The following is a 63003-nucleotide window of genomic DNA, read 5'->3' as shown; positions in this document are numbered from 1 at the left end:
AGAGTTTTTTAAACTATAAATTTATTTACAAATAGTTTCTTATGCTCACTCAATCCTCACAATTTTGAAATCCGAATTTTGATGAAAAACATAGATTTAGACCGCTAGTGTATAGTTTAGTAAAAGTAATATGGGAATTTGTAAAATACAAAACGAACCACTAACGTGTCAGGCTTTTTTATAATAAATTTACTACATGTTGAAGTACTTTTAGAGTTTCTGTGGTGCTACAAATCTTAAGATATTTACATTTTTAGGGTTCCGTAGTCAACTAGGAACCCTTATAGTTTCGCCATGTCTGTCTGTCCGTCCGTCCGTCCGTCCGTCCGTCCGTCCGTCCGCGGATACTCTCAGTAACCGTTAGCACTAGAAAGCTGAAATTTGGTACCAATATGTATATCGATCACGCCAACAAAGTGCAAAAATAAAAAATGGAAAAAAATGTTTTATTAGGGTACTACTCCCCCTACATGTATAGTTGGGGCTGATATTTTTTTTTTCATTCCAAGCCCAACATGTGATATATTGTTGGATAGGTATTTAAAAATGAATAAGGGTTTACTAAGATCGTTTTTTGATAATATGAATATTTTCGGAAATAATCGCTCCTAAAGGAAAAAAAAGTGCGTCCCCCCCCTCTAACTTTTGAACCATATGTTTAAAAAATATGAAAAAAATCACAAAAGTAGAACTTTATAAAGACTTTCTAGGAAAATTGTTTTGAACTTGATAGGTTCAGTAGTTTTTGAGAAAAATACGGAAAACTACGGAACCCTACACTGAGCCTGGCCCGACACGCTCTTGGCCGGTTTTTAACTTTCTCAAAACGTGTGGACTGAGTGAGCACTTACAAAAATTTCACGTCACGTCACGAGGGACGCTTAGTGACGTCATCTGTCATAGACCAAAGGAAACAAATGACTACGCGTATGCTATACCATACGTGTCCACGAATGTATTCAGATTGGCCATTTAAACCACTATGCCGGTGACACAAGGTCTGTGATCAAAATAATCGAACTCCTATGCCACTTAGTAGGGGGAAATTAGCTAAAATTACGGCATAATTAATGGAAGGTTTTTTTTAATTGAAATATGTACCTTATAGACCGAAGTTATTTTTCATCAACCCTCCCCACCCCTCCCCCTCTGCGTCACCCCTCTACCCTCCCTTAAAGTGCCGAAAATGCGTTTTTTCTCGATTTCTGACAAAAATGTTGAAGATACAGAAAAAGCGCGTAGGAACAAAGTAATCCTTAATAAATTTACTACAAATCATTCATTAACACTTTGGTTCTAGCACTTATAGTTTTCGCGCGATCCGTCACGAAAGTTGGTCCTTTGCTGCAATTTTCTTTAATGAATGTTAAGTTTTCGCCCAAAATGCTTACGAAATCGTCGAAATTTGTTTGATATGACTAAAATATTGTAACTCATGACTAAAATAAAATTAAGGGGGAAAAATCACTACCATGGGTGGAATTTCCAATATGTCTTGGAATTCCAGTAACTATTTAAGACGTAATATTTTCACGGTAGTAGTCGCTTCGCTAGGAGTACCATTGATCCATATCAGGCATGTAACGGAAGTGCTTTTAACGGAAGCGGAAGCAGAAGTTTAGAATTTAGTTTAACGGAAGCAGAAGCGGAACCGGAACCAGAAGCGGAATTTATAGATGTTAAAAATGAAAAGAAAAATACCACATAGGTATTACATAAACCAAAAATAACTAAATTACCTAGAACTTTTAGGTGTTTATGAACTAAGAATTGGCTTGCAATATTAGTTATACAATCCAAAAATTAAAATCACCTTAGTTGTTTACTCACTAAAAATCACACAAGAATAATCAACCTTTTTTATGCCGTAAAATATTTTAGAAACGGAAAGAAAAGTTACCCGTTAGGTATAATACAATCCAAAACTAACCAGTTAAAGTTATATGCGTAATTGTTAGCACACAATTAAATTTTTAAATTAAATGAAGTGGTTCTAAAAGATGTAGGTAAGTAAATTGTATTTAATAAACAAAAGCTTGGCAGCTTTATTTTCCTGCAGTCTGCTTCTAAGGGGATCGTAGATATAAGCCCTGCACCACTGAATAGTTGTTCACTCGCTACAGAACTAGGTGGACAGGACAAAATATTGGCGCGAAAATCGAATGAAGCGATTAATATTTAGTATCGCAAGATATGAGCGATCGGTCTTTGATGTACGCCGCTCATGTCCCACCGTCGCGCTAGGTTTCGACATCCGCTATAACTTCCGTTTGAAAAATAACAGAACCGGAACCGAAGCGGATGTGTAAAACAAAACGGAAGTTCCGCAGAAACGGAAGCAGAAGCAGAGCTCCGTTACATCCCTGATCCATATAGTATATCGATGACTGGGGATGAGCTTTTGGTAGCTGTTGGTAGAGCCCTGGAGTATCAATCCAGAAGCCGTGATTTCAAGTTCCACCCATGGTAGTGATTTTTCTCCCTGAAATTCATTTTCAGTTTATAATATTTTAGTAATATCAAACAGATTTCGTAAGCAATTTGGGAGAAAATTGCTTAACATTCACTAAAGAAAATTGCAGCAAAGGACCAACTTTCGTGATGGATCACGCGAAAACTATAAGTGTTAGAACCAAAGTGTCAATGAATGATTTGTAGTAAATTTATTAAGGATTACTTTATTCATACACACTTTTTCTGTATCTTCAACGGTTTTGTCAGAAATCGCGAAAAACCACATTTTCGGCTATTTAAGGGGGGGAAGAGGGGTGACGCAGAGGGGGGAGGGTTGATGAAAAATAACTTCGGCCTATAATGTACATATCCCAATCAAAAAAAATCTTCCATTATTATGCCATAATTTTCATACATAACTTTCCAGAAGCAACGTACTACACTGACACGTATGTGTGTTTAAACAAGTTTACTGGCCTATGTCGGCCGCACAGCAGGCAGGCAAGTATGGTCGCGCGATAAATAATAAAACATCTGGCTGTCCCTATCGCACTATATATTTGAGGGGACGGTCAGATGTTTTATCATTTAAGCGCGACCTAGTAGTAGTTAGTAGACTAAAAACTTCATATCCCTATACCGCTGGCATAGGAATAAAAAATTGACTTATGCCAGTGGCATAGGAATGAGAATTTAGTAATATCTACCGGCATAGTGTAGGCATTTAAGTAGTAAAACATTGCCGGGGAGAAACGCTTCGAATAAAATTATACAAAAATGAAAGTTTTTAAATATCAATGGCTATTAAAAATATTCCCAGCCGCCCAGCCGGCCTTTGCCCAGCAGTGGGACACAATTATAGGCTAGGGAAAAAAAATAAAAAATATTGCATAACATTCATCCCCATACAAAAATAGCTCGTACAAAATAAATCTAAATAATTATGATCCTCGCCAAATTACACATGAAACTTAATCCCATATTTTTCTCCGTATTTGTTGGAACGACTAGCACATGATATTACAAAACAGTACGGCATATTATTTTTTTAAACATATATTCTAAATATGCCGTACTACAACTGTTCCGTCTGGCCGCCATTAGCGCACTGACAAGCTCCGTGGCACAATATTGAGGCCCCGCCTACCGTGGCACAATATTCGTGGGGTCATTTTTGAGAGCTCTTTAGACATCTAGGTATATTAACAATCGCTGGCTGCGAGCGTCATGGGCACTTTTGCGCCGGGAACGACAGCTAGGGAATAGTTTATTTTGATAGTTTTATGTTTTTATTCTTATTAGTTATTGGGTATTGTTCTATATTGTAACTAATTACATTGAAGTTTAGTTTTATTTTTCGAATAAATTTACTTGTAAAATATATTGATTTCACTATGTTATCACAGTCAGATTATTTGTACTGTTATCACAAAATGGGATAAAATTATTAAGCATATTTTGAGTATGTATTCAAGTGTGCGTGTGGATTGAGTGAGCACCTTCCGAAAATAAAAAAAAATATGCTGATCATTTAGTAAAAGTTCTAAAACAATTGTAAAACGAATCTCTGAATTTGTAAAAAGACAAATCAAAAGATACAGTCATTAACATGTGCTCACTCAGTTCTCACAAACTACCAACGAAAACAGTGAATGTATTCATTTAACATATAATATTTATATACTAAGATTTAGTAAAAAATATGCCAAACTACCTCTATAAATTTTAGATCACCTAGTTACGTATTTAATTTTTTACAAATAGTTTCTTATGCTCACTCAATCCTCACACTTTTGAAAAGCCGAATTTTGATGAAAAACATAAGATTTAGACCGCTATTATATGTGTATAGTTTAGTAAAAGTGAAATGGGTATTTGTAAAATACAAAACGAACCACTAACGTGTCAGGTTTTTTTATAATAAATTTTTGCAAGTGCTCACTCAGTCCACACGTTTTGAGAAAGTTAAAAATGTAAATATCTAAAGATTTGTAGCACCACAGACACTCGAAAGTAGTTCAACATTTAGTAAAAATGTTTACTAAATATCCACCATCTAATATTTTATATTCGTTGTCTGGTTTTAAAGATATTCAGACATAACTTTTCTCATACAAATGTATCATGTAGGGTGACCACACTATGTCGGCTCCTGATTTTCCCCGCCTTCTCATTGTCATATTGAGATTGGGGAGTTTCGTTCAATTTTGATAATAGTTTATATTAAACTAATACCATAATAATTCTCCATCTGCAAACTATTTTTAGGTTATGTTCTTGGCCTAGTGATGATGTGTATTGTGTAATTTTTATCGACGTCAGGATAATAACCATATCGACATTCATGCATTAAAAAGGACATGAATGATAATTGGTAAGAAACAAAGAATATAATACTTCACTAGTAAGAAACCAGAAATCAGGAGCCAACATAGTGTGGTCACCCTACATGATACATTTGTATGAGAAAAGTTATGTCTGAATATCTTTAAAACCAGACAACGAATATACACTGTTTTCGTTGGTAGTTTGTGAGAACTGAGTGAGCACATGTTAATGACTGTATCTTTTGATTTATCTTTTTACAAATTCAGAGATTCGTTTTACAATTGTTTTAGAACTTTTACTAAATGATCAGCATATTTTTTATTATTTTCGGAAGGTGCTCACTCAATCCACACGCACACTGTATTCAACCCCTTTTCGGAAAAAATAAGCAATGTTCAAAATACAAGTCTCTGACTTGTATTTTGAACATAATTTGCCATAACATGTCCGAAAAAAAACAATTATCCATTTATTTAGAAATACAAATACCGTTAGTAGCTTTTAGGATTATCTCTTTTATAATGTGGCTGGTAATTGTTGGTATGGTGTAGGATCCGCTCCGTAATGCATGACGAACCTAAAACAATATATTATTATATTTATTGTATATTAATTCAAATTTTAGTGAACGTGCGTCCTCTGAGCAGTAATTTTGCATTATATCCCCTATTGATGAAAAGTAACCGATAAATGTTTACAAGCTATCATTGACAAGTATTACCTATAAGTTTTCAAGCAAAATTGAACTTACCCAATCATAACAACGCACACGGCGTTAATGGAGGCACTCAATAAATAGAAAGCGCCCGGGAAATCATGAATTGTAAAATTATAGAGCGTATTATATATCAGAGGCGCTACAATCGGACACAAGACTGACTCCATTGTGCAAAGCAGCGCTAACACCTTCGCCAAGTCCTCTGCAGGCAACATTTTTGTTAGGAACGATCTCATCAGTGGACCCGACAAAGCTTTGAAGAAAAACACCGCAGTGACTGAAACGTAATACATAAAATAAGTACAACGTCCTAATACAAAGAGTTAAAAGTGTACGTGCACAAAAGTTTCTGGTGACAAGTCGAAGAATCGGTTTCAGATTCCGCATAGGTATTTATTCCATTTTGAAACATGGATTTTAATAATAGAAGCTTCGTCAAAAGAAGGTCGATACCGTAACGAAGAGTTCGTTTAATAACTTACCATACATTTGCCAGGTAGTCGCTGCAAATGCTTTGATCAAGCAATCAACCACCGAAAAACTGTACGACGCTAGAGCTAAAGGCACATCACGCAAACCCAACACACGTTGAAAAACTGTCATTGCCAGAATTGATCCTATAAATGACACCGCCGTATTGACGCCTGAGAAAGTCGTATAATTGCTCAGCGCCCAATCCAGTTTCTGCCTCATATACAAGTATTCTAAGCCCAAGGACCCATATACGATAAACATAGTAAAGGTATTTGCTAATGTGACTAGGAAAATCTTTGCTCTCCCGTGATTTGGGCGTTGCTTGAGGCAATCAGTCACCATCTTTTTTATTAGTCCAATATCTATGATTGATCTTAGTCCTCCCTGAAATAAAATATGATTTTAACCGACTTCAAAAAAAGGAGGAGGTTCTCAATTCAACTGAATTTTTATTATAAGATAACAGTTCCAAATAATGAAGTAAGTATAAAGTTTCAATCAAAAACATGTTTGACCATATCCGTGAGTTTCATTCCATAGGTCGTGACTTCGTGAGTTTCATTCAATGCTTAGACCAATCAGTTTCTTGTATGGAAAACGAAAAACATCGTGACTATTATTTTTCAATGACGTCTAGTTTCTCATCTACGAGTATAATTTAAACATTGTGCCTGCCCCAATTGTTGGGTTTAGAGAGCTACAATTCTATCCCCCTTATTCATAAACGTTCACTAAAGCTACCAAGCAAAGGGACAAACGAACTTTATCGGCTTGATAACTTTAGTGTACGTTTATGAATAAGGGGGCATATCTTTAAAAAAAGTGAATCAAATAGGTACCTGCGGTGGCTCTGCACTAGTCAAAGACTCGTATAGAAAGATATTGGTGGAAGAGTAAGCTGTAACGTACAAAGCTGTTACGATGAGAAGCAAGTAGGTATTCCCTATTAATCTGAGGAGATGTGCACTTAACATGGAACCTGCGATGTTCCCCACAGCAACTGCCCCTTCCACCATAAATATTCTAAAACAGAAAATAAGTTAATTTAAAATGTGAAACTTTTCTATGAATCACCTGGTTTTATAACTTCGAGCGCTCAATTTCGCCACTCAAATACCTACCCGCGAAAACGGTGAAGTGTTATTTTTTTATATGGGCGATACCTATTCTATTTTTTTTTTTATGAAATAGGCAGCAAACGAGCAGACGAGCCGCCTGATGGTAAGCAGTCATCGCCGCCCATGGACATAAGCAATATCAGGGGAGCCACTTATGCGTTGCCGACCTTTGAGAACCCTAAATACCTGTTTCTTGAAGAACCCCATGCCATAGCGCAAGAGAAACACCTCAGAAGGTAGCTCATTCCACAACTTGCACGTTCTGGGCAAAAACGAGCGGGAGGCCCGTTTGTTCTTGGTTTGCCACGTGTCGAGAAAGTGAGGATGAACTTAGACAAAATCAGGGTTCTTATTATATTGACCAATGTAAAACATTTGTTACCTACTTAATCGATCTCTTATCGGTAGTTGTTGTATCACTGATATAGCAATATGAGCCGGTTATCAACACAGTGTATCCTCCAGTGACTGAAAATGGAAGCACTGCGAATATGTACCACCACGGACCAAGGCCATCCAGCATGCTGTACACAGTTATCAACATTCCTGTCATCGTTACACCTGTAATAATAAAAAAATACCTGGATCTCCTATGGAAGTCAGACTCACAGACATAACACAATTACATACTCAATGGTTTAATTTAATTGAAGAAATCTCTTATAAGAGTTATAAGCGTCATCGAGAGGGAAACCGCTGTCCTTTCTGTAAAAAAGGATTCTACGCCTGCTCACCAATAACAGGAGGTTTAGATCTAAATAATGATATCAAATTTTATTTCAACTTCCAAAGCTCTACCAACATTGATTCTTATTGCTATTCATTCTCAAACTTCGAAACACTGAGATCTATAGTCTGTCAAGCCGTTTCCGTCACTAGAAAAAGCGCAAAATTTAAAATGTAGGCACGAATCTTATAATGTTTATCGTCCTATCCAAAATGTTAAGTAATTTAGCGCCGTCTTTTAGTGACAAACTTCATTGAGTGTGTGTGTGTGTATACTTACCAAACAATGGCCATACAATTAAGGGTTTTCGGCCATGAGCGTCCGACCACGCACCAATGAAGAGGGACAGGACGGCAGGAAAGATCGCCTGTATAGACGACACCATTTGGAAAAATGTTGCATATTTCTGCACTTCCTCCTCTATCTCATGTGTGTCATTTGTATTGTCTGGCGATAAAAATCCTCTACAGACATCTTTACTGTAGTCGAGGGAATGCACGCAAATGCGATACAACACAATGTTGTTGACAGCAGTACCTGAAATAAGCACATGCCTAGTGTCTACAGGAACGCAGTGACAAACAACATCTTTTCTAAATTGTTTCCACTGTAAATAAGAACTGGTAATGTGGTAATATACGGATTCTGAGAAATTTGGTAGATAAGAGTGTATATACATACATATACTACTCGTACGTAACCATAGCAATATCCACCAACCCAATCCAGTATACCAGGGCAATATCAGCAATAAAATACCTACAACTCTATAGACAGCCATTAGAGTGCGAATTGAAACAATTTTATAAAATATTCAAAAAAAGTGTGAAAAAATACCTGAAAGAGCAAGTCCCATTAACGTTAAAAATAAAGGCACTTCTATTTTAATCTGGGATGGTTTCCGAGGAGGTGGTTCGATTATATTTGAGGATTCACTAGTCTCATACTCATCGTCACTATTTCTTTCATGACTATCAACTGCCATTATGTGTTTTCGACAACAAATATACGAGTTACGTAGGTAGCGTCGGCTATTGTGCTCCGTCCAGTTTTTTTTTGATAGTTGATCGGTGGAACGTTTTCGCGTCAAGGTCAGCAGCCTTCAACCGTGGCAAACCAGACTCAAAATGTTAGGTAGTACTTATGATACCTGAAAAAAGTGCAGACGTAAGTTACATTAATAGAAATTAATTATACGGGGAAAGGTATCATAAATCATTAAGCTGATTATAGTCGATATTTATTTCTGAAAAAGTCAATAAAAGGTAAAATATTTATGGAAAAAATCTTTTTAATAAATTGCACCCTTTTTACAGGGGAGCAAGCATTCCGAAACTCAGAAAGTAAATAGATAATTAAGACTTACCTCCTAATAGATTCTATTTTCCGTTGGCAGTATTCTCTGCTACCTTGTACTAAATCCCAAAGATGGTTATGGTACCGCCCCCATCAGTTTTCATTTATTTACCATTCTCACACCAGAATAATATCACCTTTACTTACTAACATCACACTACACAAAACTGTACAAAAAAGTTTGTATAGTAAAGAAAGAAAAAAAAACAATAAACCTTTAAACTCGAAAACAATGTACGCGGTGCCAAAGCAGACAAAGTGCTGTTGAATAGTATCTATATCAGTGATAACGTTTATCAGAGTGAATCATCGTTTAACAGGTGTCACAAAAACAAAACGAATTTTATCGATGATGTCTAATGTGTATGAGTCAGTTTTATTCACGGGCAATGGACGTCATTGAATAAATGGTAACGTTAGTTTCTCGCTCCTGCCGAAGGGGCATCCCCAAGTGCAAGTTAACTTAAGCGTCTATTTATTTTAACTCGCTACACTAGATGGCACTGTACTTGGCATCATCACTACATAGTATAAAACAAAGTCGCTTTCTCTGTCCCTATGTCCCTATGTATGCTTAAATCTTTAAAACTACGCAACTGATTTTGATGCGGTTTTTTTTAATAGATAGTGTGATTCCAGAGGAAGGTTTACATGTAGGTATAGTACCCGTGCGAAGCCGGGGCGGGTCGCTAGTACCTAATACTCGTAAAAGTTGGAGCTTACTTCTTACAACCTTCTTGGAGGATCTGGCTTCCTCGACTATCTTCTTCCACACATGGCCTAAGTGCGTTTTCACATTATCCGATCCGATATCGGATGTAGGACCGGTACCCCATACATTTATGCCGCCATCTTTGGTTTTTGCCTTTGAAATCCTTCCTACATCCGATATCGGATCGGATAATGTGAAAACGCACTAACAGATTTTTGGCTCCCATACCACACGTACTAGCATACATGTGAAGCGACGAGTTGTTTGTAAAAATTGATGTCTAATCGATTAAACTAGTCACTCCGTATGAACTTGTTCTGTGCAATGAAATATAGGTATGACATTTAGCCTGGCCTTCTTTTGAGATAGCTTATTTATCGATTATATACTAACTATTTTTAGTATGCGTAACTATAGTGACTTAAATGAGAACGTTCGCATGATTTTGTGTGAATCGCTGGTTCTATCCAAATTAAATTACGGTGATATCGTCTATGGACCACGCTTGCAACAAAAGACTCGCCGCTTAATACAGAGAGTACAAAATGCTTTTTTTTTTTTTTTTTTTTAATAGCCTATATTGTTTCCCACTGCTGGGCAAAGGCCTCCCCCGTTTTCCGCCACTCGTCACGGTTCTTTGCATGCTCCCGCCAATCGCCACAAAATGCTTGTTATAGATTTATTTATTCAATACCTCCAAGAAGCCATATATCTCCGTATCTGAACAAATCGTCCATTCTCAATATGTCTTCTCGGAGACATCTCCATCTTGCATGTCTACTTTTTGGCGTTTTAAATAATAAATCACCGGAATATCTCTTTTCCAAAGTATCCACGTCAACTTTTCATAACCGCCATGGTACTAGGTCAACTCGACGTTGCCTTTTGGAAATGTATCCACACAGAACAGTCGCATTTACTGGTTGTTTCCGATATCTCGCGACCAAATGCTGGAATGATATCCCTCCACCTGTAAGACAACTAAAAAGTAAGAAATCTTTCAAATTGCACTTTAAAAAGATATTACTGGAGAAACAAAAAACAGGGATACCATACGGATTTTTGGTCGCGGATTTTAGGATATAATTATTTTTACGGTACATTCTTAACGGCACGTTTGCGCACTTTATAACACTTTATAACACAAGTATTACTTACACATTTTCTATATTCTTGTTGATCATTAATTGTATATGTATGTATTATTTCCACTTTAATTTGTATTTCATTTCACAGCAATGTATATAATTATATTTATAATCATAAATTGTTTTCTCACCTTACTTTAAAATTACCTTAACCTATTTCTTCATTTATACACATTTCTTTATTTATTTAACTGTAACGTGATCTGGGTGCCGGCAGAATATCAGTGCCTCACTCGAAAGGGTGAAGCGTATAGCTGAGTCGGAACCCTTTTGTTTTTGCTGCAATGCACACAGTGTTGGTAAGCATTTTTTTTAATGTTGTGTACGTAATTTTAAGTCAATTGTATGTTTTTTTTTCTTCTTCTCTTTTTGTTGTCCTGTGTTGCATTTGTAATTGTGTGTTATTGCAGCATTCAAATAAAGCTTTTATCTATCTATCTATCTATCTATCTATTGAAAAGCCTACGTGGCGCAGTCAGTAGGATCAGCTTACCACCAATTTGTTACTAGAGGTACATAGCCTATACCTGGAATGAGCTATTTCCATCAAAGTGTAACTGTTTATTGGATCCTGATTTTCCTGAAAAATTACGAAGATTAAATATAAAGTTCTTAAGCTCAATTTCATTACCGCAGCAAAAGCAGCAATAAAATGACCGAAACCATTAAAATATTTTTCTTACAAAAGATTTAAACATTTTATATTAACAATTAGCTCAGACCAAGCGAAAAGCGTAACATACGTATGTCAAAATTATCAACGTTTATAATACAGGCCACAGTAACATTAACATGCCATTTTAACAAATTTTTGGGCCACTCATAAAAAGGTCCTCTCCTTCATTTTCGATGGATTAAAAAATCATATTTTAAAGCACTGATAAGTAGGTATATTTCATTAAATGAACAGTAAATCACACAGTGTTATAAAATAGCATCAAATCAATCCAATTCAACTGTTAAACTAAGTACATAATTTTAGTTTACACATATATATGTATATATGCAACGATCTTTACATAAAATTACTCATTAACATGGCCAATGCGTCATGAACCTAAAACTATTTACGTAAATAATAATTAAGTTTGAATACACCTAACATAAAGGCGTCTGGGTTAGTCATAATAGTTGTTCATAGAACTCGATTATAGTTATTTGTTATACAAGGGGGCAAAGTTGTATTTTAACGCCGAGTGTGGAATTGAAAAACGAGCAATTGAAAGGATTCTATAGTTGAACCACGAGCGAAGCGAGTGGTTCGATAATAGAATCCTGAACTTAGCGAGTTTTTCAATACACGAGAAGTAAAATACATTTGCACCCGTGTGTAACACAAAACTTTTCCCCTCACTATAGCGAGGAAACTACAACGCAAAAAATGCGTTTATCACTGCTTTCAGTAGTTCCACGGGTGGTAAATCATCTTCATTACTAGATTCACCTACTTTTATCAATTTTAAAGCAGGTTATTTAACTATATTCAAGGTCAAATTACTTTACCCACTAGTGGATAAAATGCGTTTTTACCCGCTGGCATTAAAGGATAAAACACGTGTTTCCGAGCTAGTGAGGGGAAAAATTATTTGAAGTCAAAAGAGTAAGCAAAAAATTCGGGCTCAAATTCGGCGTCACCACTGGGTGTGTGTGAATTGATCAATCAAATGGCAAATATTTGAAAGTACCTAAAGAGAACTTGCGCACCGATGAAATGTGCACGAATTAAAATTATTAATAAGTATTATAGCTAAGGAAAAATGGTCAAGAAGATCACTGTTTTTCGATCTGTTTCATGACTTTCATGGCACATTTTCAAAGTATTAAAAACATAACCGATTGAAAAACCACTATCTTCTTCTACTAAGTATATTATAATCTGAATTTCTAAAATATCTAAAACGCACCTTTTTAACTATTTGCTCATTCTTACTTAACACTAAGTATTTACAGTTGTAAACTTTATTTGCTTCGTTCGTTAGGCATATTTGCCATATTTATTAGTCTATATGTGCCAAAAGACACTTTTACTATCCAGGCATATATATTTTCGATTTAACGATATTTATGAATTTAACAACTACGTATATGATTTCAAATAAACATCAGTCAAGAGGCAATTATAAAATACAGCTTATTATATAAACACTGGAATACGTCTCACAATGTTATCACAGTTATTGGTACCGACATCCCGCGTCCGGCGTAAAGTGTGTAAACTACAAATATATGTGGTTTTCCGTAATAGAAGGCTCCTTGTGCTTCAAATGCTTCTACTGAAATTCCAACAGCATCGTCTTAATCACAAATTAAGCAAAGACTCTTCTCTACAGAAAGACACATATACATTTATATGCATAAGTAGTACCTAAGTTGAGACCTTGTAAACGTTTGTTCTGTTGTTTCTGAAAGTACTTGCGAGATATTTTTTATAGTGACACTTGCAATTGTTGATATGGTGTTGCTTCCCTTCCGTAATACAGGACGAACCTAAAACAACACAATTAGGTACATATTAACTTGGTAAAACAGTGTAAAGTAAAACAATAAAGAGGTCAAATTGCTCGAGTGATTTCATAAAATAAGTCTAAATTTATCAACGCGCCATCAATTTACCTCAGTTTATCCAGTAATAATATTATTGACTACTCGGTGTTTGCGTGTTATGTATATTGATTGGTGAAGTTTTAGTGCTCTGGTGCATATACTATACTGAAATAATAAAAATAATGCCTAGAAAACCAATAAAGTTGTTAAAATATGGATTAAGACGGTAATATTCCATGTAAAAAACAGTCGCCAAACGGTCACCAAACGGTCAACAAACGGTCGCAAAATGGTCGCAGCGTACACGCGTGACCGAAAGCAGAATGGCTTCTTGTATTCATTTTTTTCAGGTATCCTCAAACTTTATAAACAATTAAATATGCCGTCGTACTCAGTTGCCCTCACTAAAGAAGATTAAAAAAAAATTGTAACGTGCGTACCGAGCTGCTGGGTTGTAAAGGATCGGGGATCATATTATTATGGTCTTCTATAGAGCAACTAGTATTGTGCGGCATTTCACAATTGACACTTGTTGAAGTAGTCTTCATTAATATTACTATCAACATTCATTTCAGCGATCTGTACTTCTTTTGTCAAGATTTTTGTATAGATAAGTGTCTACAAATTTGTAATGTTAAAGAGACATAAATAAAACGTAGTAGAGTAAATAATGTGTTTTTTTTTGTAACCCAAACAAAATACTTGTAGATACGAGTGCGGAAAAGAGGAAAATCGATACGAGTAGCAATAAATTAATACACGAACGAAGGGAGTGTTTTAAATCGACACGAGTTGTGAATGTCCTTTTCGCACGTGTATCGTACGACGATTTTCAGTACCTAAATCTAAGCTAAGAGTTTCGACCAGACAAGAAATGAATCATTGCTTGATTTGCTCGCACTACTGCGTTAAAAAAAGCAGCATCTGTACTGAAAAAACTATCATTGCGCAACAGAAATTCTATTAATATCACAGTAAATACTCTATTTCATTTGATTCCTACTTTTATTGTGTAAAGCAACACTACACTTCATTTTTATCAATAAGAATTAAAAATTATATATTTAATACATTAAGTAACTATAAAGTGCTTATCTATTTGTATTATCATTCTGCACTTTTCTTAACTTTCCCACATTTCTATAAAATGTCGAAGAGTGCTTAAATGGTCGTCGTCGTTTATTATTATTTAATTCGCTCATATTTAAATGATTCAAAGCAACCAGTCCACAACTTCACAAGACAGTTTGAGAAACCTTCGTATTTCAGATTGTCATTTGCGGATACAGTGGTTTAGGAGCAGTTCGGTAATCAGACCTACACATGTGTGTACAAATTCTGTCAATGTCACTGTCAGAAACCGTTCTGACAGTGACAATGACAGCCACAAATTCGTCCACATGTTGTTACCGTTATGTGTGCAAACGTCGACTAATAAAGTGTCGTTAAAAGTCATTCTGACAGTGACATTGACAGCCACAAATTCGTACACATTTTGTTACCGTAACGAGTGCTACATTTTGTTATTGTATCAATACGGTCGCATTGTTTGCACGCCGTTACCACGCGTTATGTCACATTTGACAGTTAGTTACTGATTTGAAGATTTTGCGACTGAAATGGTTGTATGGGCCACTAAAACTGAATTAACAAATTAGGGGAATACGCTTTCGCATTTTGATGGCGCCATACAATCATCATCATCATCATCATATCAGCCGAAAGACGTCCACTGCTGGACATAGGCCTCCCCCAAAGATTGCCACAATGACCTGTCCTGCGCCACCCGCATCCAGCGGACTCCTGCGACCTTCACCAGGTCATCAGTCCACCTTGTTAGGGGCCTACCCTCGGTTCGCCTTCCGGTACGCGGTCGCCACTCGAGAACCTTTCCGCCCCAACGGCCATCGGTTCTACGTGCAATGTGCCCCGCCCACTGCCACTTAAGTTTAGCGATTCGGAGGGCTATATCGGTTACTTTGGTTGTGTTGCGGATGGTCTCATTTCTGATACGATCTCGCAAAGAGACTCCTAGCATAGCCCTCTCCATTGCCCTTTGGGTGACCTTGAGCTTTCTTATGAGGCCCATTGTAAGCGACCACGTTTCAGTACCGTATGTCATCACTGGCAACACACACTGATCAAACACTTTCGTCTTCAGACACTGCGGAATATTGGACAAAAAGACGTATCGTAGCTTCCCGAACGCTGCCCAACCGAGTCGGATTCGACGATTAACCTCTTTCTCGAAGTTGGACCTACCTAATTGGATAACTTGTCCTAGGTATATATAATCGTCTACAACTTCGAGTGTAAAGCCTCCAATTGTAACGGGAATTGGTGCTACATGGGCATTGGAGATGATTTTTGTCTTATCCATGTTCATCTTAAGACCAACTCGCATGGAGGCTCTATTGAGGTCATCGAGCATCGTACTCAAGTCCTCCATGGTCTCAGCCAAGACTACTATATCGTCCGCGAATCGAAGGTTAGTGAGGTACTCACCGTTTATGTTGATACGTAGCCTTCTCCAATCCAGAGTCTTAAAGACATCCTCCAGTGCAGCGGTAAACAGCTTAGGAGATATGACATCTCCTTGCCTGACTCCTCGCTGCAACGGAATGGGCTTCGAGTTCTGGTCTTGGAGTCGGACTGACATAGTGGCGCTCTCGTACAAGCACTTCAGCACTTCGATATAGCGGTAGTCTACTTGGCACCGTTGGAGAGACTGTAGTACAGCCCAGGTTTCGATCGAATCGAAGGCTTTCTCGTAGTCCACAAACGCTAAACAGAGGGGCAGGTTATACTCTTCGGTCTTCTGTATAACCTGACGAAGCGTGTGGATGTGGTCTACGGTACTAAAGCCTCTTCGGAAACCGGCTTGTTCGGGAGGCTGGAAGTCATCAAGCCTGCGTGCGAGACGATTCGTAATGACTCTTGAAAACAGCTTATAGACATGGCTCAGAAGTGAAATGGGTCGGTAGTTCTTCAATAAAGTGTTGTCACCTTTTTTGAAGAACAGTATCACCACACCTCTGTGCCATGCCCTTGGCGTTCTCCCTTCTAGTACGACGGAGTTGAACAGCTTCTGAAGGGCCGTAAGGATCGGTTTACCACCCGCCTTCAGAAGTTCGGCTGTAACTCCATCTTCACCAGGCGCCCTGTTATTCTTAAGCTGTTTAAGAGCCATTCTAATCTCGTATAGGCTGATGTCCGGGATGTCTTCGGTATAGTGTCGGGTCAGTCTAGCTCTATGGTCTTCCGCCAGACCAACTTCGGGCCTGCTGGTTGACGTATATAGCTGTCCATAGAAGCTCTCTATCTCACTCAGGAGCTCAGGTTTGGATGTGACGATTCTACCATCCTCAGTTGTCAATTTGGCGAGCTGGCTTTGCCCAACAGACAGATCCCTTGCAAAAACTTTGGAGCCCTTATTCCGCTCTATGGCCTCTTCAATACATTTAGTATTAAATTGGCGCATATCGCGGGTGAGGGACTTAGAGATCTGCTTGTTGAGCTGCCGGTATAGAGTCGCGTCAGCTGAAGATTGTAGAACCATTTTACTCCTTTTTTCAATGAGTCTCTGAGTGGAGTCTGAGAGCCTTTTGGTCTTGTTTGTCCGTTGGGCCTTAAAAAACTTAGACCCAGCGCTATGGACAGCTTCCACAAACCCGTCGTTGAATTCGTCCACATCATCGCCTAGACAATCAAAACGGTTTTGGAGTTCCAGCTGAAAGCTTTCGGGGTTTTGTGTTTGGAGTGCAGGACGGAGCGTGGACTTCATCAGTCGAGAGCGTTCTAGCTTAGGACATATATTCAATGTGCCTCTTACCAAGCGGTGATCGCTTCCGATTTTGACCGTATTGATCACAGACACATCATTGAATATATGTCTCTTCGTCGACATGATGAAATCGATCTCGTTTTTAGTTACACCGTCGGGACTCATCCAGGTCCATTTTCTGTGCTCGCGTTTCTTAAAGAAGGAGTTCATCATATAGAGTTAGTAAAATAAGTTATCAGTCAATTATAGTAGGTAGCCTAGGTATTAAGATAAAATACAGATAAATAAGTTCAACTCACCCTAGCATGACCACGCACACTGCATTAATGGCTGCGCTCAATACATAAAAAGCGCCCGGGAAATCGTATATTGTAAAATTATACAGCGTATTATACATCAAGGGCGCTACGATCGGGCATATAGATTCCATAGTGCAGAGAAGCGCGAAGACTTTCGCTATGTCTTCCAGCGGCAACATTTTTGACAAGAATGATCGGATCAGCGGAGCCGATATGACTCTGAGGAAGGAGACCGTTGTAACTGAAAAGACGAAAGTTTTATTAAAGTTTTTAATTCTTCAATTTAGTATTGCCTCTTTATTTAAGTAAATCTTGCGCAGATAAGCATCGGTTCCAGTAGGTAATTAGGTATACATTAATAGTACCTACGTTGAAGTATAGAATTTAAAGTATAGTCAAATTAAATTTAGAATATTATTAGTACAAAGGTTAGAAAATTTCTATGAAAATAAGACATTTACCTAACCTTTGTACAGGCGGTAGTGTAATATGGTCCGTACTGGCACAGCTCGGGGTAGTAATTTGCATAAATCATAGCAATTGAGTGATGATTTATGTCGTATATTTTAATTATGTTACCATATGGTTGATTTGAATTTTTTACTCGTTTCCAAGAGCAAGGTACTACATTGATGGTTACTATAAGGATGAAATTTGTTAGTACCGCGAAATACCTCTTGAGCGTCAATGTGACGTCAATGTGGTACCTTTCTCTTGAGAACGACGTGAATATATAATTATGTTTTTGTTTATGTGAGTGGGGAGGAATGGAAATGAAATAAAATTGTGTATATGCTTAAATTGTATTTTATTTCTTAAAAAATACATTACGCATTGCTATTGTTTATACTAAAGTGTCCCCAGGGTAGGGTCTCGACATGATCCGGTGTGATGTATCGCTTGTTGTCTAAGCCGCTAAGCGTTTTTTTCTTAACTACCCTGGTGAAAAGTTTGTGGCGTGAGCTCACGATGTTATACATTTCGTCGTACAGTTCGCTGTCTAAATTTAAACAGTTTCTGTACTCGGAAAAATGTATCCTTGCGACCACTGCAGCGGTCACACCTTTGCTCTTCTTCACACACTGCACTTCATCTTTTTTTTTCTTCTTCGTAGGCACTTCGTCATCATCATCATCATCATCATCATTATCATCATCATCATCGCTATACGACTCTAATGAGTACGCATACATTTTCGATCTAAGTCCTACGAACTCCGTTATGATTCTCCCCTTTACTTCGTCTTTCATTACTCCCACCACTTTTTTATTTACTCTAGGTAGATTATAAATATTATTATCTGCAAGATCGGAGGTGTCGAATCTCGTGCTTACATCGGGTTGAATGTCTTCATAAAAATCATTAGTGTCAATTTCGTAGATGAAAGAATCAGTGTCTGTATATAATAATTTACACTTGTCACTGTCGTATTTTTGCATCATATAGTCGTAGTGAAACTCGTACATTAGAGTTTTTGATAGTTCTAATATTGCAAAGCCAGCATAAGTTGGTTTATTATATTTAATTTTAGAGCTGTTCAACTGTACTGCGACCAAATCATCAGTAAAAATTGTACAGCTGTGGAAATGAGGTTTTGCTATGTATCTCTCCAACCCAAAATGTGGTTTACTAAAAGATTCAACATCTTTCCAAGTCTTGCAGAATTTAACATTTAATCTCTTTTCGATGTTTTCGATACTCTTTCCAAAAATGCTGTTTACAAACAGCTTGTACAAATCCTTTTCGAATGTGCTCGTCGCTTGTGCTCTTTTTTTAGAGTTTAGTTCGACGTATGGTTTTAGCCATTGCTCCTGACGAAAGGAAAGTATCCTATGAATTTTTTTTAAAACAAGTCCTTTCGATATCGCCTGTTTTAAATTAAGTCCGTGAATTACATAATTGACCTTATCATCCAGGGTTAAGAGTAGTTTTCTCGTCTCGGATCCAGGAGGGCATTTGGTTTCAGCGCAAAAAGGATAGTCACGATGTGAGCCGTGAAGCTCCTTGGGGTATGATAAATCCACCTCCAATATGTAGCCCACGAGCGAGTCGGGTTGGATCATGCCCACGTCAAATGCTTCAATTTTGTCTTCAGATAACCACTTGAAATTACTAATTGGTAGGTATTGAGTCATCGCCCAACCATATAGATTGTTAACGTCTAAATATGTAATAAATTTATCCTCCTTCTTAGAATCATATTTCTTCATGTATTTATTATTGGCTAAAGAATGACGCTTCGACACCTGACTGACGCCGCCCCTAATGCCGGCCTTTATGAATTGGATCATTTCATAATCCGTCATGAGTTCTAGTTTAATACCCGTGTAGCGTAGCATGGCGCTCCACGAGAGACCGGGAGCTGTGTAAAAGTGGCAGGGGTCCAGTTTGTAGGCTTCGAGACACACCAGTCGAAAATTTTCAAACACCTCAGCCAACAGGAGCACGTCCGTTTTCAGATATAAGTCACTGTGCTCTCCCAAGGTTTTTATTTTAAACCTCTCCCAAACATTGAGTGCGTGATGGTAATCTACCTTTTCGATATGAGAATCGGTCAGTTTGCTGTAGAATTCCTTCCTTGTCGGCAAGGTTTCTTCATCCAACTTTGCCCAGCTGTCTAGATATTCATATGGGAACACTCCTTTACGGGACAACAAGTCGAAAGCGGTGTCCGCATCAATATCCTGCGTATACGTTGGGAGGTGTTTGGGTAGAATTTTGAACTGTTCTCGAGTTAGATTTTTCACAAGTTTATCTAGGCTGCTACCCAGAAATTTGTAAGAATCTATGAAGCGCAATTGGAATTTTTTTCTAATCTTTTTATAAAAGGATATGTACTTCTCCTTTGTGTGGGGTATGCAACCAATTTCGCCATCTTCTTTGGCCAGCTCGGTGATAAACAAGTGACTGTCATACCCGCTCAGGTTGTGAAAAATTACTGGTAGAAATTTGGGTATCACATATTTGAGATTACACTTATTGTGCGCTTTTCCACGTATTCGGCCTGTTAGGTGGCAGTGATCAATGACAACGCTGCTGTCAATGCCCAAAGGCTTTTCACAAATGTGACACTCGGTGGAATTTTTGTCTCGTTCGCACATAGTGTTCAAGTCCATACTAATTGGGGGAGCTGTGAGAATGTTATATATGATGGCGGCGTTTTCATAGAGTGTTTCCGCAAACACTTCTACACAATCTTCCCCTCTATATGAGACAAATTTACACAAACTTTCGTCATAGTCGCAATGGATGTACAATGCAAAACTGCACGGTATGTGTCGCGCGACATTGAATGTATTTTTAGACTCATTCTGTTTCCTGGATACTGGTGAAAGGATCGACTCAAAATCTGCATAAATTACAAAAGGCACCTTGTACTTGCGATGGTATTCGTCAAACTCGATTATCTTATTGTTTTCGTCAGGTAGTATTGGCAATTTTTCTCCACACCCCATTTTTTCGTGTAGATTTAATTTTTCTTCGGAGCGAAACTTTTGCAGACAACCATCGCAATAAAACATTTTCGACGTTTTCCCACCCGTTTTCGAACACATATTTAGCAGTCGCGACATACTGTTTATGGTTGAAAAGTGGCAGGTTTTAAGATTTTCATGAAAAAGTAAATGGACTTGCCTGGTGGAAGCATTCTTTTCCTTGCGTGATATGCGTAAGGGGACAATTAGGTGCTGCTTATCCTCTTTGTCCAGCCCGTATACGTTGATTCGAATGTTATTATTATTTTCAAAAGTTTTAATGTCCTTTAATTGAGTGGGGAATGTGACCCCTGTCCAATCTAAACAATCCTTGTATTTCAAATATTTCGAAACGCGAAAAGCATTCTTATCCTGGGGATATAACGCTGCAAGTACCGCCCACATAAAGCACGAGTCGTCATTATTTTGTACATTGACACACGCCTTTTTGACGGTAACCCAGTCGGGTAGACTTATATGTTTCGCACTTCGCAGTGGGGAATAGTGGTTGATGTTTAAGTCCAAATACTTAATTTTCTCCAAGGCCCACCCACTGTCTCGTTCCTGAAATTCTTCCATCTTAGCCGTAATGGTTGTGAGCACCGTGTGAAAAAAGGCTTCGAAGTCCATCGCGCAGTCCAATGTTGTAGTTTTCATGGTGAAGGATTTCGTGTCGCGTATTATCTCATCGCCTTTCTCGCTAACGAGACATTTCATGTAGTCCCCCATTACCTCAACGTGAACCTTGATTTGGTTACATGTAGAGATTTCGTATTCTAATAGTTTCTTCACAACGTCTCTGGTTGACCCGATAAAGCCCTCGGGGTCGAGCGAGTTTTCTTTAATTGCTTCAAATCGATATGTTATGATTCGACACTTGAACGCAGATTGAACCACATATACAGCACCTTCAGATGGATCTCGTTCTGACAGCAGCCGATGACGGGGAAAGTCAGTATGTTGCATAAGCTGACCCACAGGAACATCTTCATTGCAATACTGACAGTGATGCATGTTGCCGATGATGATGATGATGATGATGATGATGTCTATACAAGCACAGACTTTCTAGTAAACTAACTACGATTGCGACAGAGTATACCTTTTATTCATCTCGACATTGTTCTACGAACTATGTTTTACCAGCAGCGGCGGTGGTGGTGGGGAGTGGGGAGAAAATTATCTCTATTTTATGCAAATTGCTGTATCGATCGTGGTTATTATTTGCAAAATGAAATTCGCGTTTTGGGCGTGTATAATAACAAAGCGGTTTGTAGAACGTGTTTTATTACTCATAATTACATATTTTAAAAAATAGGAGTGGTGAAATCCGGATACAAACCGAGGATAATTAAATTGTTATCTCATGTACGATCGAGCCTATAAAATAAAGTGGTTTGATTTTAAAACTAATTTAAATGCTAATGCTAGTAACTGTGTGGGTTGTGGGAAATTACAATAAAAGAAAAAAATATACAGTTCAAGAGTTTTATTGTGAGATAGGTAATTTAAAAAAACAATGACGCATTAAATAGAATATCAGCAGCGAGGCACTTGAGTTCACAATCCACCACAGAGTTAGGATCGCACAGAGTGTCCATGAAAAGAAAGGCTTGCGTCACAGTATCTGGTTTTTTCATTTTCAAATGCCTCTTGAAAAAATTAAAACGATTCTCGTATATGGTTTTGCTCTTGTTCAATTGTCTGATTTGCGCAGTCACACATGCTATAATTTTTTCAATATTCCACCAGTCGGCGCGTCCAATCAACAGTGTATGTTGTTCATAATCGTGTAGTATCAATTGAGGCCCCGGTGAGGGGGCGGCGGCGGCGGCGGCGGCATCGGCGGTTGTCTCGGTTTCGGCTGTTGCTTCGGTGGTGGTGGTAGAGGAGGTGAAGGATGACGTATCAACAGCGTGTAAACACTTATTGGTGGAGCGTATATATTCAGCGGTTGAAGTGGAAGGGTTTATGAGAAAGTTTCTTATCGCTTCAATTTTATTCATGTCAGCAATGAAGTCAAACCATTCGTTTTCACTTATTGTCACCCGGTCATCGAATGTGACAAACGGTTTAAATTCGACCTGTGTTCCAAAAAGCTCCAGTTTAAGATATACGCACACATTAGAGAATGGTCTTGTTGAGAGTGGTTGCGGTGGTGTAGGCGAATGCTGCTGCTGCAGGTATTGGTGTTCACTCACGCCGCCTCCTCCTCCTCCTCCTCCTCCTCCAATCCGATGAATGTTATACACACTCTTGGCCAATTGACAGCTGTTTGCAACAATGGAGCTCACGTATGAAGGATAATAATAGTGATAGTGATGCTGATAATCCATTTTTATGGTTTCTCAAACTGAGACGACGAGTGTTCTTGTCAAAATCCACCAGGAAACTGACTGACTGACTGTTTAATTGTTCTTTCTCACTTTTCCAGTGAGAGGGCTATACTCAAACATGGAGTCGTGGAGGATGAGACAGTAGGCTGCCACGTTGGTGGGGGTATCTTTTGTAAATTTCATTACCACACGTATGTCCACAATGCCAGAGTTGAAGGTGTCAGGCTGTCGTGACGTATCTATGACAACGAGAGCTCCATGAACCTTGTAATCATTTATACTCATCAATGGCGTAGGTACTGGTTTTCCATAATACGAGCGTTGGAAATTAGCATACGCATTGTATTGCAGAGCCATAAAATCCTTGGAAAAGTCTGTGTTGAATGAGTCATACGGATAGCATTGCGAGTTTAGATATACACTACAATTTTGCAGATTGACATGGTCGAATTTACACGATGCCTTCTTTTTGTCGGTCTTACGTTCTTGCTGCAAGCCTATAATGACATAGCGCGGCTTCTCTAGCATGGTGCTCGTCTTAATCGACCACACATGTTCATCGACGCCGGCGGGTAGTGAGGGGTACTCATACAGTTCCCAGGTGCGAAAAGCTATGGGTATGGGTATGTCGTTTTCAACATATTGCATTAAGCGCAATTTCTCTCTATCCGATACCTTCACAACCGGCATACGCCAAACTATGCGCGTAATCGTGACGTCAATCGGTGTAGAGTCCGCCGCTACAGTTGCGCAGTGTTCATTGGTGCTCGCCCTGTTCAATATCAATTCGTGCTTAGCGTTGACAATAACCTTTTTATAATCCTCAGCAAATCCCAATAGGTGAGACAGGGGTACGGTGTAGCTGAAGTCGTTCTTTTTATCCACAATCACTTTATGCTTGCCATTGTTCCAAGAAGAGCTTTCCAAAGAATGTTCCATGTCTGTCCCGTACGAAACTAGACCCTTCATTGTAGTAGTGATACCACAGTTTTTAGTTCTATCAATTTCCACACCGTTCAACTCGTAACGCACATCTTGAAATAAAAACGCCATTGCATTGTTGATGATTTGCATGTCTTTTTCGAATTTGCCCTCAATCAGCAAGTAGCTTTCATGTGGGTATACAATAATATCCTGTCTATTGATGGCAATTCTCACCTCGTCATTGGTTTCGAACGAATTATTGTACGGGAGGTATGGATGAACCTCTATAGATTCAATAGTGTCATCCACAATGACCCTCTCGCCAATGTTTAACATTGCACTCGCTTCGGACATATTTTATAGCCCAATTGTTGTAAAAATTGAGCGTTAGATTTAGTCAATTTTATTATATTCCCGTTCCTTTGGGAAAAAGAAGTCGGCTGTGGTGGTGGTGGTGGTGGTGGTGACGGAGGTAGTAGTGTTGATGTGGGTTGAGGTGGCAGCGATGGTGGTAGTAATGTTACCTCGTTGGGAACTTGAACCCTACTAATATCATTAAAACCTACACCAAAGCTTTTATAGACAATCATATTTTATTTTTCCACAGATATATGTGTTAGCCGCCTACTGCTGCTGCTGCTGCTGCTAGACTTTTCTAATGTGAAGTCTGAGTGAAATGTTTTCACCGGCAAAATTTACCAAATTGCCGCGTTCGTTCACTATGCGCACTTCGATTCTCTGTATGTTGCTCAATGAGCGCTTCAGCGGTAGGTAGATAATATTGGTGGGGCACTCGATAATCTGAAAGCCGGGCGGAACGTTTGGGGAGAATTCGTGAAGCACATGCGACGGCTTATTGTTGGTGAATGATCCTTCGACAATGTTGCACTCTATTCTTATAGAATTAGTGATGAGAATCTCTATAGGGCGATCGGACTCGTACGTAGATCCCGGTTTGAGTATTCGCTTGGAGAAGCCGAAAAGTGGTGCGATGCTATTCGGTTTTGTGAAATCCACCCCAGCATTGGTCGGTGTTGTAATGCTAACCTTGGACGTGTTGGTGTTTGCTTCAATGTCCACAATGCAATCGGGGTCTAGGGGGCAGTTTTTTAAAATTTTCCTCTTTAAAAACTTAATAATATCGGTCAGCTCGTAAGCACCCTCTTTTACGGCGATCGTCTTTGTGCCGTAGTGAAATAGATTATTGCTCTTGTCCACGTTAGGTATAGAGTTGAAAGTTTTAAAATAGATTAAAGCACACTCGTACGACGCGTCCTTGTCGAGCTCTAGCGCTGGTAAATAATCCGCGTACAACTCTGACTTGTGACCGTCCAAACTGATTGTGAACGAAGAGAACTGCGATGAAGCGGATGATGATGATGATGATGATGACATTGCACCGTCCGCAGTTAAAACCTATATGATTGTGAGACATGTAGAAATGAGGTATTTATAGCAGTGGTAGAGAGAGAGAGAGAGAGAGAGAGAGATAGATGGTAAACTTACAAAAATAACAAACACATACTTCATCATAATTAATCATTTAATGGTACATTAATTTAGCAGTATCGATTAAAAAATTCAAACACAAATGTCCACAGTTTTGCGCGTTGGACCTTTGAAAGCGTGTATAATTATACAAAATATGAACTGGAGGCTTCTGTTGAGGTGCTGCTGCTGCTGTTGCTACTAAAAAAGCGTTGCGTGCCAACTCACTGACGACACCACCACCACCACCGGCAGCAACGTCAACGTCAACGGTAGCCGTTAACGGGGGCCGTGAACGTGAACGGGGGCCGTAAACGGGGCCGTTAACGGGGCCGTTAACGGGGTCGTAAACGGGGCCGTTAGCGAAAACGGGGCTGTAACGGTTGCCGCCGCCACCGCTGCTGTTCATGTATCGCACAAACTCTATTGGAGGTCTCAAATCACCATAACTGTCAAAGTAGACACATTCGTTGCCCTTCTTCACGTACGCAGTCCAGTGAGTGCCTTCGTCGGTGTCCAAATTTAAAACGCCTGTTTCATTGATTCGTGGCCCAGTAGTCATTGGTAAGGTGTCTCTCATGAAGATACCTCTAAAATGGGGTATTTTCATTTTTTTCACACACTTCATTATGTCAATATCCGTCAAAGGGCGCTTTGGTAAATTTAGTTTTTTTTTTTTTTTTTTTTTTTTTTGATAAGGTGTCATATAGAGTCCCATGCCGGTTCTGTACGGTCTCAAATATAGACCTTTTCCAACAGTGGCGCTTTGATTCCTCTTCACCATTTCGTAAATATTTTTCGCTGCCGTCGTCACACCCCCTGCTAGTGTGCCGGTCGCCGCCAAAGCCCCCAACAAAGGTATCAGCGGTAGAAATCCCCCTCTTTTAGGTATGGGGATCACACGAGGTGTTTTAATTGTTTTACCCTTGACATACTTTCTCGCGGCTTGCACTGCTGCGTTGAGCAGAGTCTTGGAAGAAGGCGGTGTGGTGGCGGTGCGTCGCTGCTGCTGCTTCCTCCCACGACCTCCTCCTCCTCCCTTTATTCGTTTTTTCACAACATCGCGACTGTTTTTGATAACCCTCGAAAGGGGTAGTACACCCATACCGCGCTTCACCTTGTAATTCATGATTTTATTAACACCAAATGCGGCCAAACGCTCTGGGAAATTTTGCGTTTCACGCACGCGTCTCGCAGCAGCGTCTGCTAAAATCAAGTCGGCCTTATGACGTTCTTCTAAGGAGCGGTTTTGTCTGTATGCGATGTCGTGCTGTTTACAAGCTTCGTCCAGTCCGTTGACGCCTTTATCGCCGCGAGCTAATCGCTTGTCTAATTTAGTACCAGGCCCGCAGTAATTGTAGCCTGGGAGGTGAAGTTCAAATGGTAGTTTATTTATTAAGTTGTTTAGCAATCCACGACCGCTTACTTTCTTGACTTTTCTCGGCATACTGACTCTGCGAGGGTGTTGCCCATACAACCATTTCAGTCGCAAAATCTTCAAATCAGTAACTAACTGTCAAATGTGACATAACGCGTGGTAACGTCGTGCAAACAATGCGACCGTATTGATACAATAACAAAATGTAGTCGTCGTGTGCACTCGTTACGGTAACAAAATGTGTACGAATTTGTGGCTGTCAATGTCACTGTCAGAATGACTTTTAACGACACTTTATTAGTCGACGTTTGCACACATAACGGTAACAACATGTGGACGAATTTGTGGCTGTCATTGTCACTGTCAGAACGGTTTCTGACAGTGACATTGACAGAATTTGTACACACATGTGTAGGTCTGATTACCGAACTGCTCCTAAACCACTGTATCCGCAAATGACAATCTGAAATACGAAGGTTTCTCAAACTGTCTTGTGAAGTTGTGGACTGGTTGCTTTGAATCATTTAAATATGAGCGAATTAAATAATAATAAACGACGACGACCATTTAAGCACTCTTCGACATTTTATAGAAATGTGGGAAAGTTAAGGAAAGTGCAGAATGATAATACAAATAGATAAGCACTTTATAGTTACTTAATGTATTAAATATATAATTTTTAATTCTTATTGATAAAAATGAAGTGTAGTGTTGCTTTTCACAATAAAAGTAGGAATCAAATGAAATAGAGTATTTACTGTGATATTAATAGAATTTCTGTTGCGCACTGATAGTTTTTTTTCAGTACAGATGCTGCTTTTTCTAACGCAGTAGTGCGAGCAAATCAAGCAATGATTCATTTCTTGTCTGGTCGAAACTCTTAGCTTAGATTTAGGTACTGAAAATCGTCGTACGATACACGTGCGAAAAGGACATTCACAACTCGTGTCGAAGTAAAACACTCCCTTCGTTCGTGTATTAATTTATCGCTACTCGTATCGATTTTCCTCTTTTCTGCACTCGTATCTACAAGTATTTTGTTTGGGTTACAAAAAAAACACATTATTTACTCTACTACGTTTTATTTATGTCTCTTTAACATTACAAATTTGTAGACACTTATCTATACAAAAATCTTGACTTAAGAAGTACAGATCGCTGAAATTAATGTTGATAGTAATATTAATGACGACTACTTCAACAAGTGTCAATTGTGAAATGCCGCAAAATACTAGTTGCTCTATAGAATACCATAATAATATGATCCCCGATCCTTTACAACCCAGCAGCTCGGTACGCACGTTACAATTTTTTTAAATCTTCTTTAGTGAGGGCAACTGAGTACGACGGCATATTTAATTGTTTATAAAGTTTGAGGATACCTGGAAAAAATTAATACATGAAGCCATTTTGAAAATATAATAAATATTCACTGCTTTCGGTCACGCGTGTACGCTGCGACCATTTTGCGACCGTTTGTCGACCGTTTGGTGACCGATTGGCGACTGTTTTTTACATGGAATATTACCGTCTTAATCCATATTTTAACAACTTTATTGGTTTTCTAGGCATTATTTTTATTATTTCAGTATAGTATAGGCACCGGAGCACTAAAACTTCACCAATCAATATACATAACACGCAAACACCGAGTAGTCAATAATATTATTACTGGTTAAACTGAGGTAAATTGATGGCGCGTTGATAAATTTAGACTTATTTTATGAAATCACTCGAGCAATTTAATTGGCCATGGTAATTAGCCCACATTATATTACAAATGCAAACAATATTTTATCTTTAACAAATTCTTACGCCATTACATTTTAATGTCAAATGATTTTATTTCTTTTTTACTTTGACGTCTCTGACAGTCGCCATTTGAAAAGAATGAAATGAACGAATGATTTTGGGAAAGTAGTCGCCAAACGGTAACAATGTGTGCACGCGTAGTGCACACTTCTGTCACTTCTGTGACCATTTGTGCCTGTTACCAATCGTCCCCATTTGGGTCGCCGCGACTAAACGTCGACCGTACTGCGACTAAGCATTGAGACCCGAAGACCTGTGTGTACACAAAATAGGAGGATTTGCGTAGGAACGGCGACCGATTATGGTTATATGGGTGCGTCTACTTAAGTACCTATATATATATTCTTCTTCTTCTTCTCTTTACGAAGGAACTTTAATGTTTATCCACATGGCAGCGGAAACTACCCATCCAGCAATTGTAAGGACAATCGCACACGTCATCGTTTTCATCGTCCTCCTCCTCCTCCTCCCCTTCCATCGTCGTCGTCGTCGTCGTCGTCGTCGTCGTTGTCGTCTCTGACGCCGACGATGATACCTCTTCATCGCCCTCGTCCAACGCATGACCACCTTTAAAAACACTCCCATGTGGTTTCTTCATACCATGCTCCTCCTCCTCCTCCTCCTCCTTCTCCTCCGCAGATGTGCAGAATGTTACCTTTCGGTTGCTTTTATTTATTTTTTTAATTTTAGAAGGATCAATGTATTCTGAATTGGTGCTAGTAGTAGTAGTAGTAGTAGTACACTCTGGACAATGCATGCGTAGGAATCCTGGCAAATCAAGCGCTGAGTCTCGCTCCCAGTTTTTCACATGTTCTTTACAATAAAAGTATTGTTGTACATCGGGATCATCTCTCAAATGTTTAGGTAGTATCTTTTCCCAGTAACGAATTTTATACTTGAGAAATTTTAAAAGAATTCTTTTATTCATATGCTTTAAATCCTCCAATGTGATATTCTCGCAGAGTTCATCTCCTTCCATCATTGACAATGGATTCATGCTGTTGCTGTGTGTAGAAATTGATTGATTAAAAAATAGGTATAAAACAAACGTCTGAACCTCAACGTAGATCAGAACAGAATGAAACTTAGAAAACAAAACACGTCTCTTAAAATACGCTCATGGGATTTCCACAACGTGAGCGGCATGCAGTCGAAACAGAAGAGTAAGCATGGTGCTTTGTTGCCTAATAGCATTCGCTGTCTCATAAGCGGACCGTCGGGATGTGGTAAAACAAACGTTTTACTCACACTATTGCTAGAACCGGATGGTTTAAAGTTTCTCAATGTGTATCTGTATTCCAAATCACTCGCACAACCAAAATATGTTTTCCTAAATGAAATACTCAGTAAGGTGGATGATTTATCGTTTTATACGTTTGACGATAAGAGTGATGTCATACCTCCAAATGAGGCTAGTGAAAATAGTGTGGTCATATTCGATGATGTCGCCTTACAGGACCAGGACACGATCCGTCAATACTTCGCCATGGGGCGTCACAGACAGTTGGACTGCTTTTATCTCTGCCAAACTTACAGCAAGATACCTAAACAGTTGGTGAGGGATAATGCCAATTTAATATTACTGTTTAAGCAAGACGACCTAAATTTACGTCATGCCTACAATGACCATGTCAACACAGACATGTCGTGGGAACAATTCAAAAAAGTTTGTGAAACATGTTGGAGTGAAAAGCATTCATTTCTAACTATTGATAAGGAGAAAGAAACGGACAAGGGTCGATATCGCAAATGTTTCGATTATGCTATAATAGTGTAAGTGAATTTGTGATGTATATATATATATGTTAGCCGTATTATTGTTTTTAATTCATTTTCAAATATGTCGTCTGAGGGTGCAGATCGTCCGTTTGGAGACAAACAATTAAAAAGAAAATTATTAAAATCTGTAGATTCTGTCAAGAAAAAATTGAAATTGCTTCAATCGAACCAAGCTCAGCTGTCCACTTCACTCGAAGAAACATTTCAACCCATTACAAAGCCTCTCAATGTTTTAATATCAGAGACGAGAAATGTCAAGAAGAAGAGCAGCAGCAGCAGCGTTGACAACCCTGATACCAACACACCACCACAACCACTGCCTATTAAGCGGGAAAAATCAACATTGTCCACGTTGGTAAAGGAGAAGCAGAGAAAGAATATTCGAAAAAAAATAGAACAGCTGTTTGAAAAGGACGACGATGAAGAGGATAATTTGAGCAGCGTTCCCCTAACACCACCCCCAATAAAGAGGTGATGATGGATCGGGAGGATGAGCAGTCTGATGATGATGATGATGATGAAGTTGGATATGAAAGCAGTGTTGATGACCCACCAATGTATGAAACCCCGAAAACGAAACGGAAATCGCAATCGCCACTGATTAAAAAGATCGCTGCCGGGGTCAAGATACCATTCGGCGTCTACACCAAATCTGGACAGTTATTTATCGGGAACAGCCCCATAACTCTGTCCCATGATGATAAATCTTTCACCGTTCAAGGAGTATCTTATTCTCTCACACAAGGTTTAAGGGAATTGTTATTTAAAAAAACAATGGATCATAAACTGATCACTGTCAATGACACCACTCACTATGCTCAGATTGTGGATATGACGCACGCGCATCGGCGAGGCTTCTTAGCGTCGGAGCAAATACAGGGCGATAGGAGTGACAAATATAATAGGTATATCAAACCTTTTGTCATGAAACAGAATAGATTGGCTAAAGTGGGTGGACGTCTCAAAGCGTCAAAAGCCTTAATTAGACCCCTCGAAACGAAACAGTACTATTCTGACACTGACATCGTTTACTGGAACGATCCCAATGAGCTTGTAGATCGCCTGCGTTTACTTATCGCATCACAGAGTGCCGGTAATACAAATCATACTAACGAAATAAACGCTATTCGGGAGGAGCTTATGGAAGCTGGGATCATTATAAAGTAAAATAAAACCAGAACACTCGGTGTAATTTTCTCATTTTCATCATGCCAATCAACAAGTTCGGTCAGTACTTGCAAAAAGGTGGCCACGAATCGTTTTCAATCTCTGAAAACGTATTGGGTAGTAGTAGTAGAAGTGGTGACAACATCGATTGCGGTGAGAAAAGACTCATCAACCTATCGCCTGGCAAAGATTTGGAAGACGCCACTACTTTATTTCAATTGCAGCGGGAGGTGAATAAAATAAATATAGTGATTACAAATAATCATAAATTCACCAATCTATTAATACCTAGAGTTATAGCAATCGAAGAATCGCTGGGAATAAAACCTCCAGGTCAATATACTCCACACGCTGTGACCACTGACGGTGCAACTACTACTACTACTACTACTACTACTACTACCAGACCCATAACAGCTCATACTGTGGTTTCCACAATCACCCCCGCTACTGGCGGCAGAGTACCTAAACCATCTAAACCATCTAAACCATCTCTACCACCCATTGGTTACGAGACAGCAGCAGCAGCAGCATTTGGTAAAACTAAAAAAAGGCCACGGGAAACGGAACACTACAACAACGATACATTACCAATACCAGGTGAATTTGTGGAGATAGAAAACATTATCTCGCCATCGGTACCACCACCACCACCCATTGGTAGCAAGGAGGAGGAGGACGAGGGATACTACCACGTTGAGATACCTATACCAGTGGAGATTGAAAACAGTAACAAACCGACATCTCTTCCAACACCGCCTGCGCCACTACAACCCTCGAATGAAGCAGCAGCTAGTGAGGTGGATTACATCTTGGACGAGGACTACATTAGCGCAGTTGATTCTAGTTCAAGTAAAAAAGCGCGCATATTGTAAATATGAGTAAAGCCGATGTCGTCAAGGAAATACATAAAAACGCTAGAAAAAATTTCGCACGAAGGCGTTTCATACAGAGAGGGTTGGATGATACTTGGCAGATCGATCTTATCGATTTGCAAAAATACTCAAGAGATAACGGTGGATATAAATACATATTGGTGTGTATAGACACATTCTCAAAGTATTTATGGCTACAACCGCTAAAGTCTAAAAATAAAAGCGATGTTTCAAATGCCATGAAGCGAATTCTGAGCGGTAAAAGACATCCTAAGAATCTACAATCAGACTCTGGCAAGGAATTCTATAATACTGATTTTCACAATCTCATGACTAAAAACAACATAAATCACTACTCCACTTACACCGTCATGAAAGCTTCAATCGCCGAGCGTGTAATAAAAACAATAAAACATTGGATGTGGCAGTCGTTCAGCTTTAATGGATCATATAATTGGACAAGACTTATAGAGGATCTCGCAGAGCGGTACAATAAAAAGATTCACTCCACCATTGGCATGTCGCCGGCGAATGTAAACAAAAGGAACTCTAAAGAACTACTTCGCACGGTTTATAATCATATTAAAATTAAACCGTCTGCTAAATATAAAGTGGGTGATTATGTGAGGATAAGCAAGTACAAGTCAACCTTCGCCAAGGGTTATACAGCTAATTGGACTGCCGAAATATTTCAGATTGTTAAAGTGAAAACTACTGAACCCACAACTTATTTATTGCAAGATGCAAAAAAAGAACCCATCTCTGGCTGTTTCTACGAACAAGAACTGCAAAAAGTTAAAGATCCTAACATTTACCTAGTTGAAAAGGTATTGAAGCGCAAGGGCAATAAAGTTTGTGTGAAATGGTTGGGTTTAAACGAAACATCTTGGATTGATAAGAATAATGTTGTAAATTGAAATTAATAAAATGTTGTAAAATAAAAAATAAAACCTTTCATTGAAACCCTTCCTTTTCAGGTAAAAAGAAAAACAAACAGCATTTATACAGACACACACACGTTTAATAAAATTAAATAAAAGATATTACTAACAAAAAAAAAATATAGACATAGGTACATATTCGCATTTGCATAATCATAATTACATACTATACTACAAATTACATAATCATATGATCACCTACTGCGAGCATAACACATTGGCATAGTGTATTCGCCCCCTGCGTCGTATAGGGCCCCCTTACTTCGAACACATCAGAGGGAAAAGTTTTTATTAATTTAATGAACTGATTGTAGTTGACGTTTATATCTCCGGTAGTACATTCTATATGATCTGATAGAGCCCTCCACATTTCGTGGAGGGCATAATATTTTTCATCTTGAAACTTAAAGTGTAACGCTCGTAGAATGAGCGTCACTTTCATCGTTAGACAATAAATGGCGATTTCACATCGCCATAACGATAAAAGTGAGAATCGTTCTAATTCTTGAATCGTTATGCCCTTTATCTTATCTAATCTCTCTCGAGATGATGATGATGATGATGATGATGTACACGACGACGACATGATAGTTCTGCAACAATAATTTTGTGTAAATCTATAGCACTTAATTAATAACACCTTTTTGTTCAAAACACGCACACGCACACGCACACAACACGCACTGATAGTTCGGGAGAGGGTGGTGAGCTCTATTCGAACGCCAACTCGAACGTTTTCCCCACCTCCCCCAGTACAATAAGATGTTTTTCACCACCGTTTAGGGTGGCCAAGTGATCATCACTGAGCATAGAGAAGCGCCCTGGCAGTGACACGTTCCCATAATCCTCGATCATAAGCACGACCTGCCCGTTCGACTTGTCAAATTTGGACTGGAAGCGTTTACAGCCCGTTATCAAAAGTTTCTTCTGCCTGGGTAGGTTCCTGAGTGGGACCCACTCGATGAGGTTGGCACCGACTGCGTTGATGGCCTCCAGGTTGGCGGCTGTGGTGTTGTTGGTCTTTGATGGTGATGATGATGATGATGACGACGACATTTTCGCAGTTTTAAGATAGTAAAAACTCACTTTTTATAAATTTCGAAACAGCAACAGGTCAGCGCGCAACTGTGCGTATCGCTTAGATAGATCTGTGATTGTATCGAAACAGACTCGCGCTTATATATACTGATTCGGGCGTTCGAAATAAACTACACACACGCGCTCGCACGCACACAAATGCACACTCTGAGATAAAGATCTCCCTGGGGCGAAGATAATAGGCTTTTTTATCTACTTCCTCATAATTCTTTTTAATAGCTTTCGTATATGTTTACGCAAACTCGTATCCGACTCGTTCGTGTTTAATAAGAGCGCGTAGAGGGGCCCATTTCTAGGTTTACGCATTAGCAAAGACGCACTTAATTTTCGCTCAATATCCTCACTTCCGTCATCATCATCATCATCATCGTCATCGTCGCCATATTCACGTTCCACACCCCCTTCGAAGGCCTTGCAGACTGAAGTGGGTGAATGTATTAATGCTATCAATTTGTTTTCAAATTGTTTTTTGTCTGTTAATTTGAAAATTGACCCAGATGGTATAGGTTTTTGTGAATTATATGTTGAATTCGATATGTTGAAATCCTCCATGGTCACATAATGCGAAGTGGAGCAAGACACTCCCCGCGAAGCCCAATAATCCACCGGTGTTAATACTTGCTTTGGTTTGGATGATGATGGCGTTGACGCTGGTGACGGCGGTGGAGGTGGTGGCAGCGGTGTCGATTGAATAATCGACCTCAAGATAGACTCCTTCCCATGGTCGCAGCCTTTAACAGCACAGTGGTGGTTGTGACACGCTTTAGGACTCTGCGGTGATGATCTTGACGGAGCTGGAGATCCCTCTGGAGTAGAGTGCGGTCGTGGTGTGTCCGGACGTAGAGCCATTTTTATTTTCTTATGCATAGCACTATCACAGCGAGGAAGGTAGTCGAGTATATGTCGCTCTTTAGCACTGAGAGCTCCTTAAATACACCCAACGCTCGATAGGTACATATGTAAACAATCCGACTAGTATGCTAATGTAATAATCTAAGCTACAATGTAAACTCGATAATGGTGGACTTCTAGGTCTCTAATTATGGATAACTAACGATTGATGCGGGATTCTTATTCTCACACATTGTAAATTTACCCTGTTTTAAGTTTTCCAACTCAATCGTAGCCCAACTTATCAATTCATCCAGGCTAGTTTTATACACGGAACAATCGCGAGGTGAAGTCGTTTTATCCACAGCATCATCATCATCATCACCCGTATTATTACGAGGCTTTATTCTAGAAACTAATAATGGTTTCCGCACGTTTTCCACTTTTTCGGTATCGACTATAGGTTTTTTATCCACCCTTATTGAGAACTCAACCCCAACGTCGTCTCGCACCACTTGGGCGTAGGTGTCCTTCGACCAGGTCTGTTTTACAGTCACTTCTCTACGGTTGCGAACTGTGGCATTCTCACGAGAAATTTCCACCCGAACCACATTGACATCGGCGTCTTCGGTGCATATCGGAACTCGTGTAACTTCAGTCTGCTTTACCCATACTGAAGTGGTTGGCTCCATCGATCCTTTGGGCGCAGTCAGGAGTTTGATGAACCAATCACCCCTCATTACGTCCCCAGTTTTATCCATCACTCGCGCTTTGGTAATATACCACTCGTTCGCAGATGTACACGGCGGGAAATAAATGTCGCGCACCATGGGGGTTAAGGTGAAATTCTTTTTCTCACTAGTTATCGACGACTCGATAAGTAGGAAAACCGAAAGCGGTAGCAAATTCGAGATGAACATGCTCGTTTCTATTCGAACCGACGCGATTGAATACATAATGAACACCCTAGTGCTCTAGCTTTTATATTATGAAAATTGGCACATGTTATTATGTTGCAACTGTTTGATCTCATTTCAAAGCCAAAACCAAAAATATTTGCAAAGAAAATGTCGCTGATTACTAACATTAACAATCCGCGCCAAGACACAAAGGTTGTAATTAGTCACACGCTACAATGTAGCATGTTAATAAATGTCAGCAATTAACATTAAAAATCCATGCCAATAAATAGGTAAAGGTTAGTCATATACTACAATGTAACATGCAAATACGATTATGATCTTGGAATAAGTTCATACTAGGAAGCGTCAACAATATGATTAAGGGAAATAAATCATTGTCCGATGGCTGGAATTGCAAATTACCACTGAGGCTCTATTTTATGCAAATTACTTTTTTTTTCCATTCCGATGAAACATTGACTCGGTTGCTAGGCTTAATTTGGTGAAATAAATCAAATCGATCGCTGGATTTACCACAAAGGATTGTAAATTATAGATATTTTTTTTTAATTTATGCAATTAACTAATTTTTCCATTCCGATGAAACATTGCGCGCCTACGCCTTGAAAAAGATAGGTACATTTGTTAAACAATGCGCCAAACTCAACCTTAATGACTAGGTTAATACCATTTGCAAATTACAATCAGATGAATCTTAAGCCCACGCCTTGAACTTGTGCCAACAATGCGCCAAACTCAACCTTAATGATAAGAGGTCGAATCGAACGCGAAACTCAACCTTAATCGAGGTGTGTCAGAACGCTGTGCTTGTAAGGTGTGTTTGTACATACCCCGAGCTGTGCCAGTACGGACCATATTACACTACTCGGGGCTAGCAATATTCTAAATACTTACGATACATGTGCCACGAAGTTATTGCAAATGTCTTAATTAAGCAATCGGCCACCGAAGAGATAAACGACACGATTGCCAAAGGCACGTCTCCCAAACCAAGTGCGCGTTGAAAAATGTATATTCCCAAAATAGATCCCAAAAAGGCTATTAGTGTATTCGCCGCAGAAAATAGAGTATATTCCTTCATCGCCCAATGTAGCTTCTCTCTTGTGTACAGGTAATCTAAGCTAGACGTGCCGTAGAGTATAAAAATTGTTAAAGTATTTGCTAGTGTGAGAAGGAAAATCTTGGCTCTTCCGTTGTTTGGTCGACGTTTAAAGCATTCGGTCACCATTTCTTTGACTAGAAGAAAATCTAGAACTGAGCAGAGTCCTCCCTGAAAGCAAATCATTATTTTAATTATACATAGGTAGGTACATATTAATATTGGATTTAGACCAATCAATAAATAAATGGAAATAAATATACGTAATAATTAAATCATTTTGGATTGCTTAATTTCATATAAACCAATACTAAATTTGATGAAAATACAAAGTAATTTCCAAATACCTGTATCGCCCCTGTCAAAGATTCAACCAAGCAGACATTCGTGAAGGCGTACGCGGCTACATACAGAGCCGTGACGATGAGCAGTAAGTACACGTTCCCCACGTACCCGAGGAGGTACGAGCTCAGGATAGAACCTACGATGCTCCCGGCGGATAACGACGCTTCGATTATAGTCATTCTGAAAGGAAAACGAAGACCTGAGTGTCTGAAATTAACCCACTAGTGCTGACCACGAAAGAGTGATCCAGTTTCAGTTAAAACCTTGATTAGGCCGTTATGGACTCTTGACGATGAAATAAGACACTTCAAATAAATGGACCTGATATAAAGATTAACCCTTGGTGTGATAGAAAGGGACAAACGAACTTTATCGGCTTGATAACTTTAGTGAACGTTTATGAATAAGGGGGTAGATATCCACACAAACCATAAACAAAGTACCCTCCCATCACAATAATTAAAACTATAGTTCTACAGTCAACTGAAACGGTTGGTGAAAGATGCTATGGTCTAGAGCTTTTTCAAATTGCATAGCGTGTCTGCATAAGGGCCCATTTAGACGGTACGAGAACTCGTATACGAGTTTCATTACATTGCGCATTTGATTGGTGCGCTGAGTTGTTTGTAACCTTAACATTCAGAAATGTATCTAAAATCGCATGCGAGTTCGCACCCCGTCTAAATCAGGCCTAAAGCTGATTTCTATTGGAAACTTGCCGCCAACATCAAAATACAAAATACAAAATACAAAATCATTTATTCAGCAAATAGGCCACGGGGGCACTTTTACATGTCAACATTACAGAGTATTCATTAAAGTTAAACAAATGAAATTAATAGAAATATTAACTAAAAATATTAATCATAAGCAAAGTAGCTATACACTGATCTTTACCAACAGCGTCTGATGGTAAGTAAACCCAGGTGAGATGGTAAAACTAAAAACTGTAGTTAGTCATCTTTCTCCAGATTGTTTCTTTGAATTAATAATTGCTCACGGATGTTGCTTTGAATTAATAATTGCATAATTATATTGTTATTAGAAAGAAGATTAGCTTATAGGCTACTACAAAATTATCTTAAAGCCAGGCATCCACTTAGGTTCACCGATTCGAGTCTCGTTAATTCGCTTTCTGCATTTCTTATGAAACTGCGCCCAATAACGACGCGTCGAATCACATTCAAATGTATGAGGACTCGATTCCGCCTAAGTGGACGCTAGGCTTTAATATACGATTATTCACTGCGGCGCACGCGCCGCCACACCCTACATACCATACTAATATTTCGTATGGTAAAAGCGTTTTGAAGAAATTTGGCTTCATTATTATTTTCTCCGCCAGCGTGGTGCTAGGGAAGGGAAGGAACATGAATCATACGGAAGCTATTACCGAGATAACCCGATTAATATACGTAGATAGTATTTATTAGCTCCGAACCTTAAGCCCATACGCAGCTCGCCCTTTGCGAACAAAAGCTTGCGACAGGCATGATTCAAGGCGGCAGGCGGCTCGTGCCTCGGAAGATTTTAATCCTGACTTTTAGTACTCCTGACCCTTTAGCACAACTTGCCTTGTCGCGCGCGAGTTCATACATCAAGCGCGACTTCAAGTACCTATGGAATCGCGCTTGACAAGGCAAGTTGTGCTAGAGGGTCTGTTTACCTAAGAGATCTCTTATCTGTCGTACTAATGTCACTGATATAGCAATATGCTCCAGTTATCAACACAGTGAACCCTCCTGAGAAGGAAAATGGAAGCACCGCCAGTATGAACCACCACGGGCCATAGTCATCCAACATACTGTACACCACTGTCAACATTGATGTCACCGTTAACCCTAGAAATAAGTGTTAGAATCACAATTATGAGAAAAAAAATCACTGAATTAAGAGACAACAGTTAAGCTAAGGATTAGAAGTCCATAAATAAAACTATACCCTTAAGCCTTAATACATAGTATAGAGTTGCGATCCCAGTAACGATGCATGAAACGGAACAGAACCAATCAATAGGTGGGTCCACACTGACCGAGCAGCGCCGCGAACTGATGAGGCAGTGTCCTCGGCAAACAGCCAATGTATGATGATGCATAGTATTCTGCGTTACATGCTCTTGTCTATGTACAAGTCGCGGCACCTAACTTTAGGTCTTTAGCGCTGACCGTTACTGCGCAGAAGTCGAGAACAGGTCTCTCAGGGTCAGGGGATTACAGGGGGCGAGCAGCTATCCCCTCCACATTTCACTCAGCGTTAAAGTTACGTGCCGCCACTTGTACGGTCAACCAATTTGAATCCTAGACCACTCTAGAACCCTGTCTCATTTAAACCATGTTCTATATGCCATAAGAAGTCACATTGACGTTTACTGTGCAAAGGTTCTACAGTGGCCTAGGATTCAAATTGGTTGACTGTACTTGCAGCTTGCAAGACCAAAATATCTTAGCCCTCGCGCGTAGCTGCTTCGCATGGTAAACTTCTCGCAAGGCAGCACTTTCTGTTTGGATAGACCCACCTATTGCATTATAGTTATAGGGCAGGCAACGCGAATTTTATGACACTGGAGTTGTAGTTCAATGACAAGATTAAACGAACTTACCTGAAGTGAAGTTCAATCTTGATTATATGAAGTATTTTGTCCTGGATATAACTATGTAGTAGTTCCGCGGCAGCGCCTTTGCCTTCGCGAGATTCAGAGACGCATAAAAAAGAAAAAACTACCAACTGTCAACATGACATACATGACGTTTCATATAGTTTAGAGTAATCATCACGCACTAAATGGGAAGTCACCATGGACTCATGGTTACTCGAGGAGGGTGGGAATATCCCCTATCCAGGACAAAATACTTCATATAATCAAGATTGAACTTCACTTCAGGTAAGTTCGTTTAATCTTGTCATTATATTTGTATTTTGTCCTGGATATAACTATGTAGATGTTTAGAGATAATGAAATAGTTTGAACAATAATTTCGCTCGAAATACACTCAAAAAGCCCAAAAAGCAGCAATATCGCTTAATGACTGTAAATATGTTCTATTTGGACGGACTAATCAACTTCGGTTGGATCTTAAATTGATGATTCATAGAAAAGTATATTAAGTAAATAAAATGATGATGATGGATTCTTATTGTTTTCATATATGAACATATATAATGGGTCAAATTGTATTAAAAGTAAACGAAACAGCAATAGCCCTAATTGCTATGTGAAGTATTTCAGGTGGATTGACTCAACGAAAACCAAGGTCTGAAAAGGTTTATCCTGCTACTGTAAATAAATGTCCATACTCGGAGAATCTTGTGTGTGTAACCCATCTACTGCGTTCAATGTCTTGAAACTGTAGAATAAATATAGATATCTAATATAATCTAAAAAGAGTGGTAGTCCAGTTATCTGGAACATCCCATAGGTACATGACAAAACATTTTATTCACTGATAAGACTGTCTTGTCTACTCGACTTTTACCTTAGGTGTTTAATGTGAGACATGATAATTGCAATATGAAAAGACATTGTACAGATAAATTATTACCTTGTATGGCTTGTATAGGTATCTTAGTACTAAAGTACTAAATGGTCTATAAAGCATACATAAAAAGAGAGCATTATGTGCTTGTTATCTATATCAAATATTTAATATATTCGACATATATGATAATTATGATGTCATAGTTATACCTTGTGTATTATGTTCCATACAAACAATCCTGGGCATCACCCATTGACCTAAGAACGTGACAGACTTTACTAATACTCTTTATTATATATTTAATCTTCAAAGGATATCACTGTCCTAGATAAGCCTATTTTACCCTACCTACCTATTATACCTACTCACCATATATATAATAATTTAAGACTAAGTTTCATAGTCTCGGTTCACTTTATTACCTATATGATACAGCCTTAAGTAGACTGGCCTTGCATCTGCTGTACGCAGTTACAAATAGTTGATTGTACATATGTATTAAAATTCTAAGATGTGAAGAAAGATCTCTTCCCAGTGCTGGTGTATCTTGGGGCATGTTTGGAGCCGTTTGACAACTTTAAACCATAGTACCTCTGTCGCTATATGGTGACTTGAGTATTTAGACAATATAGCTTCTGTTTGACGGGATTTAAAAACCATAATTTAAAAAGTCGTTAATTGATCACTTAACTACGCAAAGTAAGAAGTCCCTTACCAACAAACTATGCCAAGTAATTAGACCGTTACTTCCAAACTAATCCATTAACTTGCTACCCTAGCTAAACCTAATTCCATTGTGTTGTATTTTAATATTGTATTTAAAATTTACATACATATATTTAAGAAGATGACGTCTTAGGTATTCACTACTTTTTTCTTTTTAGTATTTCTCAACTAAAAAGACATTTAGTATAAAATACTAAATGAGGTGTTAAACAACTAGCAGGACAGCATTACATAAAGGCCAAATAATGTAAGTAAATTATTTAGTGATTGTGTTAACTTTAACCACATTCTTAGGTTGATGTCTTGTGCTTATGTCTGTATTAAAACAAATAAAGATCATAATTAGACTGCAAAAAGTGCATAAGCTTCTTGAGATTAGAAAATCCTATACAGTAGGTAATCATGGAAAAGAGTAAATGACAATGCTCCTTACATCTAATAATTACATCTGTATACCAATCCTACTGCCTCTAATGCAGGGAAATTTAAAATATTATTGATATATAATAATAAGAAGATAATTAATTGATTAATATAATCAATAAATGAAAGAAATATATAATTATTATTATGACAAAAACATTTATAGGTATTGACAACACTCTTTCCTGCTCTACTATAGATAATTGGTGGTCAAACATCTAATTACTGTACTGACCTCGCTCGACATTGCTATTTTGGTGATTAAACGAGAACCGTTTTAGTCCACATGCTGTGGATGTTAGCTTACCTGATCCCCCCAACCGTTTAAAGTCAATTTACAGTACCAAGGGGTATGAAGCAATTTCTAAAATAAATTTTGAAGTACATACCATACCAGTTACAGTACTATTTATTCAATGACCTTAAGATAGTTAAGACTATCATTAAAATCTAGTGATGTTTGCTATATTTGGTAAGCAAGTCTCTGTTTGACCCAAACTAGCTAACAGGAAATGTGATAGCTACCTATTTCATACCATCTCCAAAGAGTTGAGTTAGCTAAACTGTTCTACTTATCAACCTAAATAGCTAACTGGATTACCCCATTTCTACCTTAATATGACAGCTGAATCCAAAGTAACCACTATTGGCATGAGTTTGTACTGAATTGCACCCTATATTAGCTAAATTGTGATAGCGGGGCAAACAATTGCGGGGCAGATTGTATCCCAGCCACATGAAGGCCTAAAAGTTTAATATTTAAATGAGAGTTAGAAGCCTTGGAATGACTTAATATTTAAATTAATTAAATTTTTAACAAATACAGACGTCTAACTCAACCAACTTTTGTCTGCTTATTCCAATGTCTGGTTGATTCATTTCCCAATGCACCTTCTTTACCTATCATTTTATATTTAAACCACATATTGAATCATTATTTAAAATTGGAAAATAATAATAAAGTTTTAACCCAATTCTATTATCAACACACTTTTCTGAAGTAAAAAGAAATAAATCAGTAACATTATATTAGCTTCACCGAAGTTATTTGAACTATGAGAACATAAAATTCCAATGGTCAACTGACTGTCGTCCATTCTTACAATCTTTATCAAAAATTGACATTTAAATATGAATCATAATAAATATACCCATGTTAAAGTTAAAATATATGGAGCAGGTCGGCTCCTAACCCTACATGAGGTTAAGTTATTATTGTGACATTTATACTTTTTATGAGGGTGCCAAACTGATTTTGCAACACTTAGAGAATTTGATTCAATTGATGACATAAAAGTGTATGTCCTCCTATATATATATCAATTTGCCAAACTGTGCAAAGGGATAAATATGAATATTCAATATTGTAATATGAAACTAGCAGAGAATTTAGCGGTCTTATGAAAAACTTCCAGAAATTACCTTTTTAAGGCAATATTTTATTTATTTTATTGTATTAATCTGTATGGATATTGTGTAAGATTACAGAATATTTGAAGTAATTTTCTATCTTAACTGAGCCCAATCTATACATTGGTTACAGATGTTCAACATAGACCTTACTGCCAAACCATTCAAATAGCAACTAGAATACTGTTTTTTATGTAAACAGTAAGTATATAAGTATGTACTTAATAAGTATACAATATTGTGTATATCTAGTACATGTTCTACATGTATATGTAAAAAATCCCTGGTATGCAATTAACCCTTAAATGCATAGTGATGTATATATGCATCATGCATTTTTGACTCAATCAAATTCGAATAAATCTGTCAAGGTCACACATTTAAGCTCTCTGGCTATAAGAAATTCATTAGGTATTACTATACCATAACTTCATTCACTTCAACCATGAATGAGGAGCACTTCTTGTTTCATATATTTGCTTTCATTATTGAAAAGTTGGCACACTTACTTGCCCAACGGGCAAAGCTACTCTTGTTAGTATATTTTATCCCGTGGATGACAGTTAGTGAAATTTTTGGTACTTACATTTTTGTTAGCCCCACGGGCTAACATACAAACAGCCAGCGACACTCTTAATTAACCATCGATAGACTATGCCCTTGTAACAGGGATTACAAATTTACAGCTAACATTGTTGCCAATGGTGCTCTTGCATTGAACATTTGATATGCTTGCTAGCCTCACAGGCCATGGCATTATTGCCTACCACATTCATCCCACGGATGAGAATTTATTATTGAATATTTAGCATATTTGCTTGCCCCACGGGCTAAGGTTATTAGGATTGAGTAGCTACCTGCCATGCTTTGCAATTAGCATTGTAATGGGATCTAAATATCTTCATTCCACGAATGAAGTACAATCCGCCACGCGAATTGTGATGTCATATGCGTATACAGCTCTCTTTTAACATTGGAGCTATGTAAACATTGACAATGAATGTATAAATAACCTGACAAAATCTTTGTAGAGGTTAGAATGTGAGGTTAAATGTACCTACTAATTATTGTATTTTACCTCCATGTTTCCCCACGGGAACACTTTTAGTGAATTTGATAAGTTGATAACTAAAGATTGTTCCTGTTAACAATCCAATTGTTGAAAATCACAAGTCGTAACTTACGCTCTCACTCCAAATATTTATACATTTCGGTTGCCATGGAAAAACTTAACGTTGCACCGTATTTTGCACTCAATATCACCATTTTAGACATAATTGTATTGATTGAACTAAGAAATACTTAATAAAAACTCGAAAGTTATTACGTTGCGTCGATCTGCGTGAGCGCGCGCGAAAATATGAAACGTCATGTATGTCATGTTGACAGTTGGTAGTTTTTTCTTTTTTATGCGTCTCTGAATCTCGCGAAGGCAAAGGCGCTGCCGCGGAACTACTACATAGTTATATCCAGGACAAAATACAAATATAATATTATATTAATATTATTTAAATATGTATTTAGGTGTCCGTGCCTTCGCTTGAACCACTAATGAATTTAACACCTTCATAACTCAGCCCTAATCGAGTGAATTCCTCGACTAGTAGCGCCATCTGGCGCGCCAGTCAAGTACTAGTGTCGCCCGGTTACCAGCGCTCGGCTGCTTTTTCCTCAGTACGCTTTTGTAACTCGGCCGAGAAACACGTTTACAAAAGCAAGTCTAATAAAAGTTTTGAATGATTCACGGTTATTTTCATTAGACTTATATTGACCGGGATATAGACCGTGATTACCTTTTTGATTTCTGTCGAGCTCCCGATATTTCGGCGCAGTTGCATGCATCATGATCACGGAAAACTGACGAAGGCGGGTGGATGTTAAAGTTGTATAGACAGCGCGCGATCTACCCTCCTCGACAAAAATCAAAAAGGTAATCACGGTCTATATCTCGGTCAATATAAGTCTAAAGTCTAATAAAGTTCGAGAAATTTAAAACATCAAAAAATTATGATTACTTCTAACTTCGTGATATTCCGCTCGGTGCCCATGGCCCAGCGACGAGGCGCAGTGACCTCCAGGAGGACCTGTAGGCACCGTCATAAGTACGCGGATGCATATGCCTCACTCACGTGAGACTGACACGGCGTCGTCCCGTGAGACGACAGACGTCGTCCCGTGAGACGACAGACGTCGCCCCGTGAGACGACAGACGTCGTCCCGTGAGACGAAAGACACGTCGTCCCGTGAGACGAAAGACGTCGTCCCGTGAGACAACAGACGTCGTCCCGTGAGACGACAGACGTCGTCCCGTGAGACGTAAGACGTCGTCCCGTGAGACGTAAGACGTCGTCCCGTGAGACGTCATGCAGGCGTCGTCCCATGAGACTACATGACGTCGTCCAGTGAGATGACATGGCGTAGTCCCGTGAGACGACAGGCACCGTCCCATGAGACAACAGGTGTCGTCCCGTTAGACGACATGGCGTCGTGCCGTGAGACGACATGCGTCGTCCAATGAGACGACATTGCATTGTCCCGTGAGATGACAGGGTCGTTCCTGTGTGGTAGCATGGAGACGATGAAGAAAATTGAGGATACCCCTAAGTTTATGATATTTCCCGCGGTGCCCAGCGATGGGACGCAGTGTTAACCTAGGATAAAGAATATAGGGGACAAATGCCACGCTCACTTAAGACGAGACAGAGCGACGTCCCGTTAGACGACATGGCGTTAACCCGTGAAACGACATAGCTTCGTCCCGTGAAAAGTCATAGCTCCGCCTCCTGAGGTCACAGGACACAAGAGATGATATGGCAGCGTCTAGGGAAAAACGACATGTCGTCTTTCAGTCTAATGACAGACATCTTGAAATGACAGATGACGTCCCATTAGATAACATGGCCTATTAAAAGACAGGTAGTAAAACAAAGGGTACTGAGGAAAAAGCAGCCGAACGCTGGTAACCGGGCGACACTAGTACTTGACTGGCGCGCCAGATGGCGCTACTAGTCGAGGAATTCACTCGATTAGGGCTGAGTTATGAAGGTGTTAATCTCATTAGTGGTTCAAGCTTCGGCAGGAACCTAAATATCCGTTTTTTACCCTTCGGCGGAAAAACGGTTCTATTATCAGACACAACCTAATAACACAGGAATAATTAGATATCTCCATCCCAAGTTCCCACTGTTTTTCAGAAACTCAAGTGTAGCATATTTTAATGCCTGGGATATCAGTTTTCTACATGACAAATGTCACACAAAAATTTGTTAGAATTAACTAGTAGGTATCTCTAAACTTACACCATAAACCACAGATCAAATTAACCCACATTTACAGTTTCCAATCTACTACAGAAGAACATCCAGATTCCAAGCAAAAGAAAAATATTCACCACACAATCTACACTATATTAACTTTTAGTTCTAAAACTAGATTAAATTTCCATTGATTCTACAACAATGCTCCAGGGATGTAACGGATGTGTTTTTAACGGAGCCGAAAGTGGAAGCAGAAGTTTTGAATTTAGTTTAACGGAAGCAGAAACAGAACTGGCATCAGAAGCGGAGGTTATAGATATTAAAAACTAAAAGAAAAAATACCATTTAGGTATAACATAAACCAAAACTAATTAAATTACCTAGTACTTTTAATCTTAGAGTATTAAGTTACGTTTTTGTTTTATATCAAAACTGTATTTAAGTAATGTCTAAAACAATGAGCGCCTCTCGCCATCAAACGTTACAGTTTGGCGAGGATTCCTGTAAACTGTTAATTATAAGTTTATTTTTGTAAATAATAATAAAAAAAAAGGTGTTTACGAACTAAGAGTATGAATATGAAAGAAAAGTTACCCGATATTATATCATTAAAATCCAAAAATTAAAATCACCTTGAACTTTAAGATGTTTAGTTGTTTACTCACTAAAAATCACACAAGAATAATCAACCTTTATTATGCCATAAAAGGTTTTAGAAACGAAAAGAAAAGTTACCCGATAGGTATAATACAATCCAAAACTAACCAGTAAAAGTTATATGTGTAAGTAATTGTTAGCACACAATTCAATTTTTAAATTAAATGGAGTGATTCTAAAAGAAGTACCTAGGTAAATTTTATTTAATAAACAAAAGCTTAGCAGCTTTATCTCCCTGCAGTCTGCTTCTAAGGGGATCGTATATCAGCCCTGCCCCACTGAATAGTTGTTCACTCGCTACTGAACCAGGTGGACAGGACAAATATTGGCGCGCAATCGAATGAAGCGAGTATCGCAGCACGTAGCAAGCGGAGAGATGAGAAAAAATCAGGTATAAACCTGTTGGTCTTTGATGTGCCCCACTCATGTCCCACCGTCGCGCTGGGTTCCGACATCGGCTATAACTTCCGTATGAAAAATAACAGAACCGAAACTGAAGCGGATGTGTAAAACAAAACGGAAGTTCCGCAGAAACAGACGAAGAGCTCTGTTACATCCCTGCAATGCTCTAACCCTTCAAGTGCCAACCTGCAGGCTCATTTAACTATGATTCAATTTAAAACTCTCAAGTTAACTGTATATGCCACTTGAAGGGCTAAACTATGCTACACCATCCTATTTGTTCTATTTTATCTAATAGCAGCAAATTGCAAATTAACTGGATACTTAATTTTATGCTATAATGCTGTTTGCCACTGTTGTGTACGCACTTCATGTAAAACCAGCTATATTTGAGAAAACTGGATGTTACTTACCAAACAATGGCCATACGACTAAGGGTTTCCTGCCGTGAGTGTCAGACCATACACCTAGAAATAGGGAAAGGACAGCAGGCACTAGTGCCTCTACAACTGTCCTCACCATTGAAATAAATGTTGCATATTTCTGAACCTCCTCCTCCAGCTTGCGAGTATCATTTGTTTTGTCTGGTAGTAAAAATCCTTTACATTCATCTTTACTGTAGTTTAGAGTATGTACGCAAGTACGATATAATAGAATGTTATTTATAGCAGTTCCTATAAAAAAAAATAACGTTATTAATAAAACGCACTTCGATTCTGCGACATGGCTCCGTAAATAAACACCAGCAATACCTGAAAGAGCTATGCCCATTAATGTTAAGAATAAAGGCACTTCCAATGTAATCTTAAATGGTCTACCAGGTAGCTCACTAATAGTATTTGTAGTTCCACTGGTCTCAAACTCATTATCACTAATTCGTTCATTATTATTTACGGACATTGTATGTACTTAAGTTATCTAATTTATGGAGTATCATCTAATCATCGCAGTGATTATTTGGTTCAGTCAAGTTGACAGAAATGTCAGTAAACAACAAAACAAATCTGAGAACAGTAGTGAAGAGCTCAATAAGCATAAGCACACATAGCGCTTGCACATCGTGCTTACTTAGTTACTTAAGCAAGTATTGGGGCGAGTTACTTGTTCAGGTAGTGTGCTTGATTAAAAATATAGCGGATAATACCGGTTTGCACATCACTAAAGCGTGAAGTAAATACTGTAGTAGTCTATGCATTTTGTCTATGCTATGAAAAGCTTCAAATTAAAAAAATAGGCGAGCGTTTTGGACAAAATTATAACGCTTCAACAAATTTTGCTCAACTTAACTCTATGTATTTTTAACTGGTTATAGAAAAAACCCTCAAATCGCATTTAAACAAGGTATGTTAATAGTTTACTTGAAAGAAAGGCTTAATTTTTAGCCGACCCAAATGTCAATCGACAGATTTTTGATGAGTCGTCCTCAATGCCTGTCATCATAACCACATCCGCCGACGGTCTAGAAGTTTTACTGTTATTTTTATAATCATCGGTTTTAAAATCATTTTTAACAAGTTTTATTTCAAAAGGTTGTTAATTTATGGTGTACAAGTGCTCAAGCCTACAAGTTTTACATCGAAATCACCGTTCAGTGTATACGCGACGGCCTATTTTTAGATCGGCTTTTTTTCTTAAGTAAATTTCTGTTCGGGATATAACTTGATTGTTTTTATTGCAGGGCCTGACATAGCATCTTAAGATGGCAGTAAACGTATATTCAACTAACGTGACGTCGGAGAATTTGTCTCGACATGACATGTTGGCGTGGGTGAACGATTGCCTGCAGTCCAGCTTCGCCAAGATCGAGGAGCTGTGCACAGGCGCCGCGTACTGCCAGTTCATGGACATGCTGTTCCCCGGCAGCGTGCCCATGAAGCGTATTAAATTCAAAACAAATCTAGAACATGAGTACATACAAAACTTCAAAATTCTACAAGCTGGCTTTAAAAAAATGCAAGTGGACAAGGTAAGTTTATTTTCCTGAACATTATGTTGTCACGATAAATTGTAATAGGTATATTTCATCTACTACAAATCTGTTTCTACTATGTGACAGGTATTTTACACCAGTCATATGTGTTATTAATTTATTTCAGTAACAAATTACAGTATAAACTCTATATAACGGCACTGAAGGGACTGTGCATTTTATGGCGTTATAGAGAGTTGCCGTTAAGTGGAGAGAAGAAGTATCGGAATTAGAAAAAGAAAAAGTTTATTTCAGAATAGTGTTAGTAGTAATATAAGTTAGTCATGGTCAAAAACAGCCTACACATGGAAGCAATCCCAATTTGTAAACAAAAGAACCAATTATTTAGAAAGTTCGGGTTGCTTGATGCCGACATCGAGTTTATTGCCGGCTAGGATAACAAAGCGACAAAAGAATGTGCACAGCTGCGCAGTTTTTACTAATTTTAGCAACTTAAAAGGTACTTTTTATTACTTAATTGTTGCCGTTATTGAGAGTGGGTGTGATGCTATGTAGAGTGTATCATTGTATGGTAGACAAGCTAAACCAACCAAAGTCAATTGGTTTCGACGCCTTAGAGAGTGCCGTTAAATCGAGTGACGTTACATGGAGTTTACACTGTAGGTAACATATTTTTCTGGCAATTAGACATGTATATATAAGGTACTAGGCTAATTAATGAAAGTTTGGATAATTTTAGGTTTAGGCATGTAAAATTAGAAAAATCTCAAGTAAAATATACCACATTATACCACTATCTAAGTAGTGAAATCGTGCAAAGTGAACTATGATTTAGACGTACCAGCATCAGCTGCCTGTCTAAAACGAAATAATAATAATAATAACATTGTTGTTTACCATAAGGGCACTCTGGACAGGTAATTTGTTTATAAATACAATGTGTTAAAAGGTACACCTTGTCATAAGGATAATTTATGTATTATAAATTTGTATATTTGACTTATAAAAATAGTTAAATTCCAGTCTTATGTTACAAGATTAATAAAATTAACATTAGGGTGTTTCATTTTTCCAAAATTTTGATTTATCTTTGACTTCGCTTTTCTTCTTGTTTCTACACCTATACAGAGCCCATATACCAAAAATCAGGGAAATCGGACAATATTTAGAGGTCGCACACTGTGGCAACTTTTGTCTGAAGAAGTTAGTATGGGCGCAGGAAAGGCTAGAAACAAAATTTATGTAACTTTTTGTAGTAGGTGGTATAAAAGTGATTTTAATGAAAAGTTTTTATATTGAAGCAAGTTCTTTTAAAAAAATTACTAGTTGACGTGGCATTTAGTTTCTAGGCAAGGTTTCTTATGGTATTTTTTTTGGACGCTCGACTTCCTTCTAAGGAACAAGTTTTTTTGGTTTTTTGTCCTGTTTTTGGCATGAAGCAGTGGTCTCTCGGCCCTCTCGGGGCACTGATAACAGGATAGGTGGATGATATCAAGCGGTACATTGGCTATCACCAGGTCCGCCATGGACCGGCTCGGCAAAATATGGAGAATCTTCATCACAAATGCCACTAAAATGCGACTTGTCAGGGCATTAGTATCTCCCAATTTTCCCATATTTCTTTACGGTGCTGAGACGTGGACTTCAAGGGAAAAGAAGATAGATTTCCTAGAAATGTGGTGCTGCAGAAGAAAGCTAAGAGTATCCTGCAGAAGGTTCAGATACGATGGACCAGCCAAGTCAAGGCTGCACTTAGTGGCCCACTCTACGAATGCGTAAGGAATGTCGATGCATTGTTAATCTTGCTACTACCCCTGATGTGACGACCACGACCACTCTGCCAAGAGTGTGACGACAAAGAAGAAAACAAGATCGTTCTTTGACTTAAGTATATTGACCGGGATATAGACCCTACTTACATTTTTGATTTTTGTCTTAGAACTATTTAATGTTCAGGATGTTAGCGATTATTATAGCCCTAACACCAGACTTGATCGATAGTCTAACAATAGTCTATCATACCGCAAAGAAGAGTAAGTATACCTATATATTTAATAATAAAAATTAACGCTCCAGTCAAAGATGAAGAGCAAAACGGTTCTCGCTGAAAGTCGTCGAACATCACAGAAAATGCGTTACTACTTGCGAACAAAAGATAAGGTTGCGGCTTACACATGTAAGCTAAATGATGATGATGACTTATTTTATGAAGAATGGATGTTACAACTGTTGTATTTTAAGTTTACTTTTACTTTCAAATAAGTTACAACTACTCTATTGTTTTATTTGAAAAGAAAATTGAGTAACATTACTTTTTAGCGACTTTTTTTCAAACTGTTCATGTGTGCGACCTCTAAACAACGTCCAAATCACTTGAAATTTGGTATATAGGCGTTTAAGATAAGCTAGAACCGAAAGCCGAGCGAAATCAGAAAAAATATCACAATTTTATTTTTCCCATACAAATATGAAACACCCTAATTAACATGGTATGATGTGCATTACAATATAAGAAACAGAGTTGCACCATGAGGGTTCCTTTTGTACCTTCTTGGTGGAACTCTTAACAAGCAAAAATTAAATAGCAAGTAGTAAAATTGGTCATTGGACAGTGATTTTATACCAATAACTGAACATTCAAACTATTGTTTAGATATTGAAAATTTGTTTCACTTGTTAGTGATTATATCATTTTTTTACTTCACACTTTACTGCACATGAAGCCATAGATGCATGCGGTAAAGGGTAAAAAAAAGACAAAGACCTCAAGCCTCACAATAGTTGAAATGCTTTACTGCATACTTGGTACAAGGTTTAGTAAAATTGTTGAATTACCAGCCCCTTTAGCACAACTTGCCTTGTTGCGCGCGAGTCCATACATCAAGCACAACTTCAAGTATGGAGTTGCGCGAGACAAGGCAAGTTGTGCTAAAGAGTTGGTCATGTACTTCAGTTTTTAAAATACGGCATGATATTCAGCATAGAAACTTTTTGATGCAGGTATTATTAGTAAGTATTAGCTAGTTGGGTTCAGTAACATTATGTGAGTGTGTTTAGTAAAACGTCCCACTTTGTTGGTTACAATTAAGGCGAGATTTACTTATAATATCTTTATATGAATAAACTGACAAAGCGGCTTTATAGCAATCAACAAAGTGGAATGTTTTCCTGTGCACACTCACATATGCGTATAATACTTGAGATGTGATGAGCAGTGATAGGGAATTTGGTTGCACCTCCACAGATAAAGTTGGATTAGTAATATTGATGCAAAACTGCCTTGTAGATGTAGATGTAGTGTAGGGACGCCCGGCCGGAGGCAGGCGGGCTGTTGATCACTTGTGTTAATTCAGCCCAGTTCCCTGGAGTTGGAGCTGCAGGTTACTGTTCCGGCAGCATTCCCACATTTCCTGCCTTTCAAAATGTAGAAATGATTGTGGATAATATTTTTATAATAAAATAAAATGTAGGTAAGAAATTTTGACAGAGGTTGAATCAAATACCCCATCACTGAATGAACTATAGGTAGGTGTTTACATTAATTATTTTGATTTTTTATGGTCACTTACAATCATCCTTTTCTAAGAGTTTAGTAATTTTACAAAATTTCAAGACCTACTCCATAACAGAGCACTGTTTTTAAGACCACTCATTTTATAGGTGATCCCCGTGGACAAGCTGATCAAAGGGAGATTTCAAGACAACTTTGAGTTCTTGCAGTGGTTTAAAAAGTTTTTCGATGCTAACTATGACGGACGCGAGTATGACGCGTTCGAGGCGCGGGGCGGCTTCATGATCGGGTCGGGCGCGTGCGAGGCGGGCGTGCCCCTGTGCGGCGGCGCGCTCGCGCCTGCGCCGGCGCCCGCGCACGCGCACGCGCACGCGCACCCGCAACCGCACCCGCTGCGCGTGCGCCGCGCCGCGCCGCCCTCCGGCAGTACGTCCCAGACTCATGCACGATCCGCCACTGACCACTAGCTGGCGCACACTCACAACGTTGTCAGAGACGTGATTGACTTTCTGAGGGTGCGCGAGCGCCTCGTTCCCGGCCTCGGCCGCCACTGTAGTTTGCGTCGACATTTTATTTTACTTTCTCTTTTTTTTCTTTTGTAGATAGTACCCATTGACAAACTGGTGAAGGGTCGTTTCCAGGATAACTTTGAGTTTTTGCAATGGTTCAAGAAATTCTTTGATGCCAACTACGGAGGCACGGATTATGACGCGCTGGCCGCGCGGGAGGGACTCCCGATGGGGCACGGGGGCGCCTCGGCGCCGCGCGGGGGCCCCAAGAAGCCCGTGGCGCCCGTCGCCAGGGTGCCAGCCAGACCCCAAACCAGTACTATTTTGTTTTCTTTATTACGCTTTAGTTGTGTTTCACTCGTCAATGACATTCATAAAACAAATGATCAGGCTCGATTGATAAAATATTAGTCTATTTACATATATTATGAACCATTGCATTTTATGTAATTGTCAAAGATATTATTCTATTATAATTTAAATTGTATTTGAATTATTTGAAACAAAAAATGATTAGAATGGGTATTTAGTATTCTTATGCTTCATTCTGTTCACCATTATTAATAACACTGTAAAATGGCATGATTCTCACTCACATAAATTATAATAATTTATTTCATTTTATTACATTTGTGTAAATAGTAAATACTCCCTGAGGTATTGTATTTTTCGTACTAATTATATTCAGTAATTTATTGTATATATTATTAATTACATGCAAATGATATTATTATTTGAATGTCATGCATATAAGTATCTACAATTACTTATATCCGAACTTGCATGTATAACAAAATATAAATATAGAACATAGAACGTAAACAGCATAAATTAGGTGAAAATACCAGTGCCCGGTGCTGGATTAGTCATAAAAGTTAAATTTGAACAACAAATATTTTTCTATATTCGAATTTAAACCTTGTCACTTTGACATAAAGTGCCCATGTTGAATTGAATACTAGTTCAGCGCCGGACACTGGTACTTTCACCTTACGTGCCAAGAAGTGCACCAAATGTGCTTGCAGTTTCTTTATGGCAAATAAGTCGATCGCTTTTTTATGACTTTTCTCATTTTGAATGGGATCTGTTGTGAAATCCTGAACTTATATGATTTTAAATATTTAAATTCTTCATATACAAAAGTAATGAATTGCCAACTTGTAAAAAGTTGATTGATTTTCGTAATTGATACACTATCTGTAGATCTGTACAGATACTACAGATTTGATCAATAATTGGCCAACATTCGTGATCTCATAGAAATTCCTGTTTTACAGTCGGAAAGGCCAATACCGCGGTGCGGTCGCCCCCCGTGAGCATCTCCAGGTTAAACCAAAGTGCGAAAGGAGACTCCAAAGCCCTGGATGAACTGAACCTTCAGGTTACTATTGATATTGTTTGAATTTCACATATATTCTTTCTTTTTCCAACAGTGGGAGTAAATAGCAATAAGACAAAAACTTTTTCCCCTCACTAGCTCGGAAACCCGATTTTGTCCTTCAATACCAGCGGGTAAAAAGCATTTTATCCACTAGTGGGTAAAGTAATTTGACCTTGAATAAAGTCAAATTAACTGCTTTAAAATTGATAAAAGTAGGTGAATCTAGTAATAAAGATGATTTACCATCTGTGGAACTACTGTAGGCTTGTGCCGTTTCGTTCGTTGATCGGAGCGCTCCGATCTCGTTCAATCGCTCCCATGAACTAGTTCGCTCTTTTAGGTCTTTTGCTCATCTAGTTCAGCCAGACCAGCGACCACTACGGTCAGAAAGATCAGAACGAATGGGACCGAATTGTGTCAAAATTATATAAATAGTCCACATATAGTAACATTCCGGGCCGAAAGGTTGTAAGTAACCGAAGTTTAATATGAAAACTTGACTTTTTTTGTTGCTCTGCTAAGTAGCTCTCGCTCTCGGTCGGCGCAGTCACACATTCGTTCTCGATCCAAACCGCTCGCGCTCGCCGATCCTATACTGAACTAAATGAGCAAAGACCGATTCTCAGACCACGGAAAGATTCAGTTCATTTCGGTCATTGATGGGATTTTATTCCTAACAGTTCATAGTTCGTGAACGACACAAGCCTAAACTACTGGAAGCAGTGATAAACGCATTTTTTGCGTTGTAGTTTCCTCGCTATAGTGAGGGGAAAAGTTTTGTGTTACACTCGGGTGCAAATGTATTTTACTTCTCGTGTCTTAAAAAACTCGCAAGTTCAGGATTCTATTCTCGAACCACTCGCTTCCTCGTGGTTCAACTATAGCATCCTTTCACTTGCTCGTTTTTCAATTCCACACTCGGCGTTAAAATACAACTTTGCCCCCTTGTATAACAAATAACTATTTTTACATAGGGTCAATTATAATGACTTAATAGATATTTGAAATGTCAAAACAACTTTGTAAACTTGTGTGATTATTTTTAATATTTATTAATACAATATTTTTAATATTTATGTATTGATGTGCAGGTAAACGAACTAAAAGCCACAGTTGACGGCCTCGAGAAGGAAAGAGATTTTTACTTCGGGAAACTCAGGGACATAGAGGTGATCTGTCAAGAGATGGAAGAGCAACAGAATGGTCCAATTGTTCAGAAAATCCTCGACATATTATACGCGACTGAGGTAAGTAAACGAGCTAGACGTTTCCGTTGTACATAGATAACTAGGTACGCAGCTTACATGGTTAAGATACTAATATCTGGGCGACCGAGCTTCGCTCGGTTCTATTTTAATATATCACGTCTTTAGATAAAAAAAAAACTCTTATAAATACAAAAACAAAAAAAAAGACAAAAAACAAAAACTTAATTTCTGACCGGGATTCGAAACCCTGACACCTACGATCTATCTGCGTACATTAGACCGACCTCGTGCGACTGAGCTAAGCGGAATCGATGCGCGCGCGGCGAAATTAAGGACCATATTTTACGTTTACAAATGCGAAAGAAAAACTCATGAAAACTCGAAAATTCGCGTTTTCCGGGATCTAAGGCTACGCTAGATCGATTTTTCACCCCCGAAAACCCCCACAAAACAAATTTCAGCGAAATCGTTAGAGCGGTTTCCGAGATCGTCGGTATATATAAATAAATAAATAAATATACAAGAATTGCTCGTTTAATAGTATAAGATACCTACCTACCTACAGCTCTCTTGTTTACAAATGAATATATTTAAGTAATTAAAACTTAAAGTGTAGAATCTGTAGCAAACCCAAGTGTCTGCGGATGGGAGTGGTCATGATTTTGTTGATGTTATTAACTGTTAAGCAATATATGTATATAGTGTTGTTGAGTTTAGGTACAATTTATTGAAAACAAACATTCAGGATGTCCTGTTGTTATTCAAAGAATTCACTCGGAAATTATCCTTGTTTTATATTCGATAATCATTAGACTCATTAGTCATTAGGTACTTCAGTCACCTACTACCTAGATCAGTTTAGAGCAAAGTATACCTGTGCCCTAGATAGCTTCATTTGAGATGGGTAAACATTATTACCTATATATTAAAGTCTACTTATAAACATCTAACGTAAACATAATATGTGTAATGTAACTCAATGTTCGATAAAAATATAGGGCTAAGGGCTGAATAGTGAACTTGCTACTGCCATATAAATTACTATAAATAAATAAATATTATTGGACATTCTTACACAGATTGACTGAGGCCCACGGTAAGCTCAAGAAGGCTTGTGTTGTGGGTACTCAGACAACGATATATATAATATATAAATACTTATATACATAGAAAACATCCATGACTCAGGAACAAATATCTGTGCTCATCACACAAATAAATGCCCTTACCGGGATTCGAACCCGGGATCGCGGCGCAGCAGGCAGGGTCACTACCGACTGCGCCAAACCGCCGACCGTAGAATTCGTCGTTATTTAGTATAAATTTATGATTACAGGATGGATTTGCGCCTCCCGAGGAGATCGACGGCGACAACCCGCATCCCCCCGAAGAGGACGAGTATTGAGCGGGACTTCACACGTAACATCTACGCGTATCGGCTACCTAATGATTCTCCGACAATTTTTTAGCCGATTATTGATTCGCCGACAACGATTCGCCGAATGTTATTTAGCCGAATAATCAAACTGTCGCTGTCACTTTTGGTCGAATAACGTTACGTAGAATCTTGGTTCGCATAAAGTTCAGTTCGCTTCTGTGCAAATTATCCGAATTATTATTGGACATTTTTCATTTAGCAAAGTAATATTTTCGTTTAGGCCACGTTTTGTCGAATAACGTTTCACATTTTATACGTTGTTAAAATAATTTCGAATGAATGAATTATCGCCGTTGTAAAAAAATTACGCACTTAGACACTTTTTTTTTTCTTAAACAATGTATAATGTGAAATTCATTTCGTTGCGGTAATAATTTACATACACTGGCAACATTATGTTAGAAATAAAATAATTAAAGTAAAAGTTTGGTGAGTTGAAAACAACAATACATAATTTACTAAAATCAATCCTTAGAATCAGAACTTGATGATTAATATAAATAAGTAGTTGAAATAAATGTTACTCTATAAACGATCTAACAACTACATTTTTGAATCTGCAGAACAGTTTGTACACAAGTTCCAGCCAACTCACCAAAAAAAAATTACCAAATGATCACTCGACCTATTGTGTTTCGACCAATTTTTTGTCGGCCAATTTTTACAATTACTAAATGATTATTCGACGAAAAGTAAATCGGCGTATCAAATTTCTACTTACCGACTCCGTTTCCGAACGAATATTATGCGAAATGAGAATCTTCCAATCGTTATTCGGCCAAAAAAGACGTCGGCGAATCGTTGTCGGCGTACCGAAAATCGGCGTATTTTATTTCGGAATATCAATCGGGCACCACGCGTATCATAGTGCTCTTTGTATATTAACTCGAATTTATCTTGCTTAACCAACACCCATATCGAGTGCTTAGTATTTCACAGCCGATGAGTCGTGACTGGTGTACATTGCAACCTCGGTTCGTCTACGGACCGCAGAATTAACCCTTTCACTGCGTGTCACGCGATATCGCTAAGTCTGCTTTAATTGGCAAGGTATCTGCAGTGAAAAAAAAAACAATTATCTGTTTGTATAGTTTATGTAATCGTATTTTTTGCGTCAAATACATTGTCGCTGTCGCCGACATTGTTTAAGCAAAAAAAATCGTATGTGTATTGGTATCAAAATTTCAATGTAGTCAGAGACACAACTAAATACAAAACAAAAAAATAATAAAAATGGAAAATTGCACTCTAATTCTAAATTCGCCTACATGACATTTTGACCACAAAAAAAAAACAGCTATTTTGTATGTGGCTGTGTGATACCTAAGTGCATAACTATAAACTCTGAGCATTGTTTCTTGACTGATTCTGTCTATATCTGTGTAAGTTGTTTCGATGGTATAAATCTTCTTGTATTATTTACTCTGTGTTGAGAGGTGTTGCTGTGCAGTGTGGTGCAGAATGTGTGCTTCTTAATGTCCTTGTATTTATCACTGTGGGCCGCCCGTGCCTATTTACGTGCATTTAGTAGGTTGTTAATTATGAGATGTTTAATGTTATTGTACTTGTTTAATTCTGTTGAAATTTCGCAGTTTTCTGAAGTATATTGATGACAAAATCGTTAGAGTAAAGTGATGAACATGTTAGATCTGATGTCCGCCGTTTACCACGGTGGTCACAAGCGATGTCGTAAAATTTTGTAAGTTTGACATGTAACTGTACTGTTCTAGACGGCTGTGGAAGTGTATTGTAGGTAATCGTTCGGCGTTATTGGTCCGGGCCCAGTATTAAACAATGTAGTTAAGACTAAAGGACATTAATGTAACCGAGAAATGTGTAATGGTCCGTATAAAAATATACTAAAGTTGTTAACATAGTAAATCAATACACGAGAATGATTTATTTGTCTGCCCTTTCAATAGAATGAACTGAATCATAGTTATAACTTTGTCACGTTTTCCTACGATAGCGTGCTTGCAGTTGCACCCAGGCTAGGTCGATCAGATTGCGAATCATATTCCTATTAGGCAAGATATTTGAGTAGATTTAGGTTATTGACATGATGTAGTTTCATTAATTACATGTTTACATATGTATTTATACTTCTAATTATTAATTTAAAAAAAATGCAAATGTAGGCTCTATAATAATTCAAATTTACATGTTAGTTACATGTTATCATATCCCTTCAAAATAAAGTTCATAAAAATAATTTGGTATATAAAACGATAAAATTGTATTAATTAGCACTCCTGAAGCCTGAATAAGATTTAAAGAAATTAGTATTTTAAGAAAGAGGGTTATGGAAAAAATTATAAACATTTATTATATACTCTTGTAATACAAAAGAACTGTAAATGACAATGGAATAAATGCCCAATTTGTTTTAAGTTATATCTGAAATTGTGTCAGTCTGCCCTAGCTAGGTATAAATAATACTCTTATAATTTGAAAACTTCTTTTTTTATGTAATGCATTATTATTCTCCATAAATCTGGAAAATTCGCAATGTCCAGATATTTCAAGTTTTGTATATTTTATCCTTTTAAATTTTGCTAAGTATCTAATAACTTTAAGATTATATCGATAAAACTGTATATCAAAATTATACTTGAACAAAATAAAGAGCCTAATAGATTTTAGCACAGTAATAACAAAATGTTAAATATTGGAACGATGTGCTAACACTGAAATTGAGGATGACACCAACAATAAGTTGCCAGAAATTGATGACTCCAATAATTTATTTTAACTTTCGCATAGGTATGTAAACTGCCTTAACAACAATCATTTTCAATGCCTCTAATTTCAGATTGTAAAATAAATGTCTTATCAAATAAATAAATCTTTATTATGAATATGTTTTATTTCAGTTTCCAAAATTGATGCTGTTTTTAGCCCTTATTCAGGTACCAATAGTCAGCTTCCAATATATATGTAATTGTAGCATGATATGACGAACAAATGGCTATCTTGGCTGCTACAAGGCTTGGGTGCTTACTGATATAGGTAGCCCAAAATACGAGTCCCTTAATAATTTACAACTTGTTCATTGCGCTGGAAATACGGAACAACTCAAAAATAGTTACAGATACATATCCAACTATTTTTAGTTACTTATTTCGCGTTTACTGAACTTTAACGCGATGGACAATGACTGGTGAAAGGTCAGTTTGTAATCTGTAACGGTACCTCACTTGAAGTATCATCAAAGTATGGATACTTGGATATTATTAATAATCCACTTTCTGTACTAGGACACGATTTTTTTTTTTTCAAGATAAACAATATTTTGAAACATAATAATCTCATAATGGAGAAGAGATGGCGGGATGATTTGGACGCATTATATCCACGCTGGCAGGATTACGCACTTGACAGGGTTGAGTGGAAGAAGCGAGGGGAGGCCTTTGCCCAGCAGTGGGACACTACACTAGGCTAGTAAAAAAATGCTGACCAGAACTAATTATATGACTACGCGCCATGTTGCGGAATTTTATTAGAACTATTGTCTTTATACTATGTTGAACTACTGTCACCGCATCATACATCAGAATAACAGCCCTCTTGGCAATAGTCATATATTTCTGGTCATTACTTTACATATTCTGTGACAAATAGTGTGTATCACATGGTAGGAAAATAATAAAATTTCCACCTTGGGCGTTAACCCATCCATCACTACGCCCAGGATTTATGAATCCCTCGCTACGCTCAAGTTGCAATCAAAATCCTTCGCTTAGTTCAGGATTCAATATAGCTCTACTTGAGATGATTAACAGCACCCTCTTGACAATGCTCATATGTTACCTACCTACTAGCTTTGCTTGCGGCTTCGTTCGCGTTTAATTCGAAAATTGCGGAATGCTCTATACAAACTTACACCCCCCATATTAGATAAGTGGGGGTGTTAGACAGAGACAATAGCCTTTGTCACTCCATCCCTTCCAACTATCTCCAGTTTAAAAAATCCCGTCAATACGTCGCTGTTTTGCCGTGAATGACGGACAAACAAACAGACACACACACACTTTCCCATTGTAGGTATATATTCAAGGGATTTTATTTCAGTTTTTAGAGTTCCGTACCTCAAAAAGGAAAAACGGAAGCCTTATAAGGATCACTCGCGCGTCTGTCTGTCCATCTGTCACAGCCAATTTTCTCCAAAACTACTGAACCGATTAACTTGAAATTTGGTACACACTATAAAGCCGGTTTGTCAATTTATTCATATTTACAAGTAAATCTCGCCTTAATGGTAACCGACAAAGTGGGACGTGTTACTAAACACACTGACATATGTTAACATATACGGGCATATAATTTAAATTAAGAGATTTCAATTATAGGGGCCACTTTTAGGAGGGTAAAAGTGAAAATTAAAAATCAAACTATATTGTGTCACATATCAAATGAAAGAGCTTTTTATAAGTAATTATTTCAAAAAAAAAATTTAAATCATTTTAATCAAGTAATTTAAGAAAATGGGCAAAAATTACCCGTCCCCCCATTATCGCCGAATCTACTAAGAGTAAAATTTTCAA

General features: G+C 38.3%; 3 protein-coding genes across 4 annotated transcripts; 1 reads left to right on the top strand and 2 right to left on the bottom strand.

Moving 5' to 3' along the window:
- Window positions 1–5021: 5021 nt before the first annotated feature.
- Window positions 5022–9718, bottom strand: LOC125234563 (proton-coupled folate transporter-like). The gene is made up of 8 exons (XM_048140852.1): window positions 9186–9718; window positions 8657–8969; window positions 8099–8356; window positions 7479–7653; window positions 6814–6997; window positions 5983–6358; window positions 5534–5777; window positions 5022–5359 (listed from the first exon to the last, which is right to left on the bottom strand). Exons 2-8 carry the CDS (start codon window positions 8802–8804, stop codon window positions 5299–5301), a joined length of 1446 nt encoding a protein of 481 aa, XP_047996809.1. The 5' UTR covers window positions 8805–8969; window positions 9186–9718; the 3' UTR covers window positions 5022–5298.
- A 3248-nt stretch (window positions 9719–12966) lies between these two features.
- Window positions 12967–49501, bottom strand: LOC125234498 (proton-coupled folate transporter-like). Its single transcript, XM_048140759.1, has 7 exons — window positions 49235–49501; window positions 48896–49156; window positions 39798–39972; window positions 38134–38311; window positions 37582–37957; window positions 17663–17903; window positions 12967–13522 (listed from the first exon to the last, which is right to left on the bottom strand). The coding sequence occupies exons 1-7, from the start codon at window positions 49380–49382 to the stop codon at window positions 13462–13464; spliced, it is 1440 nt and encodes a 479-aa protein (XP_047996716.1). The 5' UTR covers window positions 49383–49501; the 3' UTR covers window positions 12967–13461.
- A 168-nt stretch (window positions 49502–49669) lies between these two features.
- LOC125234556 (microtubule-associated protein RP/EB family member 1) lies at window positions 49670–61313 on the top strand. Of its 2 annotated transcripts, none has more exons than XM_048140840.1 (7): window positions 49670–49823; window positions 50161–50448; window positions 54526–54748; window positions 55710–55813; window positions 56905–57060; window positions 58358–58449; window positions 59315–61313. In XM_048140840.1, the coding sequence occupies exons 2-6, from the start codon at window positions 50182–50184 to the stop codon at window positions 58424–58426; spliced, it is 819 nt and encodes a 272-aa protein (XP_047996797.1). In that variant the 5' UTR covers window positions 49670–49823; window positions 50161–50181; the 3' UTR covers window positions 58427–58449; window positions 59315–61313. The 2 variants fall into 2 exon arrangements, with proteins under 2 accessions (XP_047996797.1, XP_047996798.1); XM_048140841.1 differs by lacking the exon at window positions 49670–49823 and adding an exon at window positions 49908–50011.
- Window positions 61314–63003: the final 1690 nt, after the last annotated feature.

The sequence above is a fragment of the Leguminivora glycinivorella genome, chromosome 16 (genome assembly GCF_023078275.1).
Source record: "Leguminivora glycinivorella isolate SPB_JAAS2020 chromosome 16, LegGlyc_1.1, whole genome shotgun sequence".
Taxonomy (NCBI): Eukaryota; Metazoa; Arthropoda; class Insecta; order Lepidoptera; family Tortricidae; genus Leguminivora; species Leguminivora glycinivorella.
Note: the sequence above shows the minus strand (reverse complement) of the source record. Positions and strands in the feature narration are given on the sequence as shown.

Bases quoted from the DNA above. Each gene is read 5' to 3' on its own strand.
- LOC125234563 (XM_048140852.1), bottom strand. From the start codon at position 8,804: ATGGCAGTTGATAGTCATGAAAGAAATAGTGACGATGAGTATGAGACT. The intron at 7,654-8,098 runs GTAAGTATACAC...TTATTATTACAG, and splicing joins AATTGTATGGCCATTGTTTG to GTGTAACGATGACAGGAATG. The intron at 5,778-5,982 runs GTAAGTTATTAA...ATTACGTTTCAG, and splicing joins GACTACCTGGCAAATGTATG to TCACTGCGGTGTTTTTCTTC.
- LOC125234498 (XM_048140759.1), bottom strand. From the start codon at position 49,382: ATGTCCGTAAATAATAATGAACGAATTAGTGATAATGAGTTTGAGACC. The intron at 49,157-49,234 runs GTATTGCTGGTG...TTTTTTTTATAG, and splicing joins AATGGGCATAGCTCTTTCAG to GAACTGCTATAAATAACATT. The intron at 39,973-48,895 runs GTAAGTAACATC...ACTTATTTCTAG, and splicing joins AGTCGTATGGCCATTGTTTG to GGTTAACGGTGACATCAATG.
- LOC125234556 (XM_048140840.1), top strand. From the start codon at position 50,182: ATGGCAGTAAACGTATATTCAACTAACGTGACGTCGGAGAATTTGTCT. The intron at 50,449-54,525 runs GTAAGTTTATTT...TTTCTTTTGTAG, and splicing joins AAAAAATGCAAGTGGACAAG to ATAGTACCCATTGACAAACT. The intron at 55,814-56,904 runs GTTACTATTGAT...ATTGATGTGCAG, and splicing joins TGGATGAACTGAACCTTCAG to GTAAACGAACTAAAAGCCAC.